At 32.8% G+C, this 72,089-nt stretch overlaps 4 protein-coding genes across 4 annotated transcripts; 3 read left to right on the top strand and 1 right to left on the bottom strand.

The window, feature by feature from the left end:
- The first annotated feature begins 18,735 nt into the window (after positions 1 to 18,735).
- LOC134692281 (lysozyme-like) lies at positions 18,736 to 23,614 on the top strand. Its single transcript, XM_063552732.1, has 4 exons — positions 18,736 to 18,760; positions 19,502 to 19,536; positions 22,433 to 22,547; positions 23,412 to 23,614. The coding sequence occupies exons 1-4, from the start codon at positions 18,736 to 18,738 to the stop codon at positions 23,612 to 23,614; spliced, it is 378 nt and encodes a 125-aa protein (XP_063408802.1).
- Positions 23,615 to 24,996: 1,382 nt separating this feature from the next.
- On the top strand, positions 24,997 to 27,983 carry LOC134692280 (short-chain collagen C4-like). The gene is made up of 3 exons (XM_063552730.1): positions 24,997 to 25,138; positions 26,542 to 26,613; positions 27,505 to 27,983. Exons 1-3 carry the CDS (start codon positions 24,997 to 24,999, stop codon positions 27,981 to 27,983), a joined length of 693 nt encoding a protein of 230 aa, XP_063408800.1.
- A 6,547-nt stretch (positions 27,984 to 34,530) lies between these two features.
- Positions 34,531 to 37,237, top strand: LOC134693021 (neuronal acetylcholine receptor subunit alpha-3-like). Its single transcript, XM_063553712.1, has one exon. It carries the CDS (start codon positions 34,827 to 34,829, stop codon positions 36,015 to 36,017), a length of 1,191 nt encoding a protein of 396 aa, XP_063409782.1. The 5' UTR covers positions 34,531 to 34,826; the 3' UTR covers positions 36,018 to 37,237.
- Positions 37,238 to 46,268: 9,031 nt separating this feature from the next.
- Positions 46,269 to 51,827, bottom strand: LOC134692279 (uncharacterized). Its single transcript, XM_063552729.1, has 2 exons — positions 49,626 to 51,827; positions 46,269 to 46,370 (listed from the first exon to the last, which is right to left on the bottom strand). The coding sequence occupies exons 1-2, from the start codon at positions 51,825 to 51,827 to the stop codon at positions 46,269 to 46,271; spliced, it is 2,304 nt and encodes a 767-aa protein (XP_063408799.1).
- Between the last annotated feature and the right edge of the window lie 20,262 nt (positions 51,828 to 72,089).

Below are 72,089 nucleotides of genomic sequence, written 5' to 3'. Positions count from 1 at the left end.
ACCTTTTCAAATCACTTTTCCTTTTTATATTAATCTCAAATTCCCGAGATGTCAGTATAAAATTGGAAAACACGAAGAGAAGCATCAAGTGATTCTGATGAGCCATCTATATCAATGATTTATCATCCACATATTGTGAAAGTGTAAATTCTGTATGATCCTTAACAATAACGTGACCCTAAATATACCTACTTTTTCTCACTAAAATACCTTATATTTCTGCAGGTAGCAAGAAAGTATAAGATGATAAAGGATCGAGAAAACCTACGATTTGACGTACGACCATAGATTATCATGATTAGAAAATAACAAAACTTGAAACAGATTACAATTTTTAAAAATCTGCCATAGATTTAGGATGGCATAATGTCACAGTTACCATAGATTAGGAATCTGCCATAGTTTTGGAACCAACCATAGGTTTGAGTCCTACATAAATAACGTTAATTTTATTTCTGTTAACTTAAAAACACAAGACCACATTGTTAAAATGTATAAGACGGCACGATTGAAACTATATAAAATAGATATGTTGTTTTTAAGGTAGCACAATACAAAGATTTTATAACTCCAACTCCCAAGTTTTAAAATGCTGTAACTTTCTTAATAATGCTTGAAAATTTATGAAAGTGGTAGTTTTGGATAGCTAACAGATTATTCTTTCAAATTAATGCAATTTACGGACGCCAACACGAGTTGGTTGACCACAAATGATATCGGATATGTTCCTTACGTCGTAACTACAATTCCCTTCCCTGTCATGAATGTGACATACCGAATTGGACTATTTATCGGATTTGTTATCACATAAGGAACACGACGGGTGCCAAATGAAGAGCAGGATCTGCTTACCCTTCCGGAGCACCTGAGATCACCCCTAGTTTTTGGTGGGGTTAATGTTGATCATTCTTTAGTTTCTATTGATGTGGCATATGTACTATTGTTTGTCTGTTTGTCTTTTCAGTTTTAGCCTTGGCGTTGTCAGTTTGTTTTTGATTTATGAGTTTGACTGTTCCTTCTGTATATTTAGTCCTTCTCTTAAAGAAGTCAGCAAATAAGCATGTGTATTGCTGTAAGGTTGTGTACAACATAATTTTTCTATACTTTGATAACAGTTATCAAAAGTATCAGGATTATAACTAAATACGCCAGACGCGCGTTTCGTCTACCCCATGACCAGGGTTTTCGAGCAACGATAACCTCTTGTCAAAATGTATTTAATTACCTTTCCTAGGCTGAACTAACTTAATTTAATCAAATTTATTCAGAACAGATATCATGGTCACCCACTTTGAATTTAAGTTATATGGCCTTCTTGTACATGCAATATCCAGTCCTTGAAATATTAAACTACTAACATAATAATCTTGACATAAAAAATCTTACTTGAACTTATCAGGTGGATTTTCCAATTTTTATTTGACAAATAACGTAACATAATCTCTTGTATATAGATGGATAGAACCAGACGATTTAATTTAAAGATGAAAAAATGGCGACCTTTCCTAAGATGGTGAGATACTGTTTGGACCAATTTGTGTCTAAGTTGTGTTTATATTACTAATCTAATAATGGCTTAACATTCGATTAAATCATTTTATTTTCTTATTTGAACTGAAAAGGTAATTACATTGGGCACTTTATAATGTAGTCTAATTTCAATCCCCATTTAACACTTACTTGATCCTGTTCATGTTTGTACTACCTTTTCAAATCACTTTTCCTTTTTATATTAATCTCAAATTCCCGAGATGTCAGTATAAAATTGGAAAACACGAAGAGAAGCATCAAGTGATTCTGATGAGCCATCTATATCAATGATTTATCACCCACATATTGTGAAAGTGTAAATTCTGTATGATCCTTAGCAATAACGTGACCCTTAATATACCTACTTTTTTCTCACTAAAATACCTAATATTTCTGCAGGTAGCAAGAAAGTATTAGATCAGACTGTCGTACGATTTTTTAGGATATCAGTGAATTTTTCGTGTTTTCGTGAGTTTGTTTTTCTTGAAATAGAGGTATTTTAACTTTAAGTGGGAACCTAAAGTTCAACGGCTACACATTGTTATCCAATATTTAACACAAAGTATCTGAATTTGACGTTTCAGCCATTTAAGCCTGTATTTTACACTGCAATGTTAAAAGCCTCTCACTTCGATTTTTAAAATTGCTCAGGAACCTTGATTTTTGTAACAACAGTAATTATGTTTCGCTTAAATAATGTATAGTGTTGAGTATATTTATTTTTTGTCCCGGCAACCTGTCTATCACTTTGTTTAAAATTAAAACAGACATTGTTCCGAATTCCCTATCATTTTAATATAATTTCTGTGACCCGTATCCGATTTCTTTAGTATAATATTCAAATAGGCAAAGTGATGTTGTTTTCTGAATATGTGGCAGATTTCTAATCTATGGTAAATGTGACGTTACAAACGACTTGCAACTCAAATCTATGGCAGATGTTTTGTTTTCTTCAGATTTGGGGAGAAAGTAACATATAACGTCCAAATTGAATAACGCCATCTTACATCTTCGCCGCCGCTAAATAACGATGTCGGAACCCATAGATTTAAACAACATTCAAGAACGAAGATGTTTTTATTTGTTTATGTTTTTACAGGGCACACCATTTCAATCTTGAAGCTTGTACTCAGGTATATGAATTCATAATATTATTTTTGTTTGGTTGCCATCACGATTTAGTTGACTATTCTGGAATGTTTATTTTACAAATGTTTTTAGACATGCTCCCGTCTGTTTGTGAACAGTCATGAGTTGTATTTGTAATGCATTTGGTTTCCATTTGCACAACATTTGCCATAGATTTGGAAATATAAAAATTCCACTATAGATTTGGGAACAACAAAAACCCGCCATAGATTATCATGATTAGAAAATAACAAAACTTGAAACAGATTACAATTTTTAAAAATCTGCCATAGATTTAGGATGGCATGATGTCACATTTACCATAGATTAGGAATCCGCCATAGTTTTGGAACCAACCATAGATTTGAGTCCTACATATATAACGTTAATTTTATTTCTGTTAACTTAAAAACACAAGACCACATTGTTAAAATGTATAAGACGGCACGATTGAAACTATATATTAAAATAAATATGTCGTTTTTAAATCAATTCCTCAACTATCTAATGATTAAATACTAAATTAAAAATATAAAAGATTAGATGATGCGCAAAGGTCAGCTGTGTTATAAAAAAAAACAATTGGAATGTTAACATACATTATGTATTAAAGGGCAAACTCTGTCTTCGATTTGGGTTATAAAATTGGAAATATATAATAATGTGCAGCTTTATTGCATGTAGAAAATGTTTTGTTATCATGTAAATTTAACATTATACAGTTATTTATCGTATTATACCTTCGTCAATTAAAAGAGTATACAGTGTATCTTATTTCGTCTTTAATATTATTAAAATTCATGAAGTACACCCATTTCATACAGCTACATGTATATAATCACGGTAAAACGGGTTCCTTATGCCTGAAATTTGAATAAGTGTTGCATTTGTTTATACGATGTCAAATCATTTCATAAGGTATCAAATATTATCTTCAATGACGCAACAAACACAAAATTTTATATGTTTAAAGTTCAATGTTAGTTGCATACAGTTTTCATTATAATATTCCCATTCAGAAAAAGGGTTTACTGTCCGTTTACTATTCGTCGTATATTATTTGCGAAATTGATACGAAAGGAGTAGGTCCAGTAAGAGCCCTTTGTGGCCTCAAAATATAGCAGTTTTACAAAATTTATAAAATGTAAATTTTTAGTTATTTATTGAACAGTAGAGTGCTTCTGCTACATAAATATGGGCTATATTTGACTATCCAATAAACATATATCGGGCACCTTAAAGTCATGCTAAAATGCTGAATTCTTCACAATAGCATTTTACTTAAATTTTAGACGGTTTTCGTGTAAGACGAATTTAAAGTGTCCGCATTCCTGTTCATCCTTAATATTGAAATGAAAGTTGTATTCTAATATGACGTGCTTCTTTCGCTTTGTAAACAACACTGTGTGAAAATTCTCGATATATCTATACTTAGCGCAGACTCAAAGATATACATAATAATGGATGTTACAATATACCTCCAACGTAAATCCACATGTATTTGAACCTACATTGCAAACGCTTTGCCAAATTTATTGTATTACTAATTTTAATTAAACAAAAAACATTACAAAACTTTTATTCTTATTCAGATGCATAATAAAAAGAATGAATGTATTGCAACTAGTTTTGTTTATTTCCTAAATATAGGAACACTGTATATTTTGTGCAATGTCAATTTCATCATGGAACATGGAACACTTTCTCTACAATGAGGGGTTCATTAAGGGATGCAAATAAGCTTGATATTTATGTTACGATTTAAAAATATATCAATATACTAATTTAAGTTGCAGTATAAAAACAATATTTAGTCAATATCACAAAAATAAAAACTTTTTTGTAACCAACGAAGTTCGTATAATATTGTATTAAAATGGAATTCTGAGGTTTTCTATTCTATTGCCTTTGATTCAGCGAGTCAACATGGCAGCTCCTTCTTTACGAAATGTCAATTTTGGATTTGACGGTAGCTTACGAGAAAACATGTAAATTAAAAATCGGAAAAATTGGGTTTGAGAATTAAACATATTTTTTCTAGCGGTTATTAACGAAATAATTAATGCAAGTTAAAGATGTATGAGAATATTTGAGCTTTATCTAACAAGGAGTAAAAAAGAACAGCTCCACACACGGCATACCAACCCTCGCTTCAGTATTTAAATTAACTTATTTGTCCTATTAGAATCGAAATAATTCATGGAAGCCATAGATTTGTTGTAAATTTACACATTGCCTGGGCCGTGATATTCGTTAATTTTATCCCTCGCTAACGCTCAGGATAAAATTCGAATATCACGGCCCAGGCCATGTGTAAATTTCCAACAAATCTATGGCTTCCATGAATTATTTCTTAATTTTATCATAATACATAACATATACAAAGGTTGAGGATGAACACGGATGCGGCCACTTTCATTTTTGACAAAACCCATCCGAAAAGTGACATTTTTGGGCATATTTTGTTGATTTTTCATATTTGAGCTTGAATCGGATTGTTTTTAATGACTAAATCAGTTCAAATCTTTATCATAAACTAATTGATTCAAATGAAAAAGACACTTAAGGGCATACGATACAGTTTTGATCCTGTATTTTCAAGTTCATGAAAATTTGCATATAGGCTACTTTTTACCCAATTAAATCAAATATGTAATAAAAAATATACCTACATGTGCTACTTTTTGAGGAAAATAACGTCGAAATTTTGTGTATTTGCTCAAAATTCAGATTTGTGGCCGTAATTTCTTTTCCGAAAGAAAGACATAACTTTTTTGTTATAAAAGATAAACACACATTGTTTTTTGTTAAATAATTTTTGCAATTTTTTATTCAGAAATAACTCATATTTATCAAATGTTCATGAATTGAGGAATAAACGTCACTTTTTACTGCATGTTTATCAATTTAAAAAAAATCCTCTATTTACAGTTTTATAAAATTTGGGTCACATAATCTCCCTGCAAAACAAAACAAAATGCCGTTTTGAAAAATAGGGGTCCATGCACTCGTTTTCAAATTAAATCAGTTTGAATGATAAAAATCAGTCGAAAAATGCATCTTTTCCCGAAATGTCACAGTTTGACGTCGCGAAAATAACAAATTACGTTAGCAACGTTATACCTTCCCTGTAACCTTATCGTATGCCCTTAAGTGTTTGAAAAGTGGTCAAAATATTTTGTCAGATGAACCTGAAATTTAAGGTCAAATAAAGGCAACAGTAGTATACCGCTGTTCAAAACTCATAAATCCATGGACAAAAAACAAAATCGGGGTAACAAACCAAAACCGAGCGAAACGCATTAAATATAAGAGGAGAACAACGACACAACACAGAAACGCAACACACACAGAAACAGACCAATCATCAGACAAAACACCACGAGAATAACAAATGTAACATGAAAACCAAATACATGAATTTGGGATAGACAAGTACCGTGCCACGTCTTATCTCAATATCTCAAAAATAAGAGAAAACACAAACGACTCAACGTTAAAATGCAACACAAAGAGAAACGAACAATATTATAACAATGACCATCTTCCTGACTTGGAACAGGACACTTTTAAAGGGGAATACAAGTGGTGGGTTGAACCTGGTTTTAAGGCATGCCAAACCTCGCACTTTAATGGCAAAGTTAAATATAACATTGAAATGACAACATAATATTACAGGACTACAATACAAATAAATAGGAGAACATATTAGACACAGAAAAACATGATTAATAGATAACAAAAAGCATCAGGTTTAAAATTCAATACGCCAAAAACGCGCCTTGTCCACACAAGACTCACCAGTGACGCCCAGACATAAAAGATCGAAAGTGAAAAAAGTACAAAGTTGTACAGCACTGAAGATCAAAAGTTGAAAAGGTTTCGCAAAATACGGCATTGTTTTTATGCCCGGGATAAGAACATTCTTATTATATAGAACAATTCATGCTATTGCAAACAGTAAATTTTATCAAATGAATATGAAAGAGATATACACAAAGAAACTAAAGTATTAACTCATTACAGAAAACTAAACCTGAATACATAACGCCTAGATATAAAAGATCGAACGCGAAAAAGGTACAAAGTTGTACAACACTGAAGATCAAAAGTTGAAAAGGTTTTGACAAATACGGCATTGTTTTTATGCACGGGATAAGAACATCCTTATTATATAGAATACTTAATGCTATTGCAAACAGTAAATTTTAATAAATGAATATGAAAGAGATATACATAATGAAACTGAAATATTAACTAATTACAGAAAACTAAACCCAAGTTTATCACAAAATAGACACACATCCGAATCAGTCCAGGCGTCAACGTAATTAAAAAAATTGTGACGTCACATACGATGGCGAAAAGGCAGAAACGTTATGCAACATTTGAATTTATGAAATTTAGAAACAGCATGACGTCACATATGAAAAACTATCATTCAAAAATGAGATAGAATTATGATTGATTTAGAACTAAATACTGATAATTCATTTAAACAAAATGCATATTACAATACTTATTAATAGCAATTAACTGTAATATATATATATATATGTCCAGTTTGTTATGAATCCAACTTCAAACGTAAATAATCGTACAAAATTTAATATAATTAATAAAGAGGAGGTGATTAATTTTTCTATACGTCATACCTAAATATATAATAATAAGACGTCAACCCATTTGACAAAATCTGATGAGAAATACAAATATAACATTAAACATGAAAACTAAATACATGAATTTGGGATAAACAAGTACAGAAACACGTCTTATACAAAATCGGTCTTTACCGGACCTACTCCTTTGCTTCGTCAACTTTCTGCTGCGACACTGGTGACTTTTTAAGGAATCTAAATAAGAGCTGCAAGCTCTTGAGTACAGAAAGGATTGGGAAATGTATATCCCATTATGTTATATTCAGGTGAAGTTGGTATATTGCAACTAAGGTTGGGGGAAAATTGATAATTTCAAAATTCGAATCCTCTCGTCTGGTACTGCGATGATTGTGTATGTAGAATTCGAGGTATAAGTCTTAAAATGAGGCCGATAAAGTCGTGCAACTGATTTGTTTTAATTGATAGTTCTGTGGGATATTTGAATAAAACCAAATTAGAAAAGTTTTGATTGTTAATAGAAAGGACATAATCAAATTATCTGAATGTGATATTAAAAAAACTGGCTTCTTAAATCTTCTTGTTTTTGACAGGTGTCTGAAAGAACAACGATTCATTTCATATGAAAATACGAATAGGTTGGCAAGATGAGACGCAAAGAAAAATTTCAAAAGGAATGCCGACTATTTGTAGAAAAAGGCTACCTCAAAATAAAACACATATATCTTATTGTCAATAATAAACTCAAATCTACTGATCAATTGTTCCTCTGTGTAGCAAGTCTTGCCTTTTTATCTCACCTGGCTCATAAGGATTTTTTTTCTGCTTTCGGTTATTATCTTGAAAATTATTATAGATAGAGATAAACTTTAAGCAGCAATATTGTTCAGCATAGTAAGATCTATAAATAAGTTACATGATCAAAATGGTCAGTTGACCCCTTAAGGAGATATTGCCCTTTAAAGTAATTTTTTACCAATTATTCGTTATTTTTTGTTATCTTTCACAAAAATCTTCTCCTCTGAAACAAGTGGACTATATTAAACCGAACTTAGCCACAATCATTATTAGGGTATTAAGTTTTAAAAATGTGTGGGGTGACCCAGCCAACCATCCAAGATGGCTTAAAATAGAACATAGGGGTGAAATGTAGATTTTGGTTTATAACTCTGAAACAAAAAGCATTTTAAGCAAATCTTACAAAGGATTCACATGTTTATCAAGTAGATATCTATCTACCCTGACATTTTCAGATGAATTGGACAACTGGTTGTTGGGTGACTACCCTAAAATTTGTGATTTAAAGGAAATTGTGTTGTTTTTGGTTGTCTACCATTTGAATACCATTATAAATAGAAATAAACTGTAAACAGCAACATTGTTCAGCAAATTAAGATCTGTAAATAAGTCAGCCATGACCAAAATGGTCAGTTGAGCCCTTAAAGATTTATTGCCCTATAAAGTAATTTTTTAACAATTTCAATTAATTTGGGCAATTTTGTTTTTACAAAATGTTTTCCTCTGTAACTGAAGGACCAAGTTCTTTACAGATAGAGAATTTTGTAAGTGGCAAGAATGATTAGTAAAGTATGATCGACAAACACACCACCATCACCAAAACTCAATTTTGTTATCTTTTGTTTCCTTTATTTAATATGCACAAAGACCAAGATGAGCGACACAGGCTCTTCAGAGCCTCTAGTTTGTTTACTATTAACAAAATATGCCGTATGGTATCCCAAAGATATAAATCTATGGCGTATGCTACCATTTTATGCTGAAAAAAACATTGTGGGTATTGGTTGTATACAGGGTAGAAATATTAAAAGTTTTGATAGAACTTATTTCAGAAAAAGATATAGATTTAAAATATATTTTAAGATTTTTGTTATCAGGTATTACCTGAGTGTTCATTTATTCCTAATTCTTTTACGAGACACAAGACTTAGTAGTAATACGATTTACAAACAAGACACTTTTATTTGAAACTTTGTCCGCAAGAACAACATAATTTTTATTATTAGGGGACGTTCACATTTTGCATCCTCTTTTCTCTGAAAACAGGCTTCGGTCGATCATACACACAGTCGTCAACTTATATACCTTTTTAGTGCTACCTTTCGGACATCTCACAGGAGCACGTGTTAAAAATGAATAATGAGGCGGTAAGTTAAATATAAATATGTACCTCACGGAACATTTGAATGTTTTGTCTGGATTGATTTTATTACAAAAATAATATAAACAAGTTTAAATAGTTCCACAATCTCAGTTTCATTGACGATTACAGATAAAAAATATATTTTGTTTTCCAAGAAAATATTTTGAAATGCAAAGAGCACTTCGATTCAGAAACGTTTCATTATATTATACAATGGTTTAACTTTTCCCCGCTAACCTGAAACATCCGTACGACTATTTTGTTTTAATTATCAAGGAAACACTCCCTATGCCGATACATTAGTCTTAGCTGCAATTTTGGACACGCTTACTTTCGGAGTCTAAGGAAACGACTCCTTTCAGATTCACGTACAAGTAATGTTATTTTTAAATAAAAATGTAGCCGTACGCGCAGGGTAAGAAGTAAGCACGACTTCAACTTATTGTGTTAACGATATAAAAGGTATTATGTTGTACAATCATTCCACTATCCCTGAGATATGAGAAGAGTTTGGATCTCGCTGAAATGTTTAACCCCGCTAGATTATGTGCCTGTCAGTGGCGTAGCTATGTCATTTTTACGTGTACGCACAAACCTTGGCGACGAATTATGAGGGTTCTTAGCGGGTCCTTTTCATATCACCTTCTTGTAGTAGGTTCAAAGGGGGGAGATATCTAGAATGAGACACTATTGCTATCAATAGGAACAGTCTTAAAAAAAATCTAAAACATTTTTTATGTTTAATTCGTTCATTGTCAGTTCTTTTGGAATCTAATGGTCATTGGTTTTAGAGAAAATGTCCAAAGCAGTAAAATATTTTAAAATGTGTTCATTCTCAATTTTAACAGAAATGTTAAAATGCACTATTAGTTCTGTGAAACCTTGGTTCACGCCTGGGATTACTGACTATCCGCCAAAGCCGAATCCGACCTCCCCGGCAGTCCGTTATAGGATTTAAAAATAATCTTTCGAGATCTTTTTCTTGAACTGGTCAAGTTTCAAGACAATCTATGAATGTTCACACATTTATCATGTAAGAAAAAATCCAGACGGTGTGTAAATTGCGGAATACTAAGCCTGTCTGTTAATATAATACTGAAACTTGAAATGAAAAAAAACAACACTTTCGAAATTTTGCTTTAGACAATAATCTTTAAAAAGCTTCTGTCCAAACTTTCATGAAATTCGATGAAGGTTTGACAAAGTCATTTATGTGTTACAATCTAACCCAACACTGTATCAACTTATTGACATCTAAAATAACTTCCTACTATCCGTGAAATACGGGGTAAATACACATTATTTCACCATTATGCTCTGGATACTCATTTGATCACAATTAGTTTCGGTCCAACTTCCGTAATGTTTTTTACCCCATACTGAACTTTAGTATAATTGACGAAGCCGACGTTTAGAATCGTTATGTCTCGCTTTTGCGACATGAATGTCACACGCTCGAAATATAATGCAAACCACATCGAATATCAGCAGATAATGAATTGATTTAAAGAAAAATAAAAAAGATTAGAATTTACATATTTTAGACTTTGACAGAAATTGAACAAAATTTAATATATAATTTGATACCATTTGGTTGAAATGGGGAATTTTCGTTACTTTCAGTCAAAACAACTAGCCATTGAAGAAAGAATTGCATTGTGGATGTGCTTTTACCAGTTCTCTTTATATTCTTTATATTAAAATATCTTTTTATCAAATTTCAAGTGTACGCCAAGTGGCGTTTTGACGTAAACGTAGCTACACGCCTACCTGTCCCAAGTCAGGAGCCAGTAAGTCGTTGTGGTTGCTGTGTTACACATTTGTTTGTTCGTCATTTTTATTTTGTACATTATTAGCCTGCTAGTTTTTATTTCGTGACCTTTAATAGCTGACTATGATGTTCGGGCATTGCTCATTCGTGAAGGCTGTACGGTGATCCATAGCTGTTAATGTATCTGTCATGCGGTCTTTCGTATGTGCAAAGGTCTAGGATTTACAGAGATTTTTTTTAATTATCACAACGAAAGTGTTGAACATAACAAACAAAGGTTTTAGCCATTCTTGAAAAGTGTATTTTGCTTGTTATTTAATTAAAATAGTAATAAAAACTCGACAAAGCTCGTCTATTGATTTATCAAAAATCGAGTTGACACCAAGCGATATCCAATCAAAAAAACGAAAAAAATAAAAGAAAAAAAATAAGAATTTCAAGTTAAATATACAATGTAAGAAAAAGATGTGGTATGATTGCCAATGAGACAACTATCCATAAGAGTCCAAAATTACACAACAAATAACAACTATAGGGTACCGTATGGCCTTCAGCAATGAGCAAAACCCATATTGCATGGGGAGGCCGATGAGAACTGTAAGTAACGTAATCAATCAACGGATGGATATAAAAAAAACTGTCATATTCCTGATTATTGAGGATCCTTAGTTTTGTAACCAGGTCTTCTAAACTGACATGATTTATAACATGCTTTTTAAAAAAAAATCATTGATACATGCATACATTTTGAATACACTATGGTTGAAACTTCTTCAGTCAAAGTTGATTTAACACGGCCCTGTTTACTGTTATTTGTTTTATTTTGTCAGCTTTATATGTGCTATTAATTCATTGGCTTGTACAATTGGGTTGCGGTGTTTTGTATGATTTCTGGTAGGGATGAATACAGTTGCATTGGACAGAGTAGTTTTCTTATGTAGGTAGGTAGTTTATGGCAGAAGTTAAAATTTAAGATTGACTGTGAATTCATTATAATTTATTTGTTACAAATTTTTCCTTAATTTTGGGAGCAAATCATGCATTAACCTGTTTACTAAAATAATAGTTTTCCATCGGCTTATTTGAAAACTTTAGCGAATCTATGAAATACAATATCATCAAACCACAAAAAAATGACTCTAATAAAAGTTAACGAAAGTTGACGACATGCATGTAAACATCAATTATTTAACCCATTATTTTGTTAATTTAATTGTATATAATGATTACTTACCTAAGCCGTATTTGGCACAACGTTTTATAATTTTTGGTCCTCAAATACTCTTTAGTTTTATATAAAAAAGAAGATGTGGTTTGATTGTCAATGAGACAACCATCCATAAAAGACCAAAAAGACACAGACATTAACAACTATAGGTCACCGTACGGCCTTCAACAAAGCACATACTGCATAGTCAGCTTTAAAAGGCCCCGATAAGACAGTGCAAAACAATTCAAACGAGAAAACTAACGGCCTCATGGCAAGGGTGTTTTTTTTTTTAACTTTTATGTTTGAAACGTAACCAGAATCAGTCCATTATTTTCTATATAACTAGCCATAAAACCAAAATTAAATCCCATATGTTCTTCGGTTAATTTTACTTTTTCAGTATTCAACGAGAATGCCATCTACATACAAGTCATTTGCGATGCAATTCGAATATTTATTATTATAAAATATATTTAATCTTAAATGTCGTTATTCATAATGAACTCATTTTGTATCTTCGAAAGGTTATGGACAGTGTGCGAACCACTACAACTGTGCCAAGGGATGTACACGGGTTTGTATGAGACGTTACGGAGGCCAGACATGTGGACATACTTGTGAAGATCACGCACGCATGCACAATGGAGGTCCAACCGGTTATAAGAAAAGTTCAACTAATTCGTACTGGGGAAAAATCATTGCCGCAGGCTGCAACAGACATAGCTATTTTTTAATCATACACAAAGTCGCCTCGCCATCTGGCAGGTTTTGTAGCTTTTTTCTCAAGTAATTCTAATGCCAGAAATGGGGCAAAATTCTATTATCATCTTTAAATAATGTTCTTATTCTTTAATATTGTTATTTCTTTTCTCATTAGAAATATTATGTAATAATTGTTAATTTGAAAGAAGTTGAAAAAGAAAACCCTTAATATTTTAATATTGATTCACTTATAGGGTCTTTGCATATTAAACAAAAACAGTGATTGGCATGACACGGGTTATGTTCTTCTCATATATGTTTTGATTGTATAATACGTAACCCTTTACGGAAGGGATTGTGCCTGATATTCATATGATGAAGACATTATCTTTCAATCAGGTTAATTGAGGTCTGGAGCTAGCATGTCAGTTAACTGCTAGTAGTCTGTAGTTATTTATGTATTTTTGTAATTTGATTTATTTTCTTTTGTTAGATCTTCTGATATACATCGGACAACTGAATTTTAATGTGCGTATTGTTATGCGTTTACTTTTCTACATTGACTAGAGGTATAGGAGGAGGTTTGATATCTTTTAAACATGTTTAACCCCGCTTCATTTTTGCGCTTGTCCCAATTCAGAAGCCTCTGGCCTTTGTAAGTCTTGTATGATTTTTTTAATTTAAACTTCTTCTGTATAATTCAAAGTTTAGTGTGTCGTTCATTATCATTGAACTAGTATACATATTGTGTTAAGGGGTCAGCTGAAGGACGCCTCTGGTGCGGGAGTTTCTAGCTACATTGAAGACCCATTTGTGTCCTATGGCTGTTGTCTACTCTAGGGACGGGTTGTTGTCGCTTTGAAACATTCCCCGTTTCCTTTCTTAATTTTATCTTAAATCTTCCGCCAGATGCCAAAGAGCGTGGATATAAGTTATTATACTCATCGTACGACATTCAAGAATAAAAGCAAAGCAAAACGTACCGTAGGCTTTTTTTAAAACTAGTACACAAATCCCAACGTTATTTCAAGTTAATTAGCCTCTATCACGTGTTGGTTGTACATTATAACGAGTTGGTTGACTCCTTCCATAACTCGTTCGTTGAACGTAATACAAATAACAGAATAGAAATCAAATAGTATGAATTTGGCAATGATACACACTATACATAGCTAAATATAAGGTACAAATGTACTAAATAGTTTGAAAATTTCAGTAATTGAAAGCAAAAGTAAATTTCAGGTATGACAAAGCGAGACAACATACAATACGAAGAGGTTTTATTTTACCGGAATCTGAAAAACGTTAGCTGTAATGTAGCACTGGTTACTATTTACATGCAGACCATGTTCATGATACTAAATCATTTAAACTATTTACATTATGTCATAATACGAGCCGCACCTGAAAATATGTTCTTTATTCTTGTTTATAGATCAACCTGGAAAACGAAATGTAGGAACACATTTGAACTATTTCCCTTCTTGGAAAGGAGAGATCTCCGCTTCACATGAAGGGTAGGAATTTTACTTCATGCAATTGCAATCTCTCCGTTCTTTTTGGATGGGTTTGTATTGCTCAGTTCTTGGTTTTCTATGTTGTGTTTTGTATACATTTGTTTGTCTGTTGGACATTTTAGCCATGGCGTTGTCAGTATATTTACGACTTGTTAGTTTGATTGTCCTTCTGGTATCTTTCGCCCCTCTCTTTCATACCTTTATGTAAAGTTTTCATGTGAATGTTTTTACACGTAGTAGCTCACTTTCATCAAGTTATGAATACAACAGATAACTATTCGACTTCCTGTTTAGATAAGGTATACAAAATTAGTTCTCACTGATCTTGGAACAAATCTGTTGTCTATGCATTGCGTGCAATACTTTTAACTCGCACAAAATGCCTTTATAATTAGATATTTTACGTTTTTTACTAACCCATTTTGGTCTTTTGCACAATTCGAAAACCCTGTCTCAATATAAATTATACATTAGACACGGACGTACTTCATATGGCACTAATTGTCTTTTGTGGCAAATGATAAAGAGAGGTGTCAAACAAATGTTCTCCGTTTTGCTAGATGACATCATCCCTTAAAAGAGCACACGCAAAAAAACATGCAAATCATTTTGTGAATACCAGTAGTTAAAGGTCGTTATTGAAAAAAAAAATTCTGTGAAAACACACCAATGCATCATATTGTGTGTATGAACAATACTTTTTTGTATCTTATTTTTGCTGTATATGAGTATATAAACATAAAATGTATGCATTTATTCTGTAATCACTACTCTACATATACATACCATAGGTTGCATAATATCGCAATTAATAAAATTTGTTTCATAAGTAATAATATTATAATATAGTATAATATTGCGTAAAGGTATTTGTATAACAGTATGTAAGCCTTCTTTTTTTATTTTTGCATTAGTAGCATTCATTATAATTGGATCATCATTCTTACTCCTATCAACCATAAATACGTATGAAAAGAAACTAATGTCACTTATACAGTTCGTATTACAACCATATGTGATGTAAGCGCGAAGTTACATAAATTAATAATATGTAAGAATATTGATAACAAGTGATATGTGTTACCTTAAAGTACATTCCATTATAAGCCCTTTGGAACAATGATGTGTACTTTAGGTAAAACAACATGTACAGCGAATGGATCGTGCGAAATGTTTATAAAGATTACCATACATATCATAAAGAAGATGTGGTATGATTTCCAATGAGTCAACTCTCCACAAGATACCAAAATGACACAAAAATTAACAACTTTAGGTCAACTTACGGCCTTCAACAATGAGCAAAACCCATACCGCATAGTTCGCTACAATAGGCTTCAAAATGACAAATGTAAAACAATTCATACAAGAAAACTAATGATTGTACAAAAAATGAACGAATGAAAAACAAATATGTAACACATCAACAAACGACAACCAATGAATCACATGCTCCTGACTTGAGACAGACACATACATACAGACTCCGAGGAAAATTCAAAATCGAAAGTTTTTATCAAATGGAAAAATCAAAAGTCAAAACACACCAAACGATCAAGTGGACAACAACTGTAATATTCTGACTTTTGACAATTGTACCAGTTTATATGTCTATCTGTAGCTAAAGTATGTTAAACTTTATGTTAATATCAGGTCGTAATATCGTCGGCAGTGTTTGGAGGTCATTTCAATGGTTAACAATTGAGTGTATAGTAAAAAACAAGCACAGATACGGATACATATAACGATAATTAAAAAACGGCAACAATTAACAATGAACTCGTTTTTTTAATTCTCGTAGTTTTACTATACGTTTTAGTGTGCTATAGATCAAATATGAAAATTTAAGTCGAGTCTGTTATAATGTATTTGGCAAGTTAATGCACCTTTAATTAATATTGCGCAATACTTTTACATGATTATAGGTCTTACGTAACTTCTTTGATATATTCATTTTCTCTTTAACGTTTTTTTATATACTTAAGAAATAATTTATCATATTCTAATTAAGAAATAATTCATGGGGGCTTGAATATATCGTTATTTTACCACGGGTTGGCCCTTTATGACAAATATTTTACCCTGAGCGATAGCGAGGGGTAAAATATCGGCATAAAGGGACAACCCGTGGTAAAATCTAGATATATTCAAGCCCCCATGAATTATTTCGATTCTAATAGGACAAATACGGCAATTTTTTTGGATTGAAGCGCTCTAGGTGGAGGCCATTATTTGCCGTTCCCACAAATTAACGCACGTTTAGATTGGCGTAAAAGAACGGAGGAAACAGAATAAGTGACATGCTCAAACTATTTACAACACTTATTTAGAAAGATTAGGATGAATTTTAATGATAACTTATTTATATGTCTTATATGTATATAAAAAATGGGCTTATACCACATGTTATCATCGTTTGTTTACGTTTCATTGTTGTGATGATTTTCGATATCAAAAGCGTGTATTTTCCCGTAAAATGCTTAAATTATAACGTCATCATTCTATGACGTCGGGTACATCATTCATAAAAAACCATATGACGTGGGAGTACGATCGGAACAGCCAATGCAATATATTCATATTTTACCACGGGTGTGTACTCAAAGCGTTTGAAGGACGTCATGTTAGAATCGCATTTGAAACATTTGGTGTGCAAGGATTACGAAAAAGGGAACTATATAATACATGTGATATCTAAAAACGGTATCAGTACAACATAAGAAGTACATGATAAGGCCTGCTCTAAAACTGGAATATTATATTTTGTAAAGGTAGGCTAATTGTTAACTTCAGGAGGATAAAGAAACATAACATGAAAATGTCTTCTGCATAGAGAAAAATCTATTTATTTTAAATTGTCTAAATTCGTGTGAACTGCACATGGATTTGAATGTTTTTCAATCTTTTAAAATTTTGAAAATCATTATAATGGATGGACGATGCAAATTATAGCGCGGACAGTTCATTTTGATGATAATTTTCGAGATTTTAGACAAAGCTTTTTAAACCGATAAACAAAACAACTTTACATTCAACGAAAGTAAATAAATGACTTACGTTCATAAAATATAAAATTAAGGATACGAGGTATGATAGCCAATTAGACAATTATCCACCAATTGTCTTTTGTAACATTTGAATAAAAACTGGTAAAAGTAAGGATAATGGTTAAAAATTCCAAAGTTGGAGAAAGTCTTTCTGCAGTTGAGAATCAACTAAAATTAATATATAGGTTTTAAATTCGTTCTGAATGATTAACGGTGTCTAATTTGCATACTTTTTTTGTGTTTTTCTCCATTACAAATTTTGAGAAATATATATTTGTACTAGGATTTTGATGATAACTCACCAATAGAATCATGTACGATAATGGTATACTTGAAGATTGTAAAAGTATTCTTTGTCAACAGGGTTTTTATTTGTGTGAACGCAAAAATAAAATAAAAAATTCATAGCCAGGTCGAATATGTCCAACAAAAATTGTTTTGTGTTTATGGAAAATAAAACCCTATTTAATGTATCGTTTAGTTTCTATTTTGTATCTATATTTTTGCAATGTATGAGATGTTTTCTCAGTCACTGATTGACATAATTACAATTCATTGATCGGAGTTTGTATGTGTACAATCACGATAAAAATTACTGTAAGGAGAAGTTTGGTTTTCAGTTGTTTCATCAAGATATTCATCTGTGAATGTACCTAACTTGGATGGATAGACTTGTATGAGATGATTTTTTTTTTGTATTATTGTGTCACTACATCAAAGATGACGATAATATTAAAACTACGTCATAGGGTCATTAAAAGCTTTCATTCTATATACTGTGGCTACGCGAAAGAGAACTTGCTCACTAAGGGAGTTCAATAATCAAATCATAATTAACCTTTATATAGGTGTAAGTTTTGACGTTTTTATTACTCGTATATAAAACAATTATTGACCTGAACTGTTATCAGTATGGGCGGAAAAAAATAATAAAATATGAATGATTTTAAGACAATTATTTTAAAAGGAACTGATATGTTACGCAACGATATTTTTTACAGGATGCCAGCTCTTCAATTTTTTATAAAAGTGTTTGTCGTCATGTTGACCATGCATGCTGAAATGAATTTAGCAGGTAGGTAATAAGACGTTTTTTTTCAGTATATGTGATGTATTTCGATTAAGATAGATACGATTAATTCGGACTATGTAGTATGATCTTGTTAACGTTATTACTTCAGTCGAAACCTTTCCAAAAGCTCTAATGATACATCCGGAAGAGCTAGAATATATACCAAAAGAAGAGAAACAGGAGTCTACAATTATTTTTACGGAATACAAAGCAAAAGGCAACACAATTTCCTACAATTACCGGGATAATTTCGGGTGCTGAAGGTAAAACTATCCTGGTTCACATTGGGCTGCCGTTGTGTTACCTAGAGTCAGTCCGGATTCGGTGAGATCGCAGTACGTGAGACATTATCGTTACAGAACATTTTGTGATTCACTTTGGTAGGAAAACAAGGGACTGAGTTGACAATAAATAGCATGTTCAATTTTTCGTCAATTATGATTTAGTTTAGTATATCTGACTTATAAACGTTTTCTGAGTTAATTAACCTTTAATTCTTAGAGAGTGGTATACTAGTGAGAGGTTAAGCTAGCTATAAAACAAGGTTCAATCAACAATTTTCTTCATAAGAAAATGCCTGTAAAAAGTCAGAAATTTCACAGTTATTACTTATTTGTTTTGTTCGTTTGAGCTTTTGATATTGCCATTTGATGACAGACTTTTCGTTTTGAATTCTTCTAACAGTTCGTTATTTTTTTTCATTTTACTTTTTTTATATTTATTTATCAAACACATATATTTCAGCAATTTCTGACAAGTGCCTAGCCTGTATTTGTCAGGTAAGTATATATGTGTAGCAGGTCAATCCCGACAATTTGGTATAAACGTATTCGGTGACTCACATGACATAAAAGAATGGACAATCAATTAATTAACCTTAGAGTAAATTCCTAAAATAATGATATGCTGTATGTTAAATTTTAATACATACTAGTTAATGTACGGCATACAAACGTTTGTGCGTGCCCAGTGATGGATTTCACTCGCTTCTGTGAGTGCCTACACTTATGCAATTAGTATGCAAGCATCGAGGAGGTGATTGATCTGAACATAATTTGGAAAGGATACATTCAGTAAAAATTAACTCATTGACTTCAAGGCAAACATAAAATCAAATAGAGTAAGTAAAGTAAGTAAGTAAGCAAATAGTTTATTATAGTGTCATGATCCAATATACATCATCATATACAATATAAAAAATCTTTAAAACAATATTAGATCCCTGCCTTTAAGACATATGAGACACTTTCATCATTTTCAAACTAAAAAATATATACTATAATGTAAAAGAAATATTTGAATTATAAAACTTTTCATGATACTAAAAATTCTTCAAAAAACTCTTTTAAGTTCATTTATACAATCAATAGTGATTAAAAATTTACAAATTAATCTTTCTACGTTTAAACATAAGATGTAATGTCTTGGCTAATAAAACCTGAGCATGATCACAGTTCATAATAAAATCAAATTTTTCATCAGAGTTAAAAGCATTAAAAGTGTTATTCAAAACATTAATATAATTAAAAAGTTCTTCTCTTATATCTGAATAAAAATTTATATCAAACCAGAAGCTATCATGTATCATACCTTCAATACAAATGTAGACACATTTTCCGTAACCATCAAAACATAGGATCATGCGACATCTATTAGTCTTTTACATGGATTTTTTTTACAAACATTGTAGATGCACTATTAATTCCTTAATTGTCCCTTACATCCTTAGTATTATAAATTATGAATGAAAAAAAAATGCCATCGGATAAATTCTTTTTTAAACCATATCTTTCCTGATCTTATCAATATATTATTTTATACTGCAAACATGATCTCCAATCAGTGAATCACATAAACTAAGTGTTATCTAGAAAACTGTTTCCTAAACAGGGGTTTGTTAGTGACGTATACTTATATTTAAATATTGAAGCTCTGAAAGCACCTTATCGAATTGAAAGATCATACATTGTTTGTTTTTTTTTAGTTTTTCGTAATTATTTGCTCAATCTTTTACTTAAAATAACGGTTCTTTAAAATATAACAACATGTATTGCAAAATTTCCCCCAAAAAATGAACAAAGTTTATGACAAAATTCAGCAAAGACCCATCGAAACAACATCTTATAAACAAATCAAATAATACTTTTAGATATTTGGATGATAATTTGGCTCTCAATAATGACGACTTCCGTATGTATACTAAAGAAGTTTATCCTGTTGAACTTACTTTAATTAAAGCTAATACTAACAATGACCACTGCCCTTTCCTCGATCTTGATATCTATATCACTAACGGAAAGCTTAATACTAAAACTTATGATAAAAGAGATGATTTTTCATTTCCTATCGTTAATTATCCATTTTTAGATGGTGACGTTCCCTTGTCACCATCTTACGGTGTTTATATAACTCAACTTGTACGATTCGCTCGTATATGTAACAATGTTTTATATTTTAACAAGAGAAATTTATGTATTACTGAAAAATTATTACACCAGGGTTTTCGATATCACAAACTAGTCAACACATTTACTAAATTTTATCACCGGTATAAGGACATCATTCGTAAATATAGCTCAACATGCAGACTCCTTATACGTTTAGGTATTTCACATCAATTTGTTTAAGGAAATATTCTTTATAAAGCACAAAAATGTCAGTATTCACCTCAGAAACTAACAAAACCTTTAAATGGACTTATCAAGAAGGGTTATAGTTACGATACTGTCAAGTCATTAAAGATTGCTTATTTTGGCGTTAATATTGATTCACTTATAAGGTCTTTGCACCGGAACTAACCACATTTATTCAATCAACAGTTGTTGGCATGACACGGGTTATGTTCTTCTCATATATGTTATGATGGTATGATACTAAACCCCTAACGGAAGGATTGTGCCTGATATTCAGATGATGAAATCATAATCTTTCAATCAGTTTTATTGAAGTCTGGAGCTGGCATGTCAGTTAACTGCTAATAGTCTGTTGTTATTTATGTATTATTGTCATTTTGATTATTTTCTTTAGTTACATCTTCTGACATCAGACTCGGACTTCTCTTGAATTGAATTTTAAATGTGCGTATTGTTATGCATTTACTTTTCTACATTGGCTAGAGGTATAGGGGGAGGGTTGAGATCTCTTATACTTGTTTAACCCCGCCACATTTTTGCGCCTGTCCCAAGGCAGGAGCCTCTGGTTTTTGTTAGTCTTGTATTATTTTAATTAAGTTTTTTTGTGTACAATTTGGAAATTAGTATGGCGTTCATTATCACTGAACTAGTATGTATTTGTTTAAGGGCCAGCTGAAGGACGCCTCCGGGTGCAGGAATTTCTGTTGGTGACCTTCTGCTGTTGTTTTTTATATGGTCGAGTTGTTGTCTCTTTGACACATTCCTCGTTTCCATTCTCAATTTAATTGTATTATAGAAAATGAGAAGGTGTGGTATGTTTGCCTTTGAGACAAATATTACTAAATTATAGTCCACCGTCCGGCCTTCATCAATGAGAACGATTCATACAGTTCAGTCGGTCCAACAATGTTTTTCTTCGTTTGCTAGTTGAAAACGAATGGATTAATGCATATATTTTAGTAAAACTTGGAATATTCGAAATAATTTTAGCATCTCATAACATTACGCATTTTTTTTACAACTATGAACTAATATACTTTAGGTAGAATCAAATTGTAATAGGAACATAAAATGCCGTTTGGATGGCGCATCAGATTCCTGTGGACCTTTTCAGATAAAGAACGTGTATTGGATAGACTGTTATCGACCAGGCAGTGGTAAGTGTCGCCAGGTAAACAAAATGTGTGACAGTAAAACTACCGATGGCCGTCCGCAAAGCTCAAATACAATACAGTTATCTGTGGGTTAGATCATGTTTTCATTTCTCGTGAATTGATTTCAGTTTATAACTTTAGTTTACACTTAAATGCGAAAAGAATGATGAAAAATTGTACAAAGTGACAAAATCTCAGATCACAATTGTACTAAATGTACTACAGTATTCAAATATTATTTTGACAGTCGACAGCATGACTACCAAATAGTTTAGACGTGTATCAACTCGATCATATCAAGAAGTTTCCATTGAAAAGTTATCACAAGCAAAACAGTTTAGATGCGCAAATTAGAAAACAATTGCGTGCACTTTATTAGAACTGCAAGAAATTGGTATTCATGATGACCGATTTGACTCAAATTCTCATATTCGACTTATTATGAAAAGACTAAAATAAACAATTTACCATGCATTTTCTTCCCCCATTATTTATTTTATAAACGTAGGCCAAGTATTCCCTATTCAGTAAACCTCATGTAGACCATCATAAAGATATCCATAAATCAAGTGTCATATGCAGTGAAATCCATATTTTATCTAAATATGTTTACTGCACAACTTTATTTTTTTATCAAATGTACTAAGGTCGTTATTTAATTGTTTTACATTGTCTTATCGGGGCCTTTTATAGCTGACTATGTGGTATGGGCTTTGCTCATTCCTGAAGGCGGTACGGTGTTCTATAGTTGTTAATGTCTGTGTAATTTTGTTCTCTTGTGGACAGTTGTCTCATTGGAAATCATACCACATCTTTTTTTTTTCATATTATCTTTTATGAAATTGAATTTGCATTTAACTATAACAGGTTTTAGACAGTGTGCGAACGACTACACTTGTGCAAAGGGATGTACACGGGCTTATATGAGACGCTACGGGGGAAGAACATGTGGAACGACTTGTGAAGATTACGCACGAATGCATAATGGAGGTCCTACTGGCTGTAAAAAAAGTTCCACTAACTCGTACTGGAGAAAAATTATGGCGGCAGGCTGCAGCAGAAATAGCTAAATGAGCAATCATGTTAAAACTTGTCTCAAATTCTTTAAGATTGTTTTCCTTTTTCTCATTAAATTTCATCATACGATGTTTGTCTTCAGCGGAGTTATTATTTTTATTTTATTAAAGGGGATGCCGTTTTTCATTAGTTTATAAAAAGACAGAAGTGTACATCAATTAAATATTGGTATATAAACAAATTCGGTTATGTACTTTAATTAACAACACTCCACTTGACACCACATGTTGATGTAAGCAGTATAATGACACCAAACATGCCACAGGTTATATAAATCCTCGGTACAACATAAACAATACATGACAACAATTTAACGGTGTGTTTGATGCTAAAACAATAAACAAACAACAAATGAGGCAGAAAGTTACGAACAACACCATTATTAACAACAGGTTTCTGATTTGAGACAGGCCCATACAGTGACGAGTTTAACAATGTTGGATCTCAGTGGCAATCATACTAAATTTTCTTATTCTATATTTAAAATAAACCATTTCTGGCAAGACTAAAATATAAATCAGTACACACTCAGCGGATTTAGTATAAGGAAGCCATAAACAGAATGTGAAAAAGAAACCAAATGTAATTTACCTTCTGCAATGCCGACAACCTAAGTATCGATATAATTTTGGACCATTAGTATTCATCACTGTATACCTATACATATCTTTTAATTTTGTATTTACATTGAGTCATAGATAAAAGAAGATAGGGCATTAAGGCCCGGTTTTGGCCCAATAAAATAATATCTTTGGCATCTTTTTTTCAAATTTGCACGTATTGTTTGAAAATGGATAGAGTACTGAAATATAAACAAAATTTTGTATCTGATGATGTCAAAGTTACGTCATAATAGGTACTGTTTTCATGAAAACGATGAAAAATGCAGAATTTATGCAGTTTTCCTTCTATATTTCCTTTGCGGGAAACATTGTGCGCATGCGAACATGAAACAACAAAGTAAGCTTAGAGATGTATTATATCATAACTATTAATATAAAATCAACAAATATAAAAAAAAATCTTGCGTTTGCACTTATTTTGTCAATCTAAAATATACTTAAAATTTGATGAAAAACAAGAAAAATCACGAATTTTTACAAAATATACACAAATTAAAGCAAACAATAACTAAGATTAATTCCTTTGCTCCGTTTCTAAAAATAATATTCCAAGCTCTAAGTATAAGTTCTCGTCTAGACCCTCTTAAATATGATAAGAATTATATATGTTAAAAGTCATTTAGTATGTTACCTTGAAGAAGATGTTCAAAATTACACCAGCCATTTTCTTTCTGACTTTTGTTTGTTTCGGGAGTTGTCGAAACCCGCGGAAGGAACGCCTACTGGTTACCCAGCCTGACTTCACAACACGGATGCACCAGCTGGAAGTAGCAGTTCAGAAGCTAGTTGGTGATGTATCTACCCTGACCCAGCAGAAAACGACATTGGAGACAAATTTACAAAATGCCAATTTAGAAATCTCACAACTCAAGTCAACGCTTCACTCAAACACAGGTACATTGTAGGAGGGTCACATTTTCCGTATTCTTATTTTTTGGACAATTTATTCAATATTTATTATTTCATCACCCTATCTTTTCTAATCTTTTTTGTTTGGCTCATAATAAATCTTATTTAGCATTCTTCATTAATTTTGCAATTTTTTCTCCATTCAGTTATCCAAAACATCACCCTAATGTATAGACTATTTGGTAACTGTGAAAAAAGGAAATAAAAATATGGTATTATTAAATATTTTAACTCAATATAAATCAATAACGTTTGTCTCATATCAGCATTGAACACTATGAAGAAAGTTTTCAACAGACGCAATTTAGCTATTTGAAAGTCATTTTGTATATCATTTTGAGTAGCCTCATTTTTATACTTTTATCGTCTTATTAAAATCTATACTTTTGGAATCATCTATATTACAAAAAAAATAAATATCTTTAGTGACGGACTACTAAAGGGAGAGGGAAAGGAGGAAAATTGAAGGGTGGACGAGGGGTGGTCTCCGACTGATAAAAATTGCATGCAATTGTCCAAAAACATTGATGCTTTTTTCGTTTCTTTATATTTTTACCATTGTAGATAATTATGCCTGCCTTTTCTCATACCATGCATGAATATAAAAAAGAAGATGTGGTATGATTGCCAATACGACAACTGTTCACAAGAGACCAAAATGACACAGACATTTACAACTATAGGCCTTCAACAATGAGGAAAGCCCATACCGCATAGTCAGCTATAAAAGGCCCCGATAAGACAATGTAAAACAATTCAAACGAGAAAACTAAAATACACATATTATCATGAAGACAGATAGAAAATATTTTGTCCCACATACCAAAACCTAAATAAGTGTTATTCAATCTTGCAACTTGTTTAAAAGATATGTCGTATGATTGCCAAGGAAGCAACTCTCCACAAGGGACCAACTGACTCCGAAGTTTACCACTATATCCCTGTACGGCCTTCAACAATTATCAAAGCTTATAACGCATAGTCAGCTAAAAAAGGGCCCGAAATGACAAAATTTAATGTGATACAATTCAAAAGAGAAAACTTACAGCCTTATTTATGTACAAAATAATGAAAGTGAAACAAACACAGAAACAAATGACAAACATCGACTTACAAGCTTTTAACTTGGGGCAGACCATATATAATGTGTCGTGGTTAATCTTCTACTAATAAGGGCTAACGTTTTAACAGTACAACATAATAGAAATACATTGAACAAGAACATAAAGATTATAAAGTGGATGTGGACAGGTACTTGTACATCCCAACAACAACAAAAAGACATATATCTAAGGTATACTCTGTTTATTCATTTCTCGTCAAATAAATAAAACAAATAATGACGTATTTAATGTAAATCATGTTGGGCAGCGGAATTTATTTTACAGGCAGTGGAGCGGTTTACACACGATGGGGAAGAAAAGATTGCCCTATGAATGGAACAGAATTACTTTACTCGGGTAAATTAAATGACATGTGTATGCTCATATTAAAATTTATTATTTATACATCTTTTGTTGTACAACTGTTGTTATGTTTTTAAAATTGTATGCACTGTCCTCATAGGTACCCAGTACACAATTCAAAAGTTTAAGAGAATATCTGGTAGAATTTCAAGTTAAAGACTAACAATTACTGGCAGTATATTTTAAAGTACAAGAACACTTTAAGGTTGTTTTCTAGTATGGGCATGATAGCTGTGTCTCGTCTTTGTAAAATGTTACAATTTGTCATTGGTATAAGCTGTCTCTTTCTGATTAAACGTGACATAGTAAAATTGAGGAATCCTGTGTCAAAGAGACACCAACCCGACCAAAGAGCAGAAAACTGCCGAAATGTCACCAAAGGGTCTTCAACACTGTAAGAAAATACCGCAATCGGAGGCGTATTTCAGCTCGAACCTTAACAAAAATGTGTATTAGTTCAGTGATAATGGACGTCTTACTCCAATTTGTATTTGGTTCTCTCAAGAAAATATAAGATTAGCGGCATGGGGACACAAGTATGTGTACTACATGTTCGCAATAGCCCGGGGAAAAGTTGACCGACTGAAAATGTTGTTCAATATTTCTTCTGTTTCTTGATTCTAAATTTAATTGATGTTCGCTTTTTATGTTCAAAGTTAATGTTTTTTTCTTATCATGGAATAAAAAGATATAAATTGGCGAGATAGGAGCAAATTTAGACCGTTTTGCACACTCATACAGGTTGACATATGACATAAAATGCCCTTTGTTTTGACAACTTATAAAAAAAATTGGAAATGGAGGTATTTTAAGAAATTCCTGTTTTTGTAGAATTTTCTGGACCGTATTAGCGTATACATAATTCGCCTTTAACATACATTTCAGGCACGGTTGGTGGAGCGTCCGTCGATTACGCTGGAGGACCATCAGATTACGTCTGTCTACCACATGACCCAGATTTCATTTCAGGGGATGGCCCGATAACGACCAATGGCTACGTTTCATCGCTGTATGGGGCTGAATATGAAGATGGTAATTTTTTCGGAACAAACTTCCAGGATAACGATGTTCCTTGTGCTGTTTGTCGAGCGACACATCAGTCATCTGTATTGTTAATACCAAGTAAAACAACTTGCTATGGCAGTTGGAAAGTAGAGTACTATGGAAGACTTGCTGCAGGTTCAGACACCCATAAATCAGCTTCACAGTACATATGTATTGACATTGCAGCAGACACGCTAGAAGCCGGAGCTACTGACCACAATGGTAAACTGTTGTATGCTGTCAAAGCAGTCTGTGGGTCATTAAGATGCCCACCGTTTTACAACAATGCACCTATATCATGCGTTGTTTGTTCAAATTAAATTGCAAATACATGATTTCAATTCAGAGTGATTTTTTATATTTTAATTCCGAAATACTTAAGGGTTGGAAATACAAACATATTTTTAAAATTAACAAATAGAATAGATACACAAGTGTCGAGGGTACTCAATTTCAGTATTCTTTAAATTTTTGGGACATATTTGTTTATCTTTACAAATAATGCTTATTCCATACATACAATGTATGTTGACAATTATTGAACTATTTAATTGTCATGTAATTTTGAAATTTCTTCATTCCGTAAATGTACCTTGTCATTTCTGAGAGGGAGTAGGAGGGGATCTGATCCCGAAATTCGAAAAATAGAATTCCCAGATCCCGAAAGGTTCAACCCCGAAATCACGAGCTTAAAAACACCAGATCCCGAAGTCCCGATAGAGCTCGAGGTCCTATCCCCCCTAATTTCTGTTTTACCTAACTCTTCTATTTTCCACCGTCACGTAATTAATTCAAATAACATTTGCACCCCATTTTTTTTCTATTAATTTGTATTCTTTGTTAATTTTCTCGCTTCATTTTTTATTTTTGTTCATTATTCAATATTCTGTGAACCCCATCCAGACCCTTATTCATAAATACGTAAAGTAATACTGACAATTGTTTTTTTGTAAACGAAACAGTGGAAATTGTTTCTCGTTTTGGGTTATCGACCGTTTGCCAGAAAATACCAAATCTATGTAATATAGATATGCCCTTAAAGCACGCTACTAAGTTTTAAAAGTGATACATATAGTAAATACTGTTAGAATTTTTGACGCCTGAGATAAACATACAAGATACAGAAAATACCAAAAGTGCCATAACAAAAAGCCGAAGAAAAACCCTGCCTGCAATAACCACAACACATAAAGGATAAAGACTGCTAAAAAAAACCAACCAATATGGGGGTTACCGATGTTCTCCTAAAGGTAAGCATATTTTGCTTTACTTTTTGAACATTTTGTACATTTTGTATAAAGCGTGGAAAGTGCAGACTATAAGCAGGCCTATCCGAAGAGATACTGAAAGGTTTCATTGACAAGGACTCTTCAAAAGCCCCGAGTGAATTTAATTCCTAAACCGACCATAGTCTGTATACACTGCTATTTATTTCTGAAAAACTTTGCAAGTTATTATTATCGTTTGGTCCCCGACTAAATGTTTAACAAAAAATCCCTATTTTATTTAAGATACTTTTTTCTTTGATTCTAAACGAAAGACATACTTTGTTCAAAATTGTTGGAAATCAGATTTTGGATTTTCTTGATTAAAAAAAAACATATTTTAAAAACAACGTTGGGACCGAAATATGTTCTGATTGGTGTGGTTAAAATTTTGAAAATCTGTGTTAAAGAATGCTGAAGAAAAAAAGAATGATCGTATTTCATAAAAAAAAAAAAAACTAACCAATCATAATCCTCTTATATGTAAAAAAAAAATACTTGTTAACAAATCGATTGAAAGTTTTTGTCCTGTGACTTTCTGTTTGTTTACGTGTATCGAAATAAGATAGAATCATAATTCAAAGAAGACTTGATTCAGTCCTTAGACACTATCCGTTAGTTTCACAAAGGTTGCGACGGAATTTTTCAAGAGAAAACCTGCTACTCCTTCCTCTAGTTGATGACTGTCATATTTAACAGACTGCGACATGATTTTATTCCTCTGATGTAGAGAACTACATGTCACAACTGTATACTAGTAACTCATTCTCCTTGAGAACAGGCACCAGGACAGAAAAATAAGTATTGAAATGTTCAGCTGTTTGTAGCATTTCAATGCTACTACATTCTGAACCATTTATGTTTCTAATTTGCATTGCATATTAAAAGATGAATTGATAGAAAGAAACACGAGGAAAATCATGGTCTTCTCCGTAAAGAAGTAAACTCTAAACACATGTCACCGGGGAAATAAGGGTGGCGTGTGAGGTTGACTGAATGGCCTCTTGTTACGGAAATTGTGTGATGCACCTCATCACACAACGAACGATAACTGTGAATAGCAATGAAAAGTCTGGATACTGAAACTATGGTGAAAACTAACTACTGAGACTCTGGTACTAGCGATGAATAAACCAATAATTCAGCATGGAATACTTCTATACTATTAAACGAGAAGACCTCATTTTTGGTGTCGCTTCTCTTCCTTCCACAATAAATCAATCATCATTCCTCTGTGTCCTATAGGTGACATGCATAGTCGCATTTGTCATTCATTCTTATGATTATTCAGATTGAGTTATTTTGGGAGAAAAACGACAAAAAAGGAGTCCGGATATGATTCCGTCATCGGACTAACTTTTAGTCATAGATTAGATTTCCGGTTTAAAAGATGCACAAATACAACCAATCGTATAATAGATAACTAAATATGAAAAATTATTAAGCCAATCAGAGCGTTCTCCATAGCATTGGACTTAGATCGCATGAACCACAACTATTATACTTCCTTATAGAGGACCGTTGAATAATTATGTTTCGCGTTTATCTATTTGTAAACTACGATTATGATTTTTTAATATAGAGAGACTCTCTGTATTCTGTAATTCTGTTTACTGTTTTCTTTGAAATGTTTACTATTTAAGTGGTCATACCAGTTATATAATATATATCAAAATAAGTAAAATATTTTACACAAGTACAACCAATCGTATGATGGATAACAAAAATGGAGAAAAAATAAGCCATTCAGAGCGTTCTCCATATCATGGTGTTAAGATCGCAATAATCACAAATATTATACCTCCTTAGAGAGGACAATTATTTTTCGCGTTTCATATCACTGTGTTTAGATCGCAAGAAACACAACTATTATACCTCCTTAGAGAAGATAATTATTTTTCGCGTTTATCGAAAGTAAGGTAGAGATTAAAAGTAGGCAAGTATTGTTCGGGGCGTCGGGATTGTGTGTTTTTAAGCTCGGGATTTGGGGATTGATCCTTACTGGATCCGGGAATATATTTTTTCGATTTCGGGATATGCATTTCTTTTAATTCTGCATCTCTGGATTTCATAGTTTTAAGCGCGGGATTTCGGGATCAGGACCCCTAGCTCCGACCACCCCTCAAATTAGCCTTAGTCATTTATGCATGATGCATATCCTACCATTGACATCTTAATAAGGCTCTCAAAAGAAAAGAAAGACACTGACGGATTGTCCTAGAAGTATATTTTATTAGACTAATAATGGTCTATATATAAGCAGTTCGATTTATTTCATGTTTGAAACGGTGCAAATTGTTAATTTCATTTGATTTTTACCAAAAGCAGCATTATAGCAAAGGAGTAGAATAATTGTGGTCTGAGGCCAGACACACGAAAATATTTGAATTTAACAGATAGGAAACAAATATTGGGACTTTTGAACAAGGAAGAAGGCTGTTCGTACCTTTTATGAAATTTCCCATACATACTATCTTTTACAAGAAAAAATCATCCTACAACAGTCCACAAGCTGTATATACCCGCGATTTCGCGGGTGTGTCCTAGTTTACTTTTATTACGGATGGACTGTGTTCAGGGTAAAGTCCTGAGTCCGAATCTTGCTTATAAAAATTATTAGCAAGTATTTATACAGAATTGAATTAACAAGTATAGACATAACAAATAACAATTAATTTGAGTGATATTGTTCACTGACAAAGATTAAACTATTTTTAGAACTTGAAGAATAGATATTAAATGATAATCTGATTATGACAATTAAGAACATACATTATGAATAAGGTAAAATGTTACTAATTACCTAACAGATTGAAACATGTCACTCAATGTCCAAACTAAGAATTAAATTGCATATCAAAGCATGTTGATTTTAAGTCTTGAATACGAATGTAAATAGAAACGAAAATATAAAATAAAATGAATTATAAAACACAGAGAATTAAAGTCTAAAATATCAAAATTGAGAATTTTAAATTAAAGTCCAAAATAATAAGCGAAGCTGCTTTTACCACTGTCACACACACATCGACTCTCGTTTGGTTGAACGAGATGCATAAATACGCAGCCACGTCCTGTTATATTACGGATGTAGATTTAAAAGCCTGTAATAAAGCTATAAGCTGTTCCTATCGTTTATGTCGCTTTTTTATGTTGCGGTCTAAATTGTCCGCCTTTACTCTCAACAGACGTATCCTCGGCCGGGTCACACCAAAGACTTGAAAATTGGTATTTGCTGCTTCTCCGCCAAGCACGCGGCATTAAGGAGTTAGAGCAAAGACTGGTCGGCCCGGAGTCAGAATAATGTGTCCGGGTAAGGTGACATGTCTTCCTGCGAACTGTTACCTTGTGAGCTAGCACGTTAAAAATCCGGCTTAGCGTGTCGGTCTAGTACAAAGCGGGGTTAATATTCATTTATCATTATCATGTTCTCGTCCTGAATATGCATCTGACTTGCCACTGGACGTTAAACAACCATCCATCCATCCATCCATCAACAGACGTATCTAATTGGTCGACCGTTAAATCGATTGATAGATGTTTGTTGCAATAACGTCTAGTAGCAAACGTCTCATGCATATTCAGGCTAAAAACAGGCAAAAATGATGAAACATGCTACCTCTCATAATTATGATAAATAAAATATTGGTTTCTCTTTAATCTGCATACAAAGTTATATCCTTCAAACGACGCATCGAAACTTACAATCTCCGGCGCAGAGTTCATAACCATTCCATACATGCTCTGCAATACTGCACTACATATGAGTGTACTAGTTGATGCAGTATTGAACAGAACGAATATGATCTCTGCGCCGGAGATTGCGAAACTTACGTTTAAATATCTACCAGTATTTACGAGATATTTATATGCACCACATCGCCAGGTGGCGGCTCCTCTTCATCATAGATTGAAGAAGTCAAACAGAGTAATTAAAAATAAATCAAACTGTCTTATTGCAGTATTCTCTTCTGTTTTGTCTTTTTGCAAAAATGTTTAGCAATTAGATTTATATTTGAAAGGAAGAGGGGAAACCCAAGTCGGATGGCTTTCTTGAGTTACTGTGTATTATAAGATAGTAAGAAGCTAATGAGCAATAAATCATCATAACAATATGAAGGACAACAAAACCAAAACAAGATTTACACATTCAATTGCATAAAGAAGCGGGGAAAAACATAATTTGTAAGTGAAGCCAAGACCACAATTAATGATCCTGCCTTTCGTTGTCCAACTTAGTTTTCTGTACTCATAGTGTATTTTTTTCTTTAGTTTTACTTTCCCTTTCTTATTCATTTCTTAGTTTTTATGGGGTGAAAATGAAAGAAGAGAGCTGAAATAAACTTTTAGATGTTTTATTTTAACTGATTTTGATTTGGAAAGAGCGATTAGGCCAGGTGCAAAAAGGTAATATTTATACTCTTTGGAGCATCTCTTGACTTGCCTATAAGGGTATGGATTTGGCCAAGTTTGAATGATGTAAAGATATAAATTTTCTGAAAATTGTATATTTTGGACTTGTACTATACATTACACACACAAAAGATTAGACAAAAAAATAGGGAGTGTTAAAATAGAGTGAATCCACTTCATCGTTTAAACTCTAATAAAATTGCATAAGTTTCTGAGCTGTGCCTGTTTTATAAGATATATGTATACAACTCCGTCTTTTAAACTTTCTTTATAAGAAGCATATAACCCCGTGAACTTGCGGCATGAGTCCGTGAAGTTCGGCACGGGTTACATTAAAGTCTATAGGTCTATGATTGACACTATGGCTGCTTTAAACGCCAGACCGTATAAAAATATATACAAATTTATTAACACAAGTTTACAGTTCGAAAGCTAGGGAAAGACTGCCCCAGCAACAGTTTACAAAACATGAATTAATTCGAAGATAAGGGTATTAAAACATAAAAGGTTCTCATAAAATATAAATATAGTTGTGTAATAATAAGCTGCTCATTGTCCTCCGGCTTAACTTTATAAAATAGCGATAATTGCGTTAATTGGTAGTTCAATTGTTGGATACATGTATTATCTCTCACACTCTTGACAGCCATCGGATTAAGTTGTAAAATAGTAACTCTATAATCTCTTTGCACATTGAAATAAGAAACATTATATTTAAGAAAACAGGAACATTTAAAATAAGAATATTCAACTTAAACTAAAATGGGAAATACTAGTATTCAATTTGAAACGAGAGTTCATATAAATATTCAATTCAAAACGAAAGTTCATATAAATATTCAATTCAAAACGAGAGTTCATATAAATATTCAATTCAAAACGAGAGTTCATGTAAAGCACTTTGCAAATTATAGTAAAGTTCCTGAAGTCACTTTTCTTCCGGTTATACATACTTAAGAATCCGAACTGAGTCTAAACTATTTTGATTTTACAATCAATAAATGATGACATTTGAATATACATATGCGTGACGTTTAATATTATGACAGCATTTAAATGGTAGCGTTTCAAAACAAGGAGGAGGGCTTTATAAATGTTTAAAAAATGTATATTCCCTGCACACAAAAAAAATCATGGTGTATTGTTTTTTTTTAATGAACTTGCAAATAATTGCAGTTATTTAATAACAAATAATCATAGCACTTATGCTTGACAAAAATTGATTCCGCCTGACATGAAAAAAATAATAACTATTTAGACAGGTATAATGCGCAACGAATATCGACAATTATATATCAAATAACCCATACAAACATTTAAAGATATTAACTGGTGAACATACTTAATTACATTTGAAATAATCGTTCCTTTAGTTGAATCGGATTTGACAAGATAGGCGTTTTAAACACCCGCTGACAGATATTGTTGACGGTCATTAATTGTTAAAATTTTAAAGGAATAATACATTTACAAATATACAAAATCATGTCAGCCATATTTGTGATAGTTATGGTCATTTTGGTGCTGGATAGAACAAACGGACAAGATATTTCAAATGTGAAACAGTTATATACTGATGTTTTTGCAAATCACCAAAAGGATGTCCTACCAAAAGTTGATCAAAACACGCCATTACAGATTTCAGTGACAATGTATCTGATGACTATAACAAAGTTTGACGAAGTAGATGAAACAATAGTTATTTTAGGTGCTATGGGGTGTTCCTGGAACGATGCTGGAATATCCTGGGATCCAACGTCTTATGGAAATAAAATATATACTCTTTTACCGAGTGAAAAAATATGGACGCCACCAATAACTCTTATTAACGCTGTTGACGTTTTAGGTCCTGTTCAAGGAGACACCAAAACTAATGCGTATATCTTTTACGACGGAAACGTTACCTGGCCAGTTGGAGGTGTCATGTCAGCAAAGTGTACAACTGATATATCAAAATTTCCATACGATTCTCAGACTTGTAAATTTCAGTTTCTTTCGTGGGGTATAGATGAATATGAATTAACACTTAATTTGAGTTCTGATCCTTTAGGTTTACAATACTTTACACCAAATTCTAATTGGAATTTGTCTTCGTACGATATACGAATATTTTCCTGGAATGGATATTCAACATTAGAATTTTCGATAACCATCAAACGTGCATCCTTGTACTATAGCGTTATGGTTGTGTGTCCAACTATTTTGTTTGGTTTGCTAAACCCGCTTGTGTTTCTTCTCCCTGTCGAATCTGGTGAACGGATTGGACTAGCAATGACCATACTTCTTTCGTATGCTATTTTTCTTACTTTAGTTTCTGCAGCTATTCCCGCAGCGTCGAATCCAATGTGTATTTTATTGATTATAATGATAGTAACTATTGTTATAAGCGGTGTCATAGTTGTACTGGCGATTTATGTTTCATCCTTGTACTATCGAGATAATAAGAGGAAAATAAACGCTGTCTGGAAGTTCATTGGATTACGCCTTACTAGGAGCAAGACACACAATAAAATCACAACTGAAACAGTTTCCTGTGAAAAGCCGGGAATAAAGTGTTCCCCCGATGTAAATGTTACATGGCAGGATGTAAGTCATGGACTAGATGTTTTGCTCTTGATTGTGTCTTATATTCTTATATGTGTTTTAATTGGAGTGTATTTTATAATTGTACGGTAAATTTTTCATACGATTTTTTTTAAATGAAACTAAACTAAGTGCTTATGTTGTAAATGCACAAAATACAATATTTACATTATTTGCATTAACTTCATTTATAAAACGGTAACGGACATAAGATAACAGTGAAATAATAAAATATAGCGTGGTTATGTACACATATATATATACCTATAATGGTTTACTTTTAAATTTTTATTTGGATGGAGAGTTGTCTCATTGGCACTCACACCACATCCTCCTATATCTACTAAAACACAACACTAGAGAGATAAAGCATATCAGTGGTACAATGGCATTATTGATGTCCTGTATATTGAAAGATGGTACAAAGTCACCAACTGTGAGTTTAAATGTTACCATAGAACATCAAGGTAAAAAAGGCGCTCTAGGGCCACCTTGAACATTACCATTTCTCTATTCCAAATACTAGTATATATAGTAACAACAAATAAGTATATTTTTATGTTGGTACTTCCTATCAATTCAAATTCAACTTGGAAGAAGGTTAACTTCCGGTTTGGAAAGGCTCTTACTCATTGATATTCAGATTGAGACCGTTTTTTTTTGGCATGATGTCATTGAACAGGACATGACAGTTTGGAGGTGATTGAAATTATAGCAGAGTATAAAAAAAACCCATTGTGACCGGTAAAAAAACTATTGTCACAAAATTGTACATTAACAAACTATGTTTTTTTTCTTTTACTGGCTGCGTTTACCACTATTGGTACCGTTACGTACAAAAACTACATGTATATCCATTTAAATATAATTATGGAATTGAGAATGGAAATGGAGAATGTGTCAAGAAGACAACAACCCGACCATAGAGCAGACAACAGCTGGAGGCCACAAATTGGTCTTCAATGCCGCGAGAAACCCCCGCACCCTAAGGCGTCCTTTAGCTGGCCCCTAAACAAATATCAATATATACTAGTTCAGTGATACTGGCAATACTAAACTCCAAACTATACACAAGAAACTAAAATTAAAAACCAAACAAGACTAACAAATACCAGAGGCTTCTTTTGAGACCGGCGCAAAACTGCGGCGGGTTCAAACATGTTTATTGAGATCTCAACCCTGTCCCTTAATACCTGTTTTTAATAATTAAATACGATTTTTTTTAAAATTTTGTATGATGTTTCTGAGATTTGTTCCTAATTTACAATGTTTGTATGGTGTTTTTGAGTTAAAGATATGAGTGATAATATTATTATTTGTATCACTGTTACAATTATACTTCATCCTGTGCATTTGTCTTTTATATTTGATTCTGAATATCTTTATAATGTTTTTGAATATAAATTTAACAATTTCTGATACAAGTGTTCTGTTGTCACAAGTGAATTGTTCTTTATTCACAAATTATGACAAATACAGGCAACAGTAAAATTGAGAATGGAAATGGGGAATGTGCCAACGAGACATCAACCCGACCATAGAAAAAACAACAGCAGAAGGTCACCAACAGGTCTTCAATGTAACGAAAAATTCCCGCACCCGGAGGCGTCCTTCAGCTGGCCCCCAAACAAATATAAACAAGTTCAGTGATAATGAACGCCATACTAATTTCCAAATTGTATACAAGAAACTAAAATTAAAATAAAAGAAGACTTACAAAGACCAGAGGCCCCTGACTTGGGACAGGCGAAAAAATGCGGCGGGGTTAAACATGTTTATGACATCTCTACCCTCCCCTTATATCTCTTATGTAGAAAAGTAAACGCATAACAATACCCACATTAAAAATTATTTCAACAGAAGTCCCAGTCAGATGTCAGAAGATGTAACCAAAGAAAATAAACATAATGATAATAATACATAAATAACTACAGAGTCTGACTACGAGCAGATAACCGACATACCAGCTCCAGACAATTAAACTGATTGAACGATTATGATTTCATCATATGAATATCAGGCACAATCCTTCCCGTTAGGGGTTAGTATCATACCATCATAACATACATTGTATATGACAAGAACATAAATAAAGGCAACAGTAGACTACCGCTGTTCAAAACTCGTAAATCTATGGACAAAAAACAAGATTCGGATAACAAACTAAAGCTGAGGGAAACTCATTAAATATAAGAGAACAACGACACAACATCAAAATGTAACACACAGAAACGGACTAAGCATTAGACAAAATCCGATGAGAATAACAGATATAACATCAAAACCAAAGACATGAATTTGGGGTAGAAAAGTACCATGTTTTCTATTTATTCCATGCTCTGTTGTGAGACATTGCAAATATTGGTTTTTGCATATGAAGAAAATAGTATTGGAGGCTTTATCTGCTGGAACAACGACATATTTTTCATGCAAAGAGAATAATAAAATTGAGAAGAATGGAAATGGGTAATGTGTCAAAGAGACAACAACCCGAACAAAACAAAAAAAAACAACAGCAGAAGGTCACCAACAGCAGTGGCGTAGCTGAGTCATATTTACGTGTACGCCCGAATCTTGGCGAGATGTCTGAGGGGATGCCAACCGCTAAATGTCAAAGCACCTGCTGGTAGTGGGTTCGAGGGGACATAGTCCCCGAAAGCTATCGAGTTATCGAGAATGAGATCTACCATTCCTGTCAGTAAAAATTCATGAATAGCAACATACTTTTGAATCTAAATGGTTTATTTTTAATGTTCAATTTTGAAATATGGTTAACTTATTCATGAGGGTCTGGAGGGGGGGGGTCTGCTATTCTGTAAACATTAAATTTTCTGCTATTCTGTAAACATTAAATTTTCACCCCTTTTCTCTAATCTTCAAAAATTAGACCACGCATTTCTCAAACATTTTGTTTGCCCGTTATTCTCTAATCTTCATTTTTTAAGGGCATTAATTTTAAATCATTTAACCCCACCCAAACCCTCATTCATCGTGTTAAACTGGAAGCTAGTGGGCATTGGTTTTAGAGAAAACGTCCAAATTAATATTACTTTCAAACATTTTTAAAGGGAGCCATGACTGACCATACAATCGACGAAAGCACCTTTTAATGGACATGACAGTTTCTTTCTTACAGGTGCAATATATTAATTCCCTGGAACACCTGTATTAATTTTTCCCATAAAAAGTGAATCAATTTATCAATTTTAAAATATAAAAAGATTTTTTTTTTCTTGTACTAGAATATTAAGTGTGTCAATATTTTTATGACAATCTATGAAGTTTAATAAATTGATCATGAAAAAACAATTAATTGCGGAAAGAAATTCCGCTATGAGTAAAGATCAGAAAAATGAACAAAAACAAATACTTTCAAAATTTTGCTTCAGACATTAATCATGAAAAAACTTTTCCAAACTTTCATAAAATTCGATAAAGGTTTGACAAAGTAGTTTAATGATGTAATTGAGAATTTAACAAGCTTTAAGCCCAAACTATAACCATTTATTAATTGCAGAAAGAATACCTTTTATCCGTTAAATGCAGGGAAATCAAAGCATTATTATATTGCTATGGATACTATTTTGATAATAAATTTTTGTTCAACTTTCATAAAATTTCACGGAGAGTCATTCAAAACATTTTATCTATTTGGCACCTTAATATTGAAGCCGCCGACGACGCTTTGACTCGCTTTTGAGACATAAATCACAGGTTCGACAAAAAATGCAAACCGCATATCGAATCTCGACAGATAATGAATTGCATTTAATATAAGAAAAGTACGCAGAATTCAAAGTAGATTCAGACTTTCACAGAAAATGGAAAGAAATCTATAATAGGATCTAGTTGATTAAAGTAAATGCAGTTCATTTTTATTCACAATTACAACCAACTGCAAAAAGAATCACACAGATGATGTGCTTTTAACCAGATTTTCTTATTCTCTTTGAACAAAATGTTCATTCTTTTAAATTCAAGTGTACGCCCGGGCGTTTTGACGTAAACGTAGCTACGCGCATGAACAGGTCTTCAATGTAGCGAAAAATTCCCGCAAAGCTTCTACAACATCCGGATTATTTAAAGGGTTGTTTACTATTGTGCTCATATTACATCGCAGTTTTTGAATGCGCTTCTGAATGCACGATCGAATATCTTTGATCCATTTAGACAAAGTTTCCGGTTCTGATTAGTCTGGTTCACGCTTTATCCATTTTCTTGCATCAATCAGTGGTTTGAAAGCTTTTCTCCAGTTGATGGACAGGGGAATTCTATATTTTTGTCCCTTGGCGAATAACTCTCTTAGTTGTTCATTGGTAATTATGCAAGGCCACTAAAACATGACCAGCTGAACTATAATTGTATTGTGACGATGCATATGAGTAATCCGGAGGCTTGGATTTCACATCTTTGAGGTTAAAGAACCCTTAAACCCTCTTGTGGATAAAAATATTGGATGCAATAGACTTGCATTTAAACCACAAATCTGTGGAATAAATAAAAATCTGTTTTTGTCACTCAATTAAATGTGTAACTCTAAATTTTATAAGTAGTCTTACTTTCTGATTTTCCTACAATGAATCGTCATGACATGTACATGTAGTAAAATATGATCATAGTCCTTTGTAACCTCTAGATTTTAGTTGGGTTCGTGTTGCTTATTCTTCAAGTTTCTATGTTCTGTCAAGTGCACTATTGTTTGTCTGTTTGTCCTTTCCATTTTCATGCCATGGCCTAGTCAGTTTATTTTCGATTTATGAGTATGACTTTCCCACTGGTATCTTTAGTCCCTTTTTTGGTCTGCAGTATTATGTTGCAATATGTAATATATTGTGTAAGGTAAACGACTGATATAAGATTTTTTTGAACGGAACGATTTTTATATCAGTTTGTTTAGCTCGATTTCAGTAACTCAATCTATGTATATGTTTATTTATTTTTCCGCCTGAAATTGAACCTTTGATGATACATATGAAACAGTTTAGTCGTCTGATCTCGTCGTCGACGTTATCTGTGTGACTCTGTTAATCCGCAATTTCGTTTAAAACTTTCAGACTCGTTAACAGAATATGAACTTGTGCAGTTGTTTTTTTATTATTAACCTAAATGATTTTTAAATGGTTATAAAAACATGGACGTTTACATTTTTACTAATGTTATTTGCAGTTTTCAAAAGCATGTTCTCATCTTGATTATGCATTTAATTTGTAACCAGACGTTCATCCATCCCGAAAAGCAGGTAGCTAAAAGAACTTTATGTTTCCAAAAAAAATCCAAAAAGTTTGACATTTAATATTGAGATAACACGTTATTCGAATTCGATTCGCATTACTATTTCTAATTAGTTTAATTCGCATTCGAAACGTTTTAAGTCCTAACGTTAATTCTAATTCGAATGCAATTCGCGTCAAATTTGCTTTACTGTGTAAACGATGTTTAATTTTAATTCATATTAACAAAAACGTTTCTGTAATGGGAATTAGATAATTTGAATAAGCCAATTCGAATTAAAAAAGGAGAATATGTGACGCGATTAGCGAATTTGAATCGCATTCGATTCGAAGTCAATTTCGAACTAAGTTTACGTGTGAACGAGGCATTATGGATTGGTATTTATCAATAATGTCTCTGATTGCTCTATGTTTTAATCTAAATGTTTCATTGTATCGTTTCCATCTCAGATGTAAAATGCTGTCATAGTTTGTTTTTTTCAAATTTATGTAGTCGTTTCACAAGTATATCCCTCAGTTTTTACAAAGTTTGTACTGCTTAAATTTAGTGGTGTCGAACTTTTAATTCGTGAACATTCAGATCTTCATTTTATCTAATAAACAAGTGTTTGATGAATAGAGTTGATAGAAATTGAGAATTGAAATGCGAAATATGTCAAAGAGACAACAATCCGACCAGAAGGCAGACATCAGTCGAAGACCACCAATGGATCTTCAACGCAACGAGAAAATCCCGCACCCGTAAAAGGTCCTCAATTGGCCCTTAATTAGTTTAGTGAAAATGGACGTCACACAAAACTCGAAAAAAAACAAGAAAGTGTCCATATCACACGGATGCCCCATTCGCACTTTCATTTTACATGTTCACTGGACCGTAGAATTGGGGTCAATACTTTAATTTGGCATTAAAATTAGAAAGATCATATCAGAGGTAACATGTGCACTAAGTTTCAAGTTGATTGGACTTCAACTTCATCAAAAACTACCTTGACCAAAAACTTTAACCTGAGCTTCACACTATCTTTTTCTTTGTTTAGTGGACCATGAAATTGGGGTCAATTCTTTAATTTGACATTAAAATTAGAAAGATAATATCATAGGGAACATGTGTACTAAGTTTCAAGTTGATTGGACTTCAACTTCATCAAAAACTACCTTGACCAAAAACTTTAACCTGAGATTCACACTATCTTTTTCTTTGTTTAGTTGTCCATGATGTTGGGGTCAATACTTTAATTTGACATTAAAATTAGAAATATCATATCATAGGGAACATGTGTACTAAGTTTCAAATTGATTGGACTTCAACTTCATCAAAAACTACCTCGACCAAAAACTTTAACCTGAAGCGGGACGAACGAACGGACGAACGGACGAATGAACGAACGAACGGACGAACGGGGCACAGACCAGAAAACATAATGCCCCTCTACTATCGTAGGTGGGGCATAAAAAAGACATGTACATCTATTAAATCCATTGGTTGCATCGTTTCCATTGATAGCTGGACGCTTTTAAATACATGTTATTGTGACGAAAAGAAATGAATGATATAGCTATTGTATTATGACTATTTCCTAGTTCTTTAGGAAAACATTTCGTATAAACTGAATATATATTTTTTAATTACTTTATTTCCAAAGTAAAATGTTTTACAGTAATAAATACCTGGCGGGAAAAAGTAAATGTATTCGAAATATTAGTGACTCAAGGAATCGAACGATTCCATGAAGTAAATACAGGACAAACATAAGAAAAAGCAGAAAAAAGAGAAAAAAGGGGCGTGAAGTAAAAGTAAAACAAATTCAAGTGCATGGTTTTTGATAAATCAGGGTTTCAGATGGTAACTATAACTGCTGAAACCATAAGTAAAAGTACAAAATGGTCAGTGTTAGTACAATATATTCGTATTAAATTGATTTCATATGTATATGTTAATTGTATCTTTATTGTCTTGACAAAATTGATTAAGCTTGACCAAAAGAAAAATAATTACTGTATTATTCAAATAGTTATACTTTAAAACAAATATCGCCAAATCCTTATTAGTGTACCTTTATAAACATTCAAAGATATTTACTGTTGATTTTAAAATAATTGGTCATTCATTATGATTCGATCTTGCAGGACATAAATCATGTAAGTTAAAAACAACCACTAACATTGATATTGTTGAAGGATATTAATTATATGTAGCAATATAAAACGCAAATTACAACTGCATAAGTATCAAATGATGCCAGTCTCATGTTTCATGGTTTTGACCATTTTCACACTGGGTAGAACAAACGGACAAACTTTATCTAATGTGAAGCAATTATATACGGATGTTTTTGCCAATCACCAAAAGGAAGTCCTACCAAAAGTTGACTAAAACACGCCCTTAGCAATTTCCGTAGGATTTTTTTGTTTACAATATCAAAGTTCGACGAAGTTGATGAAACTATAGTCATTTAGTGTTATTTGCACATGTAACGATGCTGGGATTACATGGGATCCGACGTCGTATGGAAATAAAGAATATATTATATTAACTAGTGATAAGATATGGACGCCTCCAAAAACTCTAGAGAACGCAGTTGATGTGTTAGGTCCCGTCCAAGGACTCACTGAAACCACTGCAGTTATCTTTAACGACGAAAATGTGTCCCTGCCTCTCGGAGGTGTCATATCAGCAAAGTGTACAACAGATATATCAAATTTTCCTTACGATTCTCAGACTTGTAAGCTTGAGTTTCTTGTATGGGGTTATACAGCGATGGGAAATTATACTTTCCCTGGCTTCGGGTCCTTTTAGTGATTTTTTTTTATACCGAATTCTAATTGGCAATTTACATCGTACAATATTATGACATTTTCCTGGAATGACTATTCAACATTAGAATTTTCAATGACTATCAAGCGTGAGTCGTTGTATTACAGCGTAATGGTAGTATGTCCCACTATTTTGTTTAGTTTGCTGAACCCGCTCGTGTTTCTTCTTCCTATCGAATCAGGTGAACGAATAGGACTAGCTATGACCATTCTTCTGTCGTACGCCATTTTTCTCAATTAAGTTTCGGCAGCCATTCCCGCATCCTCGAATCCGATGTGTATTTTACTTATTATGATGATAGTGACTATCGTTATAAGCGGTGGTATAGTTGTATTGGTTATTTATTCATCATCCCTTTTCCATCGAGATAAAAAAGTGAACATTAACGCTTTCTGGCAGTTTATTGCTTTGGGTCTACCTTGGAACAAGAAACATAATACAATTTCAACAGAACCAATTGCCGATGATAAGCCAAGTATAGATTGTTCTCCTGTAAGTGTTACATGGAAGGATGTAAGCAATGGATTCGACATTTTGTTAATGATTGTATTTTACATCGTGATTTGCGTTGGTATAGCTGTGGTTTTCATTACTGTACGTTAAATTTGAACAGTATTGACTATTTACGTTATATTCAATTACTATAAAGATGATTCAAAATGTAAAAATAAACGCAATCCGACAGTGTATTGCATTGGATCTTCTTTAGAGCAACAATAACTTTAAAATTTCAGCAGAAATATTTTACGATGAAAAGTCGATCATAAATTGTTCTACCGCCGTTGTGTGATTGTGTTGATGATTTCCTTTTGTACTGTTGTGTTTTTTATTTGTAAGGTTTTTTAGTTTTGACAGTATTGAACTGATAATATGTTGATGAGCTAGTATATTGTAATAGACAAAAAACATTGTTTTCTTAAATACTTACATAAATAAATGATTATAAAATAAGGACATGTTGCCTTATTATCAATGAAATAACTATCCAACACATACCGAATGTCTGAATGTGTCCAATAACTAAACTAATTTACAAAAATTAAACTCATCAATAATATATCATATAATAAACAAAAGTTAAAAAACAAATATGGTATACAGTATAAACGACATGCACTGAGTTACTGTCTGTGAGATTGGGACTGGCTCATATAGAGAGTGGTAGGATACAACACCATTTCGGGCATCCAATTATATCCTAACATGAGATAATTGCGTAACATCCAAACAGTTGAAAATGTTTGAACCATTTAAGCGATAAAAACAAATTAAAACACTTAAAAATCCCACTTAAGACACAAAGTACCACAATGAGTGCACTCACAAGTTCAAAATTCATAAAAACATTTTTTTTCGTATCCAAGTAGTCAAGACAAAGCACCAATGGGTTAAATCAAAAGTTGTAGATTTGACGGTCGCAAATGCAGTTTTACTGGCGACGCGTAGCGGAGACAGTAAAACGGAGATTTGCGACCGTCAAATCAAAATTGACGGTGGCAACTCTTCAACTACAGTACTGTTATTCCGATTCTAATGCATTTCAAAAAGAAATAATACGATATAACTTGAAAAAAGGTCTAAATATTGACAAATAAAAAAAAATCGCGAAACTTCATGAATGATTTTGGCGCAAAGACGTGATGGCTAAACGTGACGTCATACAAATAAAAACTTACAAACTGGAGATTATAACGTTACCTGTACGCTTCAAATTCGGATAAAATTACACTAAAACGGCGAATTCGAGGAAGGTGTTGTTTTATTTTCAATTATATAGTAGTAATTGAACATTTGTTGATTCATCAATTCAAAATGGCGGGTCCCTCTTTAGTTACGCCTGGTCAACTGTGGATTTGACTGCAACTTTTAGCCAATGAAAACAATTGTTACATCCAAATTGCATTAGAATACACTTTGAGCCGTCGGATGGAGACGTAAAATCCGAGGCCCCATGTACAGAAACATAATTTTATCACCCTGTGCACGTGCTTGTACAAGACCTCCTTTACAGATTTCTTAAAGAGTAGGTTCTGTGGGGCCACTGCAGGGGCAGAATTTTATAACAACCCTTCAATTTATTCTTTTGTTAGCTATAGTCTTGTATGATTTTAAAGTTTAGTTCATTTATTTATTTGAAAGTTTAGTTTGGTGGCAATCCGTCGTAACAGGGTAAACTTCGGTTTATGATGATTTTGTGTTGCTCAATATTGTGTTTTCTTTGAAGTGTAATGTGGACTGTGGTTGGTCAAAAGTTTTGCTATTGTTGTCTGATTTTTGACAACTTATATGTTTTAGTCGTCATCTTGGTATCTTTTCTCCATTACGATAAACCAAATCTTCAAAATTTGGAATAATACACTCTGAAGGGTGTATAGTTATTACGGTTAAAGTATGCACTTCCTACAATATGTTGACATCATGTGAGTTTAATTTGTCTATGGTAATAAGAGCTATATGGCAGTTTATGGCCCAGTCGGTCATATGTCAAAAAGTATACAGACTAAAGCAACGCTCAGGTCTATAAAAATTTGGAGATAAAACTGGAATTTTACCCAAAAGCACTGCTTCTGAGTTTTTTGCATGACATAAATTTCGCCACTATACACTTCTTCGGTGATATAAAGGAAAGTACTGCTGATTTTTAAACAAACACAAAGACAAAAGAACTAAGCTGTCATGCATGCCAAATATATAATAATATAGAAAGGGCAAGAATATTAATAGTATAATATAAGAAGCACGAGTTCCTACTATTGTGTTTCGGGTTGGGGAGGACCGGGATGACGTAATATATGAACGTTGTTGTTGTTTGTTGCATGATTGTATAAGACATGTGAATGCATGTTCACTTACACGACAATACTGTTTAATTGGTAGTTAGATCCGAGATTCACATCTATATGGTGTTATTTTACTCCGTTACGGGTTTTGCAACAAAAAAACCCAAATAATATGGTCGATATACACATTCACCTTTCTTTTAACATTTGATTTTAACACTTAACATAGTTCCATATTTTAAGCCACACATTTCAAATACACCTTGTGATGTTACGGCCAGAAATCGCCTTTAAATTGTAGCCAACAAAAGACACAAATCAATAGTGAAATTTAACAATATTTATTATACAAAAGTTTACAAATGGTATTACACGAATATTACTGTCAACTTAACTGTCAAATATGAGCCCAATCTTTTATCTTTATCTGTTTTCGGAAATCTTTCGGAACCCAATCTGAATATTACGTTCACTATACTAAGGTCACAATCCAGTATGATGTTGTTTGTAGAATAAAAGTGTCAATCCAAATGCTGTGAATACTAATGTCTATCAATGTCTATGTCCAAGTTTAATTATGAGAGTTTAACTTTAGTGTCTGTATATATAGTGTTGTCATGGAAAATTCTAGAACACTCTATAATGGAACATTGTGGAAAATCCTGGAAAGTTACAACGGAAGTTTCTGGAATAACGTAGAAGTTTAAATTACGCATCTTTTATAAGGATCATTCTAGAAAGTTCCAATCATTCTGTGATTGTTCCAGTGATTCCTAAACTGCACAGTTATAAGATTATTTGGTAAAAAACTATCAGGCCATACAACACAAATTAGGACAACATAAATAAATACAATATTACAATATCATAACACCTCCCCCCCTTAAAAGAAGTTTTAGTGTAACAAAAACTTATCATGAATAATATGAACAAAAATACATAATATATACAAAGTGATTGAATAAGCTCTAGATAAAGCATCAGCTATTACATTAACTTTACCCTTAATATGTTTTACAATTACATCATATTCCTGTAACAATAAACTCCACCTAGTCAACCTCTGATTCTTGTTTCTCATTTTATGCATGAAGGTGAGAGGATTATGATCAGTATAAACAAGAACAGGATATACAGTGGGATTCAAATATACATCAAAATGTTGAAGTGCTGACAACATTGCAAAACACTCTTTTTCAATAGTTGAATAATTTTTCTGATGTTTATCTAATTTCTTAGAAAAGTATGATATAGGTTTCTCGACATTATCATCTGTCTCTTGGTATAAAACAGCTCCTATTCCTACATCGCTTGCATCATCGGCAAGTTTAAATTGTTTTTCAAAGTCTGGAGTAATCAGAACTGGACTATTAATTAAAAGTGATTTGCTATTTTCAAAAGCTTTTTGACAATTTTCGCTCCAGATAAATTTAGAATCTTTCCGTAAACGATGAGTCAATGGTTGAACAACAGTAGCAAAATTTGAACAAAATTTTCTGTAAAATCCAATCATGCCTAAATATCTCATAAGTTGTTTTCTATTTGTAGGAGGTGGAAATTTGGAAATAGCTTCCACTTTAGCCATAATAGGTTTTACTTGACCTTGGCCAACTGTATGCCCTAAATAATCAACAGTGGCCTGACAAAATTCACTTTTACCAAGATTAACAGTCAAATTTGATTTTGACAATCTATCAAAAGTATCATACAAATGTGTTAAATGCTGTTCCCAGCTATCACTACATACAATAAGATCATCAATATAAGCATAACAACAGTCTAAATCTTTTATAACATTATTGATCATTCTTTGAAATGTAGCTGGAGCACTTTTCATGCCAAATGGCATTACAGTATATTGAAATAAGACATCTGGTGTAACAAAAGCTGATATTTCACGAGCTCTTTGTGTCAATGGAACTTGCCAATAACCTTTCAATAAATCAAATTTGCTCGCAAATTTTGCTTGACCAATATTGTCAATACAATCGTCTATCCTTGGAATCGGATAGGAATCAGATTTTGAGACTGAATTTACTTTTCTGAAATCAGTCACGAAACGGAAAGTTTTATCTGGTTTTGGCACAAGGAGACAAGGAGAGCTCCATTCACTGTTACTCGGCTCAATAATATCATTGTCAAGCATATATTTAATTTCTTTTCTCATAACTTCAAGTTTGAGTGGATTGAGCCTGTAAGGATGTTGCTTAATTGGAGAAGCATCTCCGACATCATGACAAACAGCAGTGGTTTTGTTTGGCACATCTGGAAAAAGGTTTTTAAAAGAAAATACCAAAGTTTTTATTTCTTCTCTACGATCAAAAGACAGATGTGCAAGTTTTGAATCTAAATTTGACAAAATTTCTGAATTTTTCAATCTAACTGTCTCTTCCATAGTTTTACAACTAAAAGTTGGTTCAATAATATCTGGTTTGTCATGATTGTTCTCAAATTTAACCATGCCTAAAGTGGCAACTGGTTTACTATCACATAGTACATTAGTACGCTCAAAATATGGTTTTAACATATTAATATGACACACTCTATTTTGTTTGCGCCGACCTGGAGTTTTTACAATATAATTCAAATCATTAATTTTACTCTCTATTGTATAAGGACCACAATATTTAGCCTGTAAAGGATGTCCAGGGACTGGCAAAAACACAAGTACCTTATCACCAGGCTCAAAAACTCTGCTCCTGGCATCTTTATTATACCATATTTTCATCTTGTTTTGTACATTTTTCAAGTTTTTCTGAGCAATTTGACAAGCTGTATACAGTTTTTCTTTAAATCTAGATACATAGTCTAAAAGATTCAAGTCAGTATGTTCAGTAAGCCACTTTTCCTTAATCAATTTTAACGGTCCCCTTACAGTATGACCAAATACCAATTCAAAGGGACTAAATCCAAGGGATTCTTGAACAGCCTCTCGAACCGCAAAAAGTAGAAAGTGAACTCCATCATCCCAGTCTCTGTCGAATTGAAGACAAAAAGTTCTAATCATGTTCTTCAATGTTTGATGAAAACGTTCTAAGGCACCTTGAGATTCTGGATGATAAGCACTTGATCTGTACTGAGCAATCCCTAACTGGTATACGACTTGCTGAAATAAACCTGACATGAAATTTGATCCCTGGTCGGACTGTATAGACTTGGGAAGTCCTACTAATGTGAAAAATTTGATCAAAGCTTTGACGATAGTCGGTGTCTTGATATTTCTGAGCGGAATAGCTTCAGGAAACCGAGTAGATGTACACATGATCGTCAATAAATACGCATTTCCAGTCTTGGTCTTTGGTAAAGGTCCAAAGCAGTCAACTAGAACTCTGCTGAAAGGTTCGTCAAAGGCTGGAATAGGCAGAAGAGGTGCTGGTGGTATTTTCTGGTTAGGCTTACCAACAACCTGGCATATATGGCATGATTTGCAGTATTCTGCAACATCGTTTCTAAGTCTGGGCCAGTAGAAATGTTGCAATATTTTTAGGCAAGTCTTCCTTATACCTAAGTGTCCAGCCAAGGGGGTGTCATGGGCAAAACCAATAATTTCTTGCCTATAAACTTTAGGCACCACCACTTGGTACACCACTCTCCATTCCTCCTCTGGGGCAGCATCAGGAGGCATCCACTTTCTCATTAAAATGCCGTCCTGATGGTAATAGCATTCGGCCACTTTGTATGCTTCCTCCTGTGGTTGAGCTCTCTGGCTGAGCTGAAGAACCTCAGGGTCTTTATGTTGTTCTTCGGATAAATGTTCTCGGTCTAATGAATGGCTGTTAACGTCTGGCCATGGCATAATAACATTCTTGTTAACACTAGGGGGTTTTGTAATGGCCTTTTCTGAGCTACCAGGACCTTCAATGTCAGCTATAAAAGTGTCAGAAAGGTCCATGTAATCAAATTTGTCTTCTTGCAAATTCTCATATTGTTGTTTTCTAGCCATCGCCCTAGTAACAACACAAGCTGGATACAATACAGCATCATCTTCAGGTGATTTAACATCCACCACCGGTTCACTGGTAACAATTGGTTCAGCAACCACTTTGTTCCTAGCTAGATCATTTCCTAGCAATAATGTAACACCCTCAACAGGGAGATTAGGACGAACACCTACAACAACTGGTCCAGTTATCAAATCTGACTTCAGATAAATACGATGAAGAGGAACATCTATACAACCCAACTCTACACCTTGTAACAAAACGGAGGCACCAACAGAAGTCTTCTCAGACAAAGGCAACACACCTTCTAACAATAAAGATAGAGAAGCTCCAGTGTCCCGTAAAATCTTAATAGGCTGAAGATTGGTATCATCAACTATAGCAACAAACCCATCAGACATAAAGGGTTTATATTCCTCAATATAATCACAAAAACTGGACTTAAACGCCTGACTCGCAGGACATTCCAATGTACTGGTAATATAAGGTGTCGTACAAGCACTGGTCTTCGGCTCATTATCTCGTTCATTCTTCTTCTGGAGTCTAAAACAATCAGCCATCAGGTGACCAATCTTCTTACAATAAGCACAAGTCAGTGACTTCTTCTCAAAAGTATCAAATTTTGGACTAGACATATTATAACTGGACTGACTCTTATTCTGTGGAACAGGCTTACTATCAGTATGATCAGTGCTTTGATTTTTGTAATTTCCACTGGAAGTATTAACATTTTGACCCTTGAAACTTCTTTTATGTGAAAGAGTATAATTATCTGAAATATCAGCTGCATCATGTATTGACTCAACAGTTTTGTCGTCTAAATGTGTTTTTAAGTCTAAATGAACACATTGTTTGAACTCTTCTAATAACATCAATTGTCTTAGGTTATCAAAAGTGTTATCTGTTTTCTTTGACGTAAGCCATTTATCAAATAGATCTTCTTTTCCCCGAGCAAATTCCACATATGTTTGTGAATCAAACTTTTTATAGGATCTAAATTTCTGTCTATATGCTTCTGGTACTAGTTCATAAGCTTTCAAAACTTCCTTTTTTACCATATCATAATCAGAACTTTTTTCTGATGGAAGTGCGGAATAAATTTCAGCGGCCTTACCCTCAAAAACACTTTGCAGCATCGTAGTCCAATATGGCTTCGGCCATTTCAAATTATTTGCAATTTTCTCAAACTGTTGAAAATATTTATCAACTGTTTTTTCACAAAATTTAGGAACCAAACGTATATTTTTTGCTGCATCAAAATAATCTGATTTCGAGTGAACTTTAGTGTTGCTTTCTTCTTTGACCATTTCAATTTTCAGTTTTTCCATCTCTAGCCTTTCTCTCATTTCAAGTTCTTTTAATTTAAATTCATCTTCTTTTTCTTTTTTATCCATTTCTAACCTTTCCTTCATTTCCAGCTCTGCCTGTTTAATTTTAAGTTCATCTTGTTTTAATTTGAACTCATCTTCTTTTTCTTTTATTTTCTCTATCTCCAACCTTTCCTTCATTTCCAATTCTGCTTGCAATTGTTTTAATTTAAACTCATGTTCTAATTCAAGCTGCTTTAATTTAAAGGTGTCAACATTTTCGACCTTAAGATCAAGAGCCTCTTCACCTAAAATTTCTGCTTCAACTAATTTGTCTATAACCAAATTTTTTATAATTTGTTTTCTCATAGATACTTTAAAAACTAATTCCAGTTGTTTAGCAAGCAACACTTATTCCTCTTTCTTTAAATTATCAAAACTCTCCAGGTCTGGCGTTTTCAAAAAATTACCAGCATCAAATGCCATTTTGTAGAATTTTGTTGGCTAGTTATAATAAAAATACTAAACAAATTTTGAATAAAATATTTTTAAGATCCCAGGACGAGCCCCCAATTTCTGTTACGGCCAGAAATCGCCTTTAAATTGTAGCCAACAAAAGACACAAATCAATAGTAAAATTTAACAATATTTATTATACAAAAGTTTACAAATGGTATTACACGAATATTACTGTCAACTTAACTGTCAAATATGAGTCCAATCTTTTATCTTTATCTGTTTTCGGAAATCTTTCGGAATCCAATCTGAATATTACGTTCACTATACTAAGGTCACAATCCAGTATGATGTTGTTTGTAGAATAAAAGTGTCAATCCAAATGCTGTGAATACTAATGTCTATCAATGTCTATGTCCAAGTTTAATTATGAGAGTTTAATTTTAGTGTCTGTATATATAGTGTTGTCATGGAAAATTCTAGAACACTCTATAATGGAACATTGTGGAAAATCCTGGAAAGTTACAACGGAAGTTTCTGGAATAACGTAGAAGTTTAAATTACGCATCTTTTATAAGGATCATTCTAGAAAGTTCCAATCATTCTGTGATTGTTCCAGTGATTCCTAAACTGCACAGTTATAAGATTATTTGGTAAAAAAACTATCAGGCCATACAACACAAATTAGGCCAACATAAATAAATACAATATTACAATATCATAACAGTGATAACAAATGTTTCTTATCTTAATCTCTGTTATCTAAGGGAAGACATACAAAAATCAATGAAGGATACAAAAACTTAATTTTAAAAGTTTGGGGGTTGGGGTGGGGAGAGAGGTGTCAAAACTGCTTTTTGTTTAATTGACATCGATTTTATATATATTCTTACTGGTCAATACATTTTTCCCAAATTAAGTTAAAAAGGGAGGGGGTAGGGGGCAGTGATAAAACTATTTGAGCTAAGTTTTTTTTTATCCTACATTGAACTTTTGATGTCGTCCCTAACTTGTTTTATTTCTGTTAAGATCTGTTTTGTTTGATTTCCTTTACAAACGTCTTTAATTGACTCCAGCATTATTTGTTGATCTATTCATAATAAATACATTGTTAATTAAAATGTGTTAGATTTTCTAATCCTTAAAATCTTTAAATAATAATAGAGTATACGCCTCTTTTCATAAAGAAGAGGATTTATCATACATTAAATCTTGATTGTTTAGATATTTCATAATATTATGTAAATCTGTTTATTTCCATTTTAAATGTTTGTAACCAACTTACTATGATAACTTAGGTTTAGTTTTAAGGACACAAATACAGTCATAGATTAACTATTATGACCATTGGCTTAGCGTTTTACAATATGACAAATCATGTTTCGTATTGTATATATCCATGTAGTTTTGTATAGATAGTTTTATTTTAATATGTCATTTATTCATTTCTAGCGATGGCCTAATTGGTCTAAATTTTAGTAAAAGAAACAAAATCTTTGACAGTTACAGAAACCAAATACTAATTGTGTGAAGAGACACCATAAAAGATATTTTAATTAACATTTTAAATATTGGTAGTTGTAAACAATTTTAATTTTCTATAAGTTTTTTTTACAAAACAAATTACATAATTCAATTAAAGATGAATCACATGATTTTTATTTTTTTTGTCTACAATTGGATTAACTTTGTTATTCATATCACAGGGGCCTATGCATTAGAGAAAACAATTTGTTTGTCGAAATGCTGGAATGAATAGAAAATCGACATGAAAAAACTACCGTAAGTTAAGACAGTGATGTATCACCACAACAAAAAAATACAACTGTTTATTTCAGTCTGAAATGACCCGTCTCAGCAGATTTTCTTGACGAAAAACACACTTATCATTTGCAAAAAAGATACCAATACAGTTAGGTCAACACATTACAACTTAAATTGTATAAATGAAGTTCTACCATACTGAAGTACAACTGTATTAATCAATGAAACATCCAACAGATTAAAAATGAAAACGTCATGAAGTCTTTAGATATAGGAAGATGTGGTGTGAGTGCCAATGAGACAACTCTCCATCCAAATAACAATTTAAAAATTAAACCATTATTATAGTAGGTTAAAGTACGGTCTTCAACACGGAGCCTTGGCTCACACCGAACAACAAGCTATAAAGGGCCCCAAAATTACTAGTGTAAAACCATTCAAACGGGAAAACGAACGGTCTAATTTGTATTTTACAAGCATAACGGTGTACAATATATAAAAATAGAACTGCAAGCGTACATTTTATATGCTAGTAAATGTAGTATGTTTTTCCAGGACTAACTTTGACTTTTAAACAGACTTGATAGCTTATATCTTTAAACAGGCATTAGCTACGAGTTTGCAAGTGAATAATCCGACCACATTTAATTCGTATACATGTGAAATTCAATTGAATTTACATCAGCTAGAGATGGTTTAAGTTTAAATCAGACGTGTTCACCTATAAAAAGAAAAAAATGTTCACACTGGAACAGGGAAACACGATTATTTACATTTTAAAAATCTAAAATTTGAATTTTAACAGTCTAAAGAAAAATTCATTTGCACGATTTCGCTATCTATACACAAAAAATGGGGTTATGATTGCAAATGATACAACTCTTCACAATAGACTAATTGACATTACTTGATATAGGTCATCGTACGGCCTTCAACAATGAAAAAGTGCGCATAATCAGCTATTAAAGGCTCCGATGAGAAAACTAACGGCCTAATTTGTGTACAAAATATAATGAACGAAAAACAAATTTGTAGCCAAGCAACAAACGACACCCAATTAATTATGGGCTTACGACTTTGAACAGGCACATACAGAATGTGGCAAGGTTTAAAATGTTGGCGGGCGCCTAGCCCTCCCCATAAACTGAGCCAGTGGTGTAACTATACAATATTAGAAAATCAAATATGAGAAATTGTATTTGACAGATTATGCCACTTTAAAGAACCATTGTATATACATGGCACGATGTTGGAACATAATTGTTATCCAAATGGTTTATGTGTGCGTTTGTCCATATGTGTGAACCCTATCGTACCCGACCATAATTATATATCAACGTCTGGTTTCTTTTATGATCTGTATGTTTGTCAAGTCGCTTTGAAATCGTTCGTTAGTACATTGTGTCTGATTTTCGATTTTTAACTCTCTCTTCAATATATGTATGTTCAACAATTTGAGATTAATTGCATGTTTCTTAATAACTTATTGTCACGAAATTTGAAAATATCGACTAAAGAGATAAAATAATTAAGTTGATATTATAACCTTTAATGATTTTTTTTCCAATAATTCTAATGTGCACATAAATGCCTTTTAATTTAGATTTTATCGACGCAAGCAAACAGTTTAGAAATGAGACTGTGGATTGCAACATATATCTTCATCAGACTGAATATAGAATCAATCATCAACCCAGTAGTCGTTGCCTCCAACTAACGTGTTTGAAATCATACTTTCTTCGTATTGATGCATTCCCGGCTATAAATCATTTTTTTTTTATTTGAGGATTCTTGGTAAAGACAGAAAAAAATAGAGCACAGAACGCATCGATTTATATTTAAATTATTCAATTTTGGATGTTACATGTCTATTGAAAGATTGAACTTTTTTTCTCTATCGGCTTATAAACTTACTTTTGTCATGTGACCGTGACGTTATTCTTTATGTTCTTTCTACATAGACAAACACCGCACTTGGTCATTTGTCAGTGCATCAGTACGGAATGATACATGTAGATACCATACTTTTCGAAAAATGACCCTGCGAAAAATACAATTATTCAGAAGCTAAGATGCCACCTCTTTCTGGGAAAGTTGACATAAGGAGAACTTTGATAAAAATTTTTTATAGATGAACCTGGTCATATATCCTAACGTCACGGTATATTTATACACCTATGGCTTTCAATTTTATGTATTTGAGCATTCCTATCCATGCAGAGACGCATGAACTAGTTATTATTTTTTTTACAATTAATAAATCTTCACCTGCACAGCTGACTTTGAATAGAATTAGAGGTTTACTTTTGGGTGTTTTGGTGGAAGGGCGTACAAAACAGAGAAGTATGGGCCAAAAAAGTAATAGAGAAAAATAAAGAAGAGAGATTTATGGGCGAAAGAAATTAAAGAACGAAGAACAATGTTGAACAAGAGAAAAATTAAAACTAAACTAAAACTAAAAACTTCAACTCCAACCTCAACTTCAACTCCAACCTCAACTTCAACTCCAACCTCAACTTCAACTCCAACTCCAATACTCAACTCCAATTGAAACTAAACCTAAAACAAAACTAAACTATGTGTTTAATGAGTTTTTGCGTACAGTCTTATATCGAATTGGGTTAGATATTTTTGAACGGAAATCTGAATGATAGCAGCTCACTTCTATTGTTCTAAGTTTTAAAGTTCTAATTAAGAATGTCCATGTCCCAAATTTCGACATATCGTAATGACCATGTTTTATTAATAAGTACGTTTATTTTTATCAGGTCGATTACTCATTGAGAAGTTCAGAAAAGAACGAGTAAATATAAAAGGTAGAGTAAACAGAAAAGGGCGAGTAAACGGAAATAATTGTTTTCCCTTATTGACCAATTAATGTCTCTTCAAATTTTTTAAGTACACATGAACTAAGAGGTGGATGTAAACTACGAAATAAATCGCAGATATGAGGAATGTGTCAAAGAAACAATAACCCGACGAAAGAGCAGAAAACAGCACAGGGCGCTTCATCACAGCAAGAAAATACAGCACCTTGTGAAAATAATTCAAGTCGTCCTCTGCTTCAGGTGGTCGAATGAGGCAAACGATGAGGGATAGTCAAGTGCATTGTCCACAAATACCAACACACGTGATGAAAAAGGAATCGAAAAAAATCCATTTATTTTTGTTTTTAAGACAAATTCAATACACGTGTTGTGTATGCACAAACATTCACAACGAGAGTTTAATTTTTCTTCAAAATATGAGCAAGTGCGTTAAAGTTAAGAAACCAAATATCGTAACATTAATTAACACTATATAAATATGTGCATGACTGTTGTTTACATTGACAATCAATTAACTGTTCAGCTTCATATTTTAACTATAATTTTTGTTTACTATATTTCAAAAAAAGGTTCGATTTTTAGAAGACTTGTTACGTGTTCTTCATTAATTGACTCATTTTATGTTCATTATGCACTTTGGGTGGATAAAGTAGATTCTGTTTATCTCATGTTCTCGTATGGATTCAGTTATTTGAAAATTGTTCCCTAATAATAACTCGTGCGCACAAGTTGTGTAACTTGTGCGCACAAGTTGAATTTTTTTTTGCATGGCACTCCAGGGCTTCCGTACATTTGAACATTGCACAATTTTATCCATCAAACACATTTTTTTTCAAAATAAAGCAGAATGCAGTATTTGAAGATTTAAATTAAATTTCAGAGCAATTCCGTCAGAAAAATCAATCATATCATTCCTAAAAAAAGATACCAGAGGATCATTTAAACTCATCAGCCGTAAAAATACTGACAATACAATGACAGTAATTTACACGTTAACGTTATAGTCTAGGGTCAGGACTAGTGTCAAGTTTCTTAATGGAGTAAGGTTAGGATCAGGATAATAGTTATCAAAGGTACCAGGATTATAATATGATACCACAGACGTGCGTTTTGTCTACATTTGTACACACGACTCATCAGGGACTCATCAGGGACGCTCAGATCAAAATCATTGTATAGCTAAACAAGTACAAAGTTGAAGAGCATTGAGAACCCAACATTCCAAAAAGTTGTGCCAAATACGGCTAAGGTAATCTATTCCTGGGATAAGAACATCCTTAGTTGTTCGAAAAATTAAAAGTTTTGATAATCTTCGTGTAGTTCTATATTTTAAGTGATGTTTTGTACCTTTCAAGTGAATGAAAGGCCCGAAATCACTGTTGTGATCCTTTACGGTGGGGGTTTTCTTTTAGAAAGGATTGTCGTCACAAAACTTCACCCTCAATGATTTTTTCCTGTTTCCTCTCCTTTTTACAAATATATACACGAGTCTTAGATGGAAATAGAAACGGCTCTCAATTTGAAATCATACTAAACTATAGAAATTCGATTCATGGAACAGGACTTCGAGGAGAGATCGGATGTGAACATGAGTCTTAGAAGTATATACTGACAAAACAACAAAAAAATAGGTAGAAAATGTGTGGTATAAAATATGAAAGCTTTGTAGTTAACCAGTTTATTGTGAGGCCCCTATACCATTCATGGTTGTTCATGTCAATGTAATTACAAACCTGCTGTAATAAGTGTTACTCGGTTATATGTGATATCATATTGTGTTTTTTTAATTTTGATCGAAGCTAAATAAAATCGAGAAAGAAAATGGGGAATGTGTCAAATCGACAACAAACCGACTATAGAGCAGAAAAGTGTTTTTCTCTTTGTTTCAGAAAAAAAATGTAATGTTTCCTCGATAATTTGATTTAATTTCAATTGCAATCATCGTGTGTATCATAACTTAACAAAATTAGTAGTGACAAATCAAAAGGTAATTTCCGTTTCAGTAAAAAGACTTTGACATACAGTCGATTTTTGACTATAATGACTCAGGTATTTTTGATGGATTTAATTAGACACACATATTAAACTGGCATACAACTCAATAATAAAACTTACGATAGACAAAAAGACAAAATGCACAAAGTTCCGATCTTTGAGTACGTGAAGTAACTGAACGATAATCTAATCTTTAAATTATTTCAACTGATGAATAAAATTTTTTTAATCATGTTTTCTTAGACTTTATTAAGCGGACCAAGTTCCCTGTTACAGTAGAAAATCAATAAGAAAAATAAAAAAAAATCTTATTTCTAATCTCCTAATGAACTCAAAATCGTTATTTTTTCTTACTCTTTTATTTTCCCGCATTTGCGCAGAAATCTCTTTCTTTCTGCCTGTCTTGTTTCTCATGATACTTTGAGTATCCTTACAACAGGACTAACATTGGAGACGTAACAGTATTTATTTTTCTATTTTAATATTAAAATATGTATGAATAAAAAAAAAGTTTTTGATACGGAATTCTTTCCCTTTCACAGGTAACGCCTGTCTCATATAATATAAGAGCAGTACACATCAACGAGAAATAGTTATAGTCATGAGGAACGAGTGACTGGTGAAAAAGATTTTTTTATCCAGCTCTTGAACCAATGCATGTATAATATCAAAAACTTAGTCTTCTGTGCACGATTTTATCATTTTTTACGCAAACAAATCGTATAATCGTCAATTTTTTTGGGCTGATGGACTGTTAGCTATATACAAATGTATAGTCGATTTAGGTATATTGAGATCAGCAGTTAGTGCGTCAGTACGGAATGATTTATGAAATTGATAATGGAAAAGGGGTATATGTAAAAGAGACAACAACCAACACAAAGATCAGAAAACAGCCGAAAGCCACCAATTTTGGGTCTTCAACGCAGCGAAAAACTCCTGCACCCGGAGGTGTGCTTCAGCTGACCCCTAAACAAAAATGTGTATTAGTTCTGTGAAAATAGACGTCCTTTTAAACCTAAAAACATATAAATCAACATTTTGAAAAATTATAATATACTTTTCGAAAATTTCCAATATGAAAAAATAGAAATTATCCCGAAACTACGGTTTAAATTCCTTCTTATAAAGTTGACATTAGAAAAGCTTTGCTATTTATTTTGTCAATTCGCTCATATAGCTCCTAACATCAAAGTATATTTATACACCCCTGACTTTCACTTTTTATGTATTTCAGCGTTTCCAATCAGGCTAAAAAAAGCTTTGAGCGCAAGAACTTATTACGTGTTTACGAGTTCTGACAATATCGAATAGACAACTTTCGAGTTCGATGCATTTCCGTCAAAAACTCTGGTTTTAGTGAACGTCATTTGTGCGTTTAGGGGCGTCGTCACTTCCATGTCAATGTTGAGCGAGTGGTTGGAAAACTATAATTCTATATTGTACGAATTATACAGCAAATTGAATTCTCAAAATTGACAATCAGCACTGCTGTCATTAGGGAATTGTCATTAAGTACCTACAGAACAACCACTGTTTCTAGTTTATCCTGCACAATGACGATCACTAAGACGCTTGATGAACGTAAATAGTGCAGGGATACAGGCGATCCCCTCTATCTGGTAAATGACGTCATAAAGGCGCGCATAATTGACGAGTTTTTTCCGGTGACGGATGAACTCGAAAGTGGTCTATTTGGTTAGGTATTTTGAACGGAATTCTGAATGTTGACAGTTCACTTCTATTGTTCTTAATTTTTAAAGTTCTAATTAAAATTATTCATGTTCCCAAATTCGACTTTTTATCGAATATTGAATGACCCAGCTTTATTAATTAGTTTATTTTTTATCATGTCGATCATTTATTGAGAAGTTCAGAAAAAAACGAGTAAATATAAAAGGACGAGTAAACAGAAATAATTGTTTATCCTTGGTGTATCTTATCCAAATTCAAGTAAACATGAAAAAATGGTTGATGACACCAAAGAGAAAAACGAAAATAAGGGTATCAGACCACCAATTAAATTAATGTCTCGTTATATATCTATGTAATATCCGTTCAACCAAAGGAGTAGGTCCGGTAAGGGCCGATTTAGGCTTCAAATTTCAGGTTCATCTAATAAAAGTTTTTGGACACTTTTTAAACACTTAAGTGTCTATTTCAATTGATTCTATTAGTTGATGTGAAACATTTTAACTGATTTAGTCATTAAAAACGTCCTGATTCAAGTTAAAACATGAACATTCTATCAAATATGCCAAAAACGTCACTTTTCAGATGGTTTTTTTCAAAAATGAAAGTGGCCGCATCCGTGTTCATCCTCAAACTTTATATATGTTTTGTATCATCATCAAATACAACTTACATTTCAATATATCTTATGAATGAACACGAATGCGGCCACTTTCATTTTAGACGGAAACCGTCTGAAAAATAATTAAAATGCTAAAATTTTGAAGATTTCGGTAATTTAGCATGACTTTATGATGCTAGAACGCAATATATGTGCATTGAATTGTCAAAAACGGCTCATATTTATGTAGCAGAAGCATTTTACTTTGCAAAATATAGCTGAAAGATTATATTTTCACAATTTTCTCAAACTGCTATATTTCGGGACCAAAAAGAGGTCTTACTGAACCTACTCATTTTGCAATTTTCACAGCTTTCTAAATATTTTACCTTAATTTTAACAGTTTAACTTTATAGAAACCAGGTGTATCTTGAATTGTACATGTATAATCTTTCTACAAGCCAATCTTTGATATACATATAAAATCATATAAGAAAGAAGAGATCTCCCGAATACAGGTACCATTAAAATTACATGCAAACTCATAGACAAGTAAATTTTGGCTATACATGATCTTATCTGTTAAAATATTTTTCTGTCACCAAAAATTTCATTTCTGCCAATTTTTTGGTAAGTTTAAGTAAACAATGACAACAAATGCACGATTTTTTGTCCGAGTAAACCTACTTTCACATACGTTCTAATGTGGGGAACGTAATATAACGCCTGGGCTAGTAGGGGTGATCAATTACGGAGAGGGACTGAATTATTCGGGTTATTTTTATTATTGTTTTATAACATTGTAGGTCCTATCTCCCGCATAAAACTTAATAATACAACTTACGATAGACAAAAAGACAAAATGCACAAAGTTCCGATCTTTGAGTACGTGAAGTAACTGAACGATAATTTAACCTTTAAATTATTTCAACTAATGAATCAATTTTTTTTTAAATCATGTTTTCTTAGACTTTATTAAGCGGACGCAGTTCCCTGTTACAGTAGAAAAATCAATAATAAGAAAAAAAAATCTTATTTCTAATCTTCAAATGAACTCAAAATCGTTATTTTTTTCTAACTTTTTTTATTTTCCCGCATTTGCGCAGAAATCTCTTTCTTTCTGCCTGTCTTGTTTCTCATGGTACTTTGAGTATCCTTACAACAGGACCAACATCGGAAACGTAACAGTATTTATGTTTCTATTTTAATATTAAAATATGTATGAATAAAAAAAAGTTTTTGATACGGACTATTTTTCATCCAACTCTTGAACCAATGCATGTAATATATCATAAACTTAGTCTTCTGTGCACGATTTTATCATTTTTTACGCAAACAAATCGTATAATCGTCAATTTTTTTGGGCTGACGGACTGTTAGCTATATACAAATGTATAGTCGATTTAGGTATATTAGGATTCAGCAGTTAGTGCGTCAGTACGGAATGATTTATGAAATTGAGAATGGAAAAGGGGTATATGTAAAAGAGACAACAACCAACACAAAGATCAGAAAACAGCCGAAGGCCATTAATTTTGGGTCTTCAACGCAGCGAAAAACTCCTGCACCTCAATTCGTTCATATAGCTCCTAACGTCAAAGTATATTTATACACCCCTGACTTTCACTTTTTATGTATTTCAGCGTTTCCAATCAGGCTAAAAAAAAGCTTTGAGCGCAAGAACTTATTACGTGTTTACCAGTTCTGACAATATCGAATTGGGTTAGGTATTTTGAACGGAATTCTGAATGTTGACAGTTCACTTCTATTGTTATTAATTTTAAAGTTCTAATTAAAATTATTCATGTTCCCAAATTCGACTTTTTATCGAATATCGTAATGACCCAGCTTTATTAATTAGTTTATTTTTTATCATGTCGATCATTTATTGAGAAGTTCAGAAAAGAACGAGTAAATATAAAAGGACGAGTAAACAGAAATAATTGTTTATCCTTGGTGTATCTTATCCAAATTCAAGTAAACATGAAAAAATGGTGGATGACACCAAAGAGAAAAACGAAAATAAAGGTATCAGACCACCAATTAAGTTAATGTCTCTATCCGTTCAACCAAAGGAGTAGGTCCGGTAAGGGCCGATTTAGGCTTCAAATTTCAGGTTCATCTAACAAAAGTTTTGGACACTTTTTAAACACTTAAGTGTCTATTTCAATTGATTCTATTAGTTGATGTGCAAGATTTTAACTGATTTAGTCATTAAAAACGTCCTGATTCAAGTTAAAACATGAAAATTCTATCAAATATTCCAAAAAACGTCACTTTTCAGATGGTTTTGTCAAAAATGAAAGCGGCCGCATCCGAGTTCATCCTCAACCTTTATATATGTTTTGTATTATCATCAAATACAACTTACATTTCAATATATATTATGAATGAACATCAATGCGGCCAATTTCATTTTAGATGGAAACCGTCTGAAAATTAATTAAAATGCTAAAATTTTGAAGATTTCGTTAATTTAGCATGACTTTATGATGCTAGAACGCGATATATGTGCATTGAATTGTCAAAAACGGCTCATATTTATGTAGCAGAACGTTTACTTTCCAAAATATAGCTTAAAGATTACATTTTCACAATTTTCTCAAACTGCTATATTTCGGGGCCAAAAAGAGGTCTTACTGAACCTACTCATTTTGCAATTTTCACAGCTTTCTAAATATTTTACCTTAATTTTATCAGTTTAACTTTATAGAAACCAGGCCTCACGGTCATAAAACTTTTGAGCATGATTTTTGTACTCAGACTCGAAAATCAACCAATCAAATTGCTCGATTTCATGTTTCGAGCATGATTTTTGTGCTCCGAGCACTGAGAAAAGTTTTATGCCTTCAAGACCAGGTGTATCTTGAATTGTACATGTATAATCTTTCTATATGCCAATTTTCGATATACATATAAAATCATATAAGAAAGAATAGATCTCCCGAATAGAGGTACCACTAAAATTACCCCTGTTTTCCTGAAAATCTTAAATGAGTATACAATGGTTTAATGCAAACTCATAGACAAGTAAATTTTGGCTATACATGATCTTATCTATTAAAATATTTTTTTGTCACCAAAAATTTCATTTCTGCCAATTTGTTGGTAAGTTTAAGTAAAGAATGACAACAAATGCACGATTTTTTTGTCCGAGTAGACCTTCTTTCACATACGTTCAAATGTGGGGAGCGTAATATAACGCCTGGGCTAGTAGGGGTGATCAATTACGGAGAGGGACTGAATTGTTCGGGTTATTTTTATTATTGTTTTTATAACATTGTAGGTCGGAGTGAGTCCTATCTCCTGCTTTTTATCCGAAAACTATTTCAAAATATTAAATAACAAGATATGAAAAAAGTAAAAACCCAAAAATACTGTAATCCGAGGAAAATTCAAGAAGGAAAGTCCCAAATCAAATGGCAAAATCTATAGTTCAAACACACCAAACGAATGGATAACAACTGTCATATTCCTGAATTGGTACAGACATTTTCTTATGTAGAAAATGGTGGATTGAACCTGGTTTGATAGCTAGCTAAACCTCTCACTTGTATGACAGTCGTATCAAAACCATTACATTGTCAACGATGTGTGAACAAAACAATCAGACACAATACTGGTATCAAACTTCAGGGAACCAGTATGCTCTAATATGCAATTGAAGGTATTTTAATTTGTGCAGCACAAGTCAGGATAAGGTACAGTTTTGACATGAAATATCTGCCACTTTATTTGAACTTAAAAAGACAAAGAAGCCATTAATGCTTGAAATTACAGAATTTAACATAAAAAGCAATAGGGCTATGAATTAGTGGTTTTACACCTATTAATGATAATTTCTACCCAGTTTTGTGTTTTTAGAATCAATTATTGCAGTCGGTCAAAATCTAGTCGTTATAATTGTGATCCATGGATTTTGAACGATAACTGAAGTTGATTACACAACTTTGGTACTGTTTTTTCGAAATTTTGGTGATATATTACCATGTTTCCGAGTCTGACAAACTTAGTATGTGCTAGCTTTCTGGGACAAACCAAGGATCTTGTTGATAACAGATTCTACAAAACACGTACCGACACATGGTAGCAATCTGAATAAAATATCAATTGCAGTTATCGTCCTTTAATATGGATGTTTGCAATTTTCTCAATCATTTATTAAATAAAACATGTTTTGACAATTATATTTGCAAAGTACATAGAATGATGAAAAACATCATGCAAATGAAAGCCAAATATCATAAACATCCTTCTGTAAAATACAACTGCAAGAATTCATGTGTAAAAATACCAAAGCATACAACTTTTTGGTTGAGATTTAAAGTTTCATGTCAATAAACATTTTAACTTGCTCCTCACCTAATGAAGTTTATCTGAAGGTGATGGTGCCTTCCTTCAATAATACTGGTAAACAATGGTGTTCTCCTGGATATACTGTGATTTTTTCACAGTGGAGTAAAACATAAGCATTGCTTCTGCCAGTCATCATACCTTGTCAAAGATGTGTAAGGAAAGGTGATATTTAATGGTAAGTAAGAATGAGAGAGTGAGTGAAAGAGCTGGAGAAAGAGTAAGCGAATGAGCTGGAGAAAGAGTAAGCGAATGAGCTGAGTAAGCGAAGGAGCTGGAGAGAGAAAGAGTGAGTCTGGGAGCTGGAGAGAGAAAGAGTGAGTGAATGAGCTGGAGAGAGAGAGAGTGAGTGAATGAGCTGGGAGCTGGAGAGAGAAAGAGTGAGTGAATGAACTGGGAGCTGGAGAGAGAAAGAGTGAGTGAATATTAGCTAGAGTGAGTGAGTGAATGAATGTGCTAGAGAGGGATTGAGTGAATGAGCTAGAAAGAGAGTGAGGGAATGAGCTAGAGAGAGAGTAAGTGAATGAGCTGAAGTGAGAGTAAATGAATGAGCTGGAGAGAAAGTGAGTAAGCTGGAGAGAGAGTAAATGAGCTGGAGAGTGAGTGAGTGAATGAACTGGAGAGAGTGAGTGAATGAGCTGGAGGTGAAGAGAGCTGGAGAGAGAGACAGTGAATGAATGAGCAGGAGAGAGAGAGAGAGTGAATGAGCTGGAGAGAGAAAGTGAGTGAATGAGCTAGAGAGAGTGAGTGAATGAGCTGAAGTGAAAGTGAATGACTGAGCTGGAGAGAAAGTGAGTAAGCTGGAGAGAGAGGGAGTGAGTGAATGAGCGGGAGAAGAAGAGAGTGAGTGAATAAGTTGGAGAGTGAGTAAATGAGCTGAGCTGGAGACAGAGAGAGTGAGTGAATGAGTGAGAGAGAGAGAGAGTGAATGAGTGAGTAAGCGAGCGAGAGAGTGAATAAGCGACAGAGTGTGACTGACAAAGTGTGTATAAGCGAGTGAGCGACTGAAAATTACAGTGAATGAGTGGGCTAGAGTGAGTGCGTGAGCTATAGCGAGGGAGTGAGCTAAATAGAGATAGAGTGAGCAAGAGAGAGGGATAATGATGGATGTCAGAATTCATGTTACATTATATATTTTATGTAACAAATATGCTAGTGTCAAATTACAGCCTTCAAATTGTAACACTAAGGTAGTTTACCCTTTTTTCGACATTCAGTATGCACACAGTTAAGATTTTACCTGAAATTTTAGTTTTGGCATTTTCTAACACTTAAAGCAATGAAATTTGTATATGATGACTAGTTTATAGATAAATATTGCTTTTGGTTCAATTATATAGTGAGTGCATGTTTTATTGGGGTTCTTAGTGAATTATTTATTTCAAGGAAAATTAGTGTATACTTATATAAGAATTCCAAAATCTCACTGGAAATGCATTTCATAACCATTTTAGCTAGCTTGGAGATATATGAATTATTCTTGTTGATCCATGCTAATACACAAAAGTATGTTTTTTTTTTTTTTTTATCAAATCACTCTCCTTTTTTAACATGTAGAAAAAATGGGGGATAAAATTATCAATTATATTTTATATTTGGACCACTGTATTTATATTCAAGTAAGAATCTCTGATAAAAATAAGACATTTAAATCAGAACACTGGTATTTGAGAAGTTATTAACAAATATAAACTAGTAAAATTGAAAAAGTGCCATATTTGTCACTATTGGTATCAAGATGTTACGTAGTTTTCTTTGTTTGATGCATATGGTACTACCAGTCCAATTCGAGCTTGAATTCAGTGATACAGTGTTTTGACAACTGCTTTATGTATTTTTCAATGTTAGAAATAAATCATAGAAGGAAACTAAGCCAAGCAGAAATCAATATAACAAGTTTAGTGCTGTTATAGGTATAGAACCACTAATTCAGGCCCGGTCGGAAAGAACATACAAGAAAGTAGTACATATTTTAAACAAAATAGTTCTTACGCATAGCTGTATCTTTGCCAATTGCCGGTATATTTAGTTATTTGTGGTATCAAATGAAAGCTTTAGGACTTGGGATCAGTGTAGAACCCTTATTGAAAGATTTATTTAAATTATAAAGAAGTATAAGAAATTTTGATAGAAGCGCACATTTGACCTGTTGCTCAGATCAGAAGTTCTTGTTTTTGTACTACTAGTAAGTAAAAATGTCAAAAATATGGGAATAACAGTCAACATTGTGTTATCATCTTAATCACTATAAAAACAACAAATGTAACGAAGAAGCACAAAAAGGCATACATCACATTTATCTTCCTCATTTTGCTTATATTATAAGATTTTATTTATCTTCGTAAAATCTACCCATAAAGGATTGAAGGTTTTCAGTACTGGTGTTAAAGTTCGCTTTTGAAATTCGCACAGGTAGACATAACATAATTTTGTTGTTCAAAGTATGACGGCATACATAAATGCAGAGTCGCGTAAAGTAGATATAACAAAAAACAGACTCAACAGTACAAGTTATAATAATAAATAAAATAATTGTGTGGTTCAAAGTATGACGGGATACATAAGTACAGAGTCACGTCAAATGTATATCACAAAATTCAGACTTAACAGTAGTAATAATAAATAAGATAGTTTTGTCATACAAAGTAAAATTAATATTAAATTTAATAAATACAATAATTTTGTTGTTCAAAGTATGATGGTATACATAAGCACAGAGTCACGTCAAATGAATATCTAAAAAAACTGACTTAACAGAAAAAAGTAATTTTAATAACGACAATTATAAGATTACTATAACACGTTATTAAGATGATAACCATCGTCAGTACGCAAAATCTATACTTCAAGACCATCTTGTATTATTTGTGAAGTTGATACGGAATATTTATCAACAAGTTCTTTGTACCTTCTGATGAACTTTTTTAGAAAAAGGACGAGACGTTCCTTGACATACCCCTGGTTCATCAACTTTCTGCTCAGACACTGGTGACGTTTTACAAAGTCTGAGTAGGAGTTGCAAGCTCTTGAATACCGAATAAGTTGGGAAATGTATATTCCGTATAGAGGTGAAGTTGATATATTGCTACTAAGGTGGGGGAAGTATCCGAAGGAACTCCGATTCATATGAAAGTAAGAAGAGGTCGGCAAGGAGAGACACACAGTTCGTTACCATAGGAATTCTGACATTTTGATGAACAAATCTACCTCCAAATTCAACAAATATTTTGTCAATTAGAAACTCCAGCATACTGATCACTTGTTCCTCTGTGTAGTATATTTTACCCTTTTGTTCCCTATTAACAAAATATGCCTAATGGTATCCCAAAACGATAAATTCATAGCGTATGCTACCTTTTTTATGATGAAAAGCATTGTGGATTATTTCTTTTAGACGGTTTTTTAATTCCACAGGGGAATGGTTGTAAACAAGGTTGGAGAATCAAAAGTTTTGATGGAACTTATTTCAGAAAAAGACCGAGATTTAAATTATCCAGAAGTTCTTTAGAGTTTTAAGAATCCACATATGGTTAATACCACTACGAGAGTAAACAGATTCACAGTATATCTGAAGACCAACTTTCACTGCAGACAGAATTTTTGTCAATCTAATGGACAATTTTTTAGTAGAACATGCAGATGAGCCGGCTTTGTACCGTTGTGTGTACGAAATTTTGTGAAGTTTAGATATCCAATACAAACAAGGGAAGTCCTCCGATTTGTTGTTCAATGCAATGTTCATTGAAGCCATGAAGGACTTATGATTCGCCAAAATCTCATCCTTGTCAAATGAAATGTTTTTTGTATGTGGGATTACCTGAGTGCTAATTTATTCTTAATTCTTTTACAAGACACTCATAGTAATACGATTTACATATAAAGACAATATAATGTGAAGCTTTGTCTGCAGAAACAACATCATACTTTTCCTGAAGAGATGATAGACATTTTACAGCCTCTTTGTCACTAAAAATGGACTTTGGTCGATCATTCACACAGTTTTTCAACTTATGAATGCGACGTTTTATCAGAGACCTGATTGTTTTGACCCATTCAGACAAAGTGTCCAGTTGAACTTCGTCTCGTTTAACCAATGCTCTGACGTAGTCCTCAATGGAATCCATAATTATTTTGAAGTTATGGTTCCAATTGATGTGTTAGGGTTCTCTTAACTTAGGACCATGATAAATCACATTTCGGAGATTTTCTTGTTGAATTATGTTTAGATCCCCAGTAATAACATGGCCAGAGGGGCTGTAATTGTAAAGCGAGTGGGAACAGTCACATGTCAGATGGTTTTATTTAGATATTGTTCTAAATCAACGTCCTGTCATGCTTGTTTATAGTTAAATATTTTGGGTGCAATGGTGTTGATGTAACTGTAGGTTACAATAGGAATAGACAGATTTTGAAAATAAATAGGAATTTTAGATGTTACCTCCTTGTGATGTACAACATTGCTGATGTTGATTGCATCAATTCCTCTATTGGTAAGTAAACAGGAAGGAATTTCCTCTTTTCCTCATGTAAAGATTTCGATCGTACTGGTTTAAAGAGACGGAAAAGAGCTACATCACAAACTATACTGACAAGTCTGTATATTGACCTTTGTTAAGTGCATAATCTCTCAAACATTTTAGAAAATTAACAGGCAGTGAATAAAGAATAGTTCTAATGTAATGTAACCCTAACGGATGATGTAGATGAGAAAGAAGGTCATTAAAGCTTCCAGAGGACGATCTAGATTTGGAAGACTTTTTTTTACATTAGGCCGATGGTAACGTTTTTGCCCATGACTACGTTATTTCGTAAGGTAGTATTAAAAAAACTCATTACATTAACATCACTGCAGGCTGGACTTGACAAATTTCCTACTCCTTTGACATTATCATTGCAACCATATGGCATTGCAGTACCAGAAATTTTCTCTATCTTTTCGGAAAGGAGTACTAAGTACAGGGCTGTTTGTGTGGTTTTTCGATGATGCGTACTTTCATAGATAAAGAAGGAACATGGTCCGGTTGATTACAATGGTTATAAAGAACATGAATTGCGGATCTTTATTATCAGACCGGTGTTGAAACAGCAAATATCAGTGGTGAAAGGTTCAAGTTTCCCTTAGCGTCAGTTGGTTGAAACAACAAGGACAGTCAAGAGTATTTACCACAAATTAAAACACATGTGATTAAAAAAAAATTTCAAATTGGCTTGTGTTTCTTAGACCAATTCAGTACACATGTCGTGTATGCAGACAAATTGATAAAAATAATTTTCACTCAGTATTTCTATTTTTCCGACGTAGTCGTTATAGTTTCGGTTTGTGCCCTTTGAACTTGAGGACGCTTCACTATGGCAACAGAATACGCATGCTCGAAAATCCTGTCTGTGATTGAACAAAATGCTGTCATGGTGGGTGATTTGGTTGTGTTTGAAAAAACTTCTCGTTAATTATATCGTGATGGAAAGCAAGTGAAAAACTATAAATATTTGAACTAGATCTTACAAAGATTTTTTTTTTTTTTTATTAAAATAATTGTTTCTCCAATAGCTCTTTGCATCCATGACAGCTGTTTCTTCGGGACAATTATATAATTTTTGATGTAAACTTTGTTGTACGATTAACGTACATGACTTTTAGAACGCACCTATACATGTGAGATTTCCGCGGGGTTTTGGTGAATATACTCAAATTTAAATACGTCGGATATCTTTTTTAAAGATAGTTCTTGTTTAAAAATATGATCAAGTGCTTTAAATTTATTGTTACGAAACCAAATATCGTAACATTAATTAAAATTGTATAAACCAATATTTTCATAACTGTTGTTTACATCGACAATCAATTAACTGTTCAACTCCATACTTTAACTATACTTATTGTTTACTATATTTCAACAAATGCTTCGATTTTTTAGAATAAATACTAAATACTTGTTACGTATTCTTCATTAAATGACTCAATGTTCTGTATGCACGTTTGGTAGATAAAGTAGGTTCTGTTTATCTCGTATCCTCTAGTGGACTCTGTTATTTGCAAATAGTTCACAAATATAGTTGAAAATGCCATAATTTTATCCATCAAACACCTTTTTCTTTAATATGAAACAGAATGCAATATTTGAAGTTCAAAATTGATTTTAAGAGTTCAGTATTCTATCAGAATAAGAGGGAATCAACCGTCAAGTCGGAATCCTACTACAAATGTTTGGAATGCGATTTGTAGAACAGACATCGATAAGAGATCGGATGTCGGAATTAGTTTAAAAAAAATAAAAATACAAAAATAAGGCGAAACATGATATATCGCATAAAATTCGCAGGTTTTGATGATGCAAAGACTGGGGTACTGTAAATCAATAAACATATAATACCACAAGGCTTCGGACTCTAAAATAAGCAGTG

This window comes from Mytilus trossulus, chromosome 12 (genome assembly GCF_036588685.1).
Source record: "Mytilus trossulus isolate FHL-02 chromosome 12, PNRI_Mtr1.1.1.hap1, whole genome shotgun sequence".
Lineage (NCBI taxonomy): Eukaryota > Metazoa > Mollusca > Bivalvia > Mytilida > Mytilidae > Mytilus > Mytilus trossulus.
Note: the sequence above shows the minus strand (reverse complement) of the source record. Positions and strands in the feature narration are given on the sequence as shown.

Excerpts from the sequence above, each read along its gene's own strand:
- LOC134692281 (XM_063552732.1), top strand. The coding sequence starts at position 18,736 with ATGCATGCTGAAATGAATTTAGCAG. Across the intron at positions 19,537-22,432 it reads GCCTAGCCTGTATTTGTCAG|GTAGAATCAAATTGTAATAG; the intron begins GTAAGTATATAT and ends AATATACTTTAG. Across the intron at positions 22,548-23,411 it reads CTGTTATCGACCAGGCAGTG|GTTTTAGACAGTGTGCGAAC; the intron begins GTAAGTGTCGCC and ends TAACTATAACAG.
- LOC134692280 (XM_063552730.1), top strand. The coding sequence starts at position 24,997 with ATGCACCAGCTGGAAGTAGCAGTTCAGAAGCTAGTTGGTGATGTATCT. Across the intron at positions 25,139-26,541 it reads AACGCTTCACTCAAACACAG|GCAGTGGAGCGGTTTACACA; the intron begins GTACATTGTAGG and ends TTTATTTTACAG. Across the intron at positions 26,614-27,504 it reads AACAGAATTACTTTACTCGG|GCACGGTTGGTGGAGCGTCC; the intron begins GTAAATTAAATG and ends CATACATTTCAG.
- LOC134693021 (XM_063553712.1), top strand. The coding sequence starts at position 34,827 with ATGTCAGCCATATTTGTGATAGTTATGGTCATTTTGGTGCTGGATAGA.
- LOC134692279 (XM_063552729.1), bottom strand. The coding sequence starts at position 51,827 with ATGCTGCAAAGTGTTTTTGAGGGTAAGGCCGCTGAAATTTATTCCGCA. Across the intron at positions 46,371-49,625 it reads AATTGGTATTTGGTCATACT|GAAGTGCATACTTTAACCGT; the intron begins GTAAGGGGACCG and ends AACATATTGTAG.